The sequence below is a fragment of the Carcharhinus amblyrhynchos genome, unplaced genomic scaffold (assembly GCF_965287045.1).
Source record: "Carcharhinus amblyrhynchos unplaced genomic scaffold, sCarAmb.v2.hapA chromosome_314, whole genome shotgun sequence".
In the NCBI taxonomy this organism is placed as follows: Eukaryota; Metazoa; Chordata; class Chondrichthyes; order Carcharhiniformes; family Carcharhinidae; genus Carcharhinus; species Carcharhinus amblyrhynchos.
Window position 1 is genome coordinate 40,157 of NW_027650054.1, and position 71,523 is coordinate 111,679.

General features: G+C 50.9%; 1 protein-coding gene across 1 annotated transcript; it reads right to left on the bottom strand.

Annotated features, from left to right (window-relative positions):
• Nucleotides 1–813: 813 nt before the first annotated feature.
• LOC145339071 (uncharacterized) lies at nucleotides 814–58,838 on the bottom strand. Its single transcript, XM_080183493.1, has 9 exons — nucleotides 58,752–58,838; nucleotides 51,530–51,676; nucleotides 44,893–45,055; nucleotides 34,571–35,819; nucleotides 32,266–32,435; nucleotides 23,660–23,769; nucleotides 9,820–9,939; nucleotides 8,799–8,847; nucleotides 814–970 (listed from the first exon to the last, which is right to left on the bottom strand). The coding sequence occupies exons 1-9, from the start codon at nucleotides 58,836–58,838 to the stop codon at nucleotides 873–875; spliced, it is 2,193 nt and encodes a 730-aa protein (XP_080039619.1). The 3' UTR covers nucleotides 814–872.
• Nucleotides 58,839–71,523: the final 12,685 nt, after the last annotated feature.

Here is a 71,523-nt window from a genome sequence, read left to right on the forward strand (position 1 = left end):
CAGTGTACATCAGTTCTTGTCATGTGTTTTTCTTTCCTTCATTTTAATAAATACTCTTTATTAATTGTTCACATGATGACTGGAGTCGTTCCTCACTCGTAAAACGTTCCTCAAACAAATCTGCACACTAAGAGCCAGTGTTTCCAGTCAGCTTTGGGGTTTTGAGACACTCTCGCACGTAACATCAGCGAGGTTCTTAATAACAGACAAGTGCGCGCGCACACACACACACACGCACACACACAGACCACAGAGACACAGACAGACACAGAATCATGTTCACATAGAAACGTGCACACATAGACACACACACAGGGCTATGCACGTACAGGCACGCATGCACAACAGACACATGCACTTACAGACACACACTTGTGCACATAGAAAAATACACACAGTGCACATACAGGCGTGCATGCGTGCACACACAGACTACAGGCACACACCATCAGACACACTTATGCACATAGAAACATACACACATAGACACAGGCACAACGGTGCACATACAGGCACGGGCATACACACACACATGCACACAAACAGACCACAACACATGCACAGAGACACATAGATACACATAGCTGTTCACATACAGCTACACACACAAACACATAAATAGACCACAGCCACGCACACAAATACATGCACACTGACATGTACGCGGACACACAATACACCCACACATGCCCATAGACGTGTGCACACGCACATGGACAGACACACACACTGCAGTAACAGAAAACACCTTTGTACAGAGAAAGGTCTCACAAAATTCCGTGAGGCACTTTATCAAAAGAAAAGTGGCTTGTGTAGAAAATTGTCCATACAGTACTCTAACTGGTGCTGGGGGAAGGGCAGGGCCCATCTCTTCAGGTGTCTCTCTGCTCAAATTTCACCAGCATGCTATCGGGAACGAGGGTGCCTCGGGGCTGCAGGTCTGTGCCATCCTCTTCCTCCGAGTCTGAATCTGGAGGGCAGAAGCAGAGAAAGTGGGAGAAATGACAAGAAAGGGCTGCGTTTATATCGATGTGGTCAGTGTGATGTTAGTATACCTTTAAGAAACTTTTTTTTTTAAATCATGATCTCTGCGGCTCTCACAGCTACAGTGTTTCCTTTGCTCACTCTCAGCCTCAGCTGATGTCATTTGTTACCAGCTTGACTGGAGACGTCCTTGTATTGCTACTTCAATAGCTTAAATGTGGGTTGTCAACGTTTACTCCAGGTTTATGACCCTGCATTGTTAGGAGGAATGTCATGGGTTTTGGTCAGGTTTTATTTTTCCTTCCTCAGAAATTCAAGGTTTCATTTTCTGTTTGGCTGCAAGTTACAGTTTAAGTTTTAGAAGGGACAACAAGCTGAAAATAAGTCTTGCTCTCTCTCTCCCTGGTTTTGGAAATTCTGCTGATTAGCTGAAAGCAAGGTCTTGCCTTTCCGAAGGGGACAAACGGTCGTTGGTGATTGCTTAGAGTCTCTTGCATTTTGGGAAGCTCTTCTGACTTCAAAATATTTTGAGTATATCCAGAGAACTGCAGACTTCATCCAAAGGACCCAAGTCCAGTATCACATGAGCATTAATCTTTGCTGTGTTGAACCTGTGAAAAGGATTTTGTCTCTGGCAAGGGTTTTGTTTCTTTGTTTTGTTGGAGCACAGAGGTTAGCACTGCTGCTTCACAACACCAGAACCCCAAGTTCAATTCCTGGCTTGGGTGACTGTGTGGAGTTTGCACATTCTCCCTGTGTCTGCGTGAGTTTCTTCCGGGTGCTCCGCTTTCCACTCACACTCCAAAGGTGTGCAGGTTTGGCCATTGCTAAATTGCCCCTTAGTGTAAGGAGAACTAACTTGAGTAAATTAATGGGATTTTAGGTAGAGGGCCTGAGTGGGATTGTGGTCTGTGCAGACTCGATGGGCCTAATGGCTTATTTCTGCACTGTAGGATTCTATGATTGGAACACATTGATATCTTTGTTAAGGCTAATACATTATAGTGGTTATTCTGTTTCTTGTTTGCAATTGATAAAAATTCTTGCTAATTGTCTTATCATATATGTTAACTCTATTCTTAAATAAACTTTGTTGAATAAATGTTTCCTAATAGGTCATTTGAATCACACCTGAGGTGAACCGTGTCATGTTTATCCTAGACAAATTCAAGGGGCAAAACTTATAATCCAAGCAGGCTTCATAAAACACTTTGGAGATTTTGACCTGAGCCATAACATCAGTCAGGCAGTAAGTTTAAACAGGCTGCAACTTAACCAGGTGGTGGGGTGGGGAGGGTTTGATGTTGTTCGTGGGGTACATGGGGGTAGGGGGTAATGGGAACCTCTGTCCTTCTTTCAGATCCAGTTTTACCAAAGTGAAGATCTTACCACACTCAGGCCCCTCTCAAATCCCACCTCCTCTCTGTCTGGGCACCAGCTCAGACTCCACCCAGGTTCCACTACCGCAGGGGGGAAAAGGTCAGTGTCTGGCCACTGCCTAATGGCGTCAATTGTCCAATCCCGTTTAAAGTATCAATGGCTGAAACTGCAAACCCTTGAAATCTCTTTATTTTGCTTAAATTAAAACTGTGCAATTGATAGAATCAATCACAGAGCAAGAACAGTCAGCCAAGCAAGGTTTTCTTGGGGTACAGCTGTTCCAACAGACTAGTGGATTCCTGGGCCACTCAAGTTCATGTGTTTTTGGATGGGAGCCCTGTCATCCATTAGACTGTTGAAACACCCCAACAACTATTGCCCCATTTTTGGCACGGTACTTAGCACTGCTGCCTCACAGTGCCCGGAACCTGGGTTCAATTCCCAGCTTGAGTCATTGTGCGGAGTCTGCATGTTCTCCCCGTGTCTGTGTGAGTTTCCTCCAGGTACTCAGGTTTCTTCCCACAGTCCAAAAGATGTGATGGTTAGGTGCGCTGACCATACTAAATCCCCCCTCAGTGTACTCAACCAGGCACCGGAATGTAGCGACTAGGAAATTTTTACAGTAATTTCATTGCTGTGTTAATGTAAGCCGACTTGTGACACTAATAAATAAACTTAAAAAATATGGAATAACAGATACCGGCGAGTGAGTTGCAGACTGGAATCCAAACAACGGGTTCGGGTGGTTTACATATAGAATAACAGATACCCAGGGATGAGTTACAGCCTGGAATCTAATTGAGGGGTTCGGGGTTGTTTACATAGAGAATAACAGATACCTGGGAGTGAGTTACAGGCTGGAATCTAATCAAGGGGTTCGGGGTGGTTTATATATAGAATAACAGATACCTGGGAGTGAGTTACAGGCTGGAATCTAATCAAGGGGTTCGGGGTGGTTTATATATAGAATAACAGATACCCGGGAGTGAGTTACAGACTGGAATCTAATCGAGGTGTTCAGGTGGTTGAGGGGGTTGAGCTATGAGGAGAGGCTGAATAAACTAGGCTTGTACTCGTTAGAGTTTAGAAGAATGAGGGGAGATCTCATTGAGGCATATAAGATGATGAATGGGATGGATAGGATAGAGGTGGAGAGACTCTTCCTGCTCAGAAAGGACAGTAGGACTAGGGGGCACAGCCTCAAGATAAAGGGGGGGCAGTTTAGAACGGAGTTGAGGAGGAACTTCTTCACTCAAAGGGTGGTGAATCTCTGGAATTCTCTGCCCGTTGAAGTGGTGGAGGCTGCCTCGCTAAATATTTTTAACACGCGGGTTGATGGGTTTTTGATAAGCGAGGGGATTAAGGGTTATGGGGAGAGGGCAGGAATGTGGAACTGAGCCACGACAGATCAGCCATGATCTTATTGAATAGCGGGGCAGGCTCGAAGGGCTAGATGGCCTACTCCTGCTCCTATTTCTTATGTTCTTATGTTCTTATACAGAATAACAGATATCTGGGAGTGAGTTACAGACTGGAATCTAATCGAGGGGTTCGGGGTGGTTTATATATACAATAACAGATACCCGGGAGTGAGTTACAGACTGGAATCTAATCGAGGGGTTCGGGATGGTTTATATATAGAATAACAGATACCCGGGAGTGAGTTACAGACTGGAATCTAATCGAGGGGTTCAGGGTGGTTTATATATAGAATAACAGATACCCAGGAGTGAGTTACAGACTGGAATCTAATCGAGGAGTTCAGGATGGTTTATATATAGAATAAGAGATACCCGGGAGTGAGTTACAGACTGGAATCTAATCGAGGAGTTCAGGATGGTTTATATATAGAATAAGAGATACCCGGGAGTGAGTTACAGACTGGAATCTAATCGAGGGGTTCGGGTGGTTTATATATAGAATAACAGATACCCGGGAGTGAGTTACAGACTGGAATCTAATCGAGGGGTTCGGGGTGGTTCATATATAGAATAACAGATACCCGGGAGTGAGTTACAGACTGGAATCTAATCGAGGAGTTCAGGATGGTTTATATATAGAATAAGAGATACCCGGGAATGAGTTACAGACTGGAATCTAATCGAGGGGTTTGGGTGGTTTATATATCGAATAACAGATACCCGGGAGTGAGTTACAGACTGGAATCTAATCGAGGGGTTTGGGGTGGTTCGTATATAGAATAATAAATACCCAGGAGTGAGTCACAGACTGGAATCTAATCGAGGGGTTCGGGGTGGTTTATATATAGAGTAACAGATACCCGTGAGTGAGTTACAGACTGGAATCTAATCGAGGGGTTCGGGGTGATTTATATATAAAATAACATAACCTGGGTGTGAGTTACAGACTAGAATCTAATCGAGGGGTTCGGGGTGGTTTATATATAGAATAACAGATACCCGGGAGTGAGTCACAGACTGGAATCTAATCGAGGGGTTCGGGATGGTTTATATATAGAATAACAGATACCCGGGAGCGAGTTACAGACTGGAATCTAATCGAGGGGTTCAGGGTGGTTTATATATAGAATAACAGATACCCGGGAGTGAGTTACAGACTGGAATCTAATTGAGGGGTTCGGGGTGGTTTATATATAGAATAACAGATACCCGGGAGTGAGTTACAGACTGGAATCTAATCGAGGGGTTCAGGGTGGTTTACATATAGAATAACAGATACCCAGGAGTGAGTTACAGACTGGAATCTAATCGAGGGGTTCGGGTGGTTTATATATAGAATAACAGATACCCGGGAGTGAGTTACAGACTGGAATCTAATCGAGGGGTTCGGGGTGGTTTATATATAGAATGACAGATATCCGGGAGTGAGTTTCAGACTGGAATCTAATCGAGGGGTTCGGGGTGGTTTATATATAAAATAACAGATACCCGGGAGTGAGTTACAGACTGGAATCTAATCGAGGGGTTCGGGGTGGTTTATATATAGAATAACAGATACCCGGGAGTGAGTTACAGACTGGAATCTAATCGAGGGGTTCGGGGTGGTTCATATATAGAATAACAGATACCCGGGAGTGAGTTACAGACTGGAATCTAATCGAGGAGTTCAGGATGGTTTATATATAGAATAAGAGATACCCGGGAATGAGTTACAGACTGGAATCTAATCGAGGGGTTTGGGTGGTTTATATATCGAATAACAGATACCCGGGAGTGAGTTACAGACTGGAATCTAATCGAGGGGTTTGGGGTGGTTCGTATATAGAATAATAAATACCCAGGAGTGAGTCACAGACTGGAATCTAATCGAGGGGTTCGGGGTGGTTTATATATAGAGTAACAGATACCCGTGAGTGAGTTACAGACTGGAATCTAATCGAGGGGTTCGGGGTGATTTATATATAAAATAACATAACCTGGGTGTGAGTTACAGACTAGAATCTAATCGAGGGGTTCGGGGTGGTTTATATATAGAATAACAGATACCCGGGAGTGAGTCACAGACTGGAATCTAATCGAGGGGTTCGGGATGGTTTATATATAGAATAACAGATACCCGGGAGCGAGTTACAGACTGGAATCTAATCGAGGGGTTCAGGGTGGTTTATATATAGAATAACAGATACCCGGGAGTGAGTTACAGACTGGAATCTAATTGAGGGGTTCGGGGTGGTTTATATATAGAATAACAGATACCCGGGAGTGAGTTACAGACTGGAATCTAATCGAGGGGTTCAGGGTGGTTTACATATAGAATAACAGATACCCAGGAGTGAGTTACAGACTGGAATCTAATCGAGGGGTTCGGGTGGTTTATATATAGAATAACAGATACCCGGGAGTGAGTTACAGACTGGAATCTAATCGAGGGGTTCGGGGTGGTTTATATATAGAATGACAGATATCCGGGAGTGAGTTTCAGACTGGAATCTAATCGAGGGGTTCGGGGTGGTTTATATATAAAATAACAGATACCCGGGAGTGAGTTACAGACTGGAATCTAATCGAGGGGTTCGGGGTGGTTTATATATAGAATAACAGATACCCGGGAGTGAGTTACAGACTGGAATCTAATCGAGGGGTTCGGGGTGGTTTATATATAGAATGACAGATATCCGGGAGTGAGTTTCAGACTGGAATCTAATCGAGGGGTTCGGGGTGGTTTATATATAGAATAACAGATACCGGGAGTGAGTTACAGACTGGAATCTAATCGAGGGGTTCGGGGTGGTTTATATATAGAATGACAGATATCCGGGAGTGAGTTTCAGACTGGAATCTAATCGAGGGGTTCGGGGTGGTTTATATATAAAATAACATAACCTGGGTGTGACTTATGGGGGCCATTTGTCATGTTTTCTCAATTAGTGATTATCCTTCGCCCCACTCACTCAGTTGATACGCTCACTGAGCTACCAGAGTGTAAATGTAAAACAGTTTGCAAAATCCTCCATGCCTGCACCCTCTGTAACCTCCTCCAGCCTCACCACCCCCTCATCCAAGTTTTCCACCCTCCTCTTACCGATTCCGTCCCCCCTCCCATTCCATTTGAACCACTCCAGCGTTGGCGGCCACGTCTGTGGCTGCCGCAGCCCCCCACCCAAGTTTCAGAATCCACTCCCTAAATCTTTCCATCTCTGTACCTCTCTCTCTGCTCTTTTAAGACACTTTGTAGCTGTGACTTCTCTCCCTCTGCGAACAAGTTTTTGCCCTTCTCTTCTAAAGATGTACCTATCTGGCTTGTCGTCCCAATTTTAGAAGATCATAAGAGGGCGGCATGGCGGTATAAGGGTTAGCGCAGCTGTCTCACGCCACCAGGGAGCTGGATTTAATTTCGGGTCACTGTCTGTGTGGAGTTTTCAGATTCTCTCCTCTGGTTTCCTTCCAGATGATCAGTTAGGTGGATTGGCCATGATAAATTATCCCTTAGTGTCCAAAGATGTGCAGGTTGGGCAGTATGTGGCACAGTGGTTAGCACTACCAACTCACAGTGCCAGGGACCCAAGTTCAATTTCATGCTTGGATCACTGTCTGTGTGGAGTTTGCACGTTCTCCCCATGTCTACGTGGGTTTCCTCCGGGTGCTCCTCCCATACTCCAAAGATATGTCAGTTAGGTGCATTGGCTGTGTTAAATTCTTCCTTAGTATACCCAAACGGGCGCCGGAGTGTCGCAACTAGGATTTTCACAGTAAACTAGGTTAGGTGGATTGGCCATGCTAAATTGTCCCTTAGTGTCCAAAGATGGGTAGGTTAGGCGCACTGGTCATGCTGAATTGACCCTACTGTCAGGGGGATTAGCAGGGTATGTGGGGTACGGGGGTGGAGACTGGGTGGGATTGTGCAGGCTTAATGGGCTGAATGGCCTCCTCCTGCACCATAGGATTCTATGATTCTGTGGCTGCAGAGTTGCTGTTGGCCAATTCTTCCCTGTGTCTGTTCCTCCATGTAGTAGGATCGTGGCTGACCTGATTGCAGGTCTAATTCCTGCCGGTCCTTCTCCTCACCAGTAACCCCCACCTCCCTACCCCAGTCAATGAGGAATCTCTCTAACTCAGGTCTTGAATATATTCAGTGTCCTGTAGCCTCCACTGCTCCTCTGGGGGAGAGAATCCTACAGACTGACTCCCCCCCCCACCCCGAGAGAAGAAATTCCCTCCTCATCTCCATCTTCAATGGGAGGGGGAGAGAGAGAGGGAGAGACCCACTTATTTTCAAACTATGATACCCCCCCCACCCCTGCCCATCTCTCTCTCACAGAGCCACAGAGGTATACAGCATAGGAACAAGCCTTTCGGTCCAACTTGTCCGTGCCGCCCAATTTTATACGTCTAAGCTAGTCCCAAATACCTGCATTTGGCCCATATCCCTCTGTACCCATCTTATCCATTGTAACTGTCTAAACACTTTTTAAAAGACAAAATTGTACCCGCTTCTACTACTACCTCTGGCAGCTTGTTCCAGACACTCACCGCCCTCTGTGTGAAAATATTGCCCCTCTGGACACTTTTGTATCTCTCCCCTCTCACCTCAAAACTATGCCCTCTAATTTTACACTCCCCTACCTTTGGGAGGAGATACTGACTATCTAGCTGATCTATGCCCCTCATTATTTTATAGACCTCTATAGAATCACCCCTCAGCCTTCTACGCTCCAGGGAATAAAAGTCTTAGTCTATCCAGCCTCTCCTTATAACTCAAACCATCAAGTCCTCTTTATCCTAGATTTCCCTCCTCCCCCACAAGGGGGAATCATCCTCTCAGTCTCCATCCCTCAAATCACCCCTCACCCTCTTAGAATCGTATCTTTTCTATAAAATCACCTCTCATTTATTCTAAACTCCAATGGGTACAGGTCCCCCCCAAACCTGTTCAATCCTCCCCTTAATGAGGGAACAAAAAGGACACACAATGTTGCTGGAAGTTGTGCCTGGCCTGAGAAGAGTGAGACCTACTTTGAACATCACTGCCATTAGCTCCAGGTTGTGAGTCTGCCGTGCTGAACTAGGACAAAAGAACTGGTTGTTAAATACAGATATTGTCATGCTGTTTGCACGCTTACAGTCATCACAATCGCCACAGTTCATCATACATTGTATTTGCTCTCTCCTGCATCTGACAGGCAGCACGGTGTCACAGCGGTTAGCACTGCTGCCTCACGGCGCCAGGGACCCAGGTTCAATTCCTGCCCTCAAGTCACTGTCTGTGTGGAGTTTGCACATTCTCCCCGTGTCTACATGGGTTTCCTCTGGATGCACTGGTTTCCACCCACACTCCGAACGAGTGCAAATTAAACTCAAACCAGAAACTAGAAGCAGGAATAGACTATTTGGCCCTTTGAGCTTGCTCCGCCATTTATTATGATCATGACTGATCATCAAATTGAATATCCTGATCCTCCTTCCCCACTCATATCCCTCGATCCCATTAGCCCCAAGAGCTATTTCTTCTAGAAATCATGCAACTTTTTGGCCTCAACTACTTTCTGTGGGAGTGAATTCCACACATTCACCGCCCTCTGGGTGAAGAACTTTCTCCTCATCTCAGTCCTGTAAGGTTCTGGACTCCCCTCACCATCGGGAACTTTCTTTCTGAATCTACCCTTTCTAACCCTGTTAGAATTTTATAAGTTTCGATGAGATCCCCTCTCAATCTTCTGAACTCCAGGTTAAGGGGGATTGGCCATGCAAAATTGCCCCTCAGTGTACCCGTACAGGCGCCACACAGGAGTGTGGTGATGAGGGAAGTTTGACAGCAACTTCATTGCAGTGTTAATGTAAGCCGACTTGTGACACTAAGAAATAAACTTTGACTTAAGCAATTGCCCCTTTGTCTTGTGTGTATAATTGCCCGTGTTCATGTGATTACTCCCTTTACCTGCTGTTTTGTAATAATTGCCCCTTTATCCTGTGTGTGTATTTGATGATTACCCCCTCACCCCCTTCTGTTGGCGCTGGTTGCCCCCTCGCCCTTCACCTGGTAGGTCATCGCGCTGCTGCTCAGCAGTCGCATGAGCTCCGTGAACCGCTGCTCGTAGAGGTGCAGGAGGACTGCCATGTAGAGACTGGAGCTGCTCATCTGTTCCTCAGCCTGGATCTAGGGAGAGAGGAGGAGACAGAAATCAGCCCAGGATGAGCCAGTGTCCGCGGCAGTGTCCCCTCTACTGACTGTCTCTAGTGCCTGGGTGGGAGGCGGAGATTGCTGGGACTCTGCTGCTACTGGCTTTGAGTTCTGTCCTGCCGAGACAGAATGGGGAGGACAGGGAGGGTGACAGCTCAATAACTTAGCGGAGCACCGAGGGAGGGGAAGGCTAGTGTGGTTCTCTCTGGCATTGACACTGTCAATCCACCTCCCCCATCCTGAGCTCCGTCATACCTGGAAGTCCCTCCATTTTCCCCCTTGGTCCGTACTGCCCCCTCCCCCCCCGCCCCCGTCGGTCCGTACTCCTCCCCCTGCCCCTCCCTCTGTTGGTCCGTACTCTCCCCCCTCCACTGTCCTGCGCTATGAGGCCACACTCTCTCTCTACCCGTGAGGCCACACTCTCTCTCTACCCGTGAGGCCGCACTCTCCCTGTACCCGTGAGGCCGCACTCTCCCTGTACCCGTGAGGCCGCACTCTCCCTGTACCCGTGAGGCCGCACTCTCTCTACCCGTGAGGCCACACTCTCTCTCTACCCGTGAGGCCGCACTCTCCCTGTACCCGTGAGGCCGCACTCTCCCTGTACCCGTGAGGCCGCACTCTCCCTGTACCCGTGAGGCCGCACTCTCCCTGTACCCGTGAGGCCGCACTCTCTCTACCCGTGAGGCCGCACTCTCCCCGTACCCGTGAGGCCGCACTCTCCCTGTACCCGTGAGGCCGCACTCTCCCTGTACCTGTGAGGCCGCACTCTCCCTCTACCCGTGAGGCCGCACTCTCCCTGTACCCGTGAGGCCGCACTCTCCCTCTACCCGTGAGGCCGCACTCTCCCTGTACCCGTGAGGCCGCACTCTCCCTCTACCCGTGAGGCCGCACTCTCCCTGTACCCGTGAGGCCGCACTCTCCCTGTACCCGTGAGGCCGCACTCTCCCTCTACCCGTGAGGCCGCACTCTCTCTCTACCCGTGAGGCCGCACTCTCCCTGTACCCGTGAGGCCGCACTCTCCCTGTACCCGTGAGGCCGCACTCTCCCTGTACCCGTGAGGCCACACTCTCTCTCTACCCGTGAGGCCGCACTCTCCCTGTACCCGTGAGGCCGCACTCTCTCTACCCGTGAGGCCACACTCTCTCTCTACCCGTGAGGCCGCACTCTCCCTGTACCCGTGAGGCCGCACTCTCTCTACCCGTGAGGCCACACTCTCCCCGTACCCGTGAGGCCGCACTCTCCCTGTACCCGTGAGGCCGCACTCTCTCTCTACCCGTGAGGCCACACTCTCCCCGAACCTGTGAGGCCGCACTCTCCCTGTACCCGTGAGGCCGCACTCTCCCCGTACCCGTGAGGCCGCACTCTCTCTCTACCCGTGAGGCCGCACTCTCCCCGTACCCGTGAGGCCGCACTCTCTCTACCCGTGAGGCCACACTCTCTCTCTACCCGTGAGGCCGCACTCTCCCCGTACCCGTGAGGCCGCACTCTCCCTGTACCCGTGAGGCCGCACTCTCCCTGTACCCGTGAGGCCGCACTCTCCCTGTACCCGTGAGGCCGCACTCTCCCTGTACCCGTGAGGCCGCACTCTCCCTGTACCCGTGAGGCCGCACTCTCCCTGTACCCGTGAGGCCGCACTCTCCCTGTACCCGTGAGGCCGCACTCTCTCTACCCGTGAGGCCACACTCTCCCCGTACCCGTGAGGCCGCACTCTCCCTGTACCCGTGAGGCCGCACTCTCCCTGTACCCGTGAGGCCGCACTCTCTCTCTACCCGTGAGGCCGCACTCTCCCTGTACCCGTGAGGCCGCACTCTCCCTGTACCCGTGAGGCCGCACTCTCTCTACCCGTGAGGCCGCACTCTCTCTACCCGTGAGGCCGCACTCTCCCTGTACCCGTGAGGCCACACTCTCCCTGTACCCGTGAGGCCACACTCTCCCTGTACCCGTGAGGCCACACTCTCCCTGTACCCGTGAGGCCACACTCCCCCTGTACCCGTGAGGCCGCACTCTCCCTACCCGTGAGGCCGCACTCTCCCTGTACCCGTGAGGCCGCACTCCCCCTGTACCCGTGAGGCCGCACTCTCCCTGTACCCGTGAGGCCGCACTCCCCCTGTACCCGTGAGGCCGCACTCTCCCTGTACCCGTGAGGCCGCACTCTCCCTGTACCCGTGAGGCCGCACTCTCCCTGTACCCGTGAGGCCGCACTCTCCCTGTACCCGTGAGGCCGCACTCTCCCTGTACCCGTGAGGCCGCACTCTCCCTGTACCCGTGAGGCCGCACTCTCCCTACCCGTGAGGCCGCACTCTCCCTGTACCCGTGAGGCCGCACTCCCCCTGTACCCGTGAGGCCGCACTCTCCCTGTACCCGTGAGGCCACACTCTCCCTGTACCCGTGAGGCCGCACTCCCCCTGTACCCGTGAGGCCGCACTCTCCCTGTACCCGTGAGGCCGCACTCTCTCTACCCGTGAGGCCGCACTCTCCCTGTACCCGCGAGGCCGCACTCTCCCTGTACCCGTGAGGCCGCACTCTCCCTACCCGTGAGGCCGCACTCTCCCCGTACCCGTGAGGCCGCACTCCCCCTGTACCCGTGAGGCCACACTCTCTCTCTACCCGTGAGGCCGCACTCTCCCTGTACCCGCGAGGCCGCACTCTCCCTACCCGTGAGGCCGCACTCTCCCTGTACCCGTGAGGCCGCACTCTCCCTGTACCCGTGAGGCCGCACTCTCCCTGTACCCGTGAGGCCGCACTCTCCCTACCCGTGAGGCCGCACTCTCCCTACCCGTGAGGCCGCACTCTCCCCGTACCCGTGAGGCCGCACTCCCCCTGTACCCGTGAGGCCACACTCTCTCTCTACCCGTGAGGCCACACTCTCCCTGTACCCGTGAGGCCGCACTCTCCCTACCCGTGAGGCCGCACTCTCCCTGTACCCGTGAGGCCGCACTCTCCCTGTACCCGTGAGGCCGCACTCTCCCTGTACCCGTGAGGCCGCACTCCCCCTGTACCCGTGAGGCCGCACTCTCTCTACCCGTGAGGCCGCACTCTCTCTACCCGTGAGGCCGCACTCTCCCTGTACCCGTGAGGCCGCACTCTCTCTCTACCCGTGAGGCCACACTCTCCCTGTACCCGTGAGGCCGCACTCTCTCTACCCGTGAGGCCGCACTCTCCCTGTACCCGTGAGGCCGCACTCTCTCTCTACCCGTGAGGCCGCACTCTCCCTGTACCCGTGAGGCCGCACTCTCTCTCTACCCGTGAGGCCGCACTCTCCCTGTACCCGTGAGGCCGCACTCTCCCTGTACCCGTGAGGCCGCACTCTCTCTCTACCCGTGAGGCCGCACTCTCCCTGTACCCGTGAGGCCACACTCTCCCTGTACCCGTGAGGCCGCACTCCCCCTGTACCCGTGAGGCCGCACTCTCTCTCTACCCGTGAGGCCGCACTCTCCCTGTACCCGTGAGGCCGCACTCTCCCTGTACCCGCGAGGCCGCACTCTCCCTGTACCCGTGAGGCCGCACTCTCCCTGTACCCGTGAGGCCGCACTCTCCCTGTACCCGTGAGGCCGCACTCTCTCTCTACCCGTGAGGCCGCACTCTCCCTGTACCCGTGAGGCCGCACTCTCCCCGTACCCGCGAGGCCGCACTCTCCCTGTACCCGTGAGGCCACACTCTCCCTGTACCCGTGAGGCCACACTCTCTCTCTACCCGTGAGGCCGCACTCTCCCTGTACCCGTGAGGCCACACTCTCCCTGTACCCGTGAGGCCACACTCTCCCTGTACCCGTGAGGCCACACTCTCCCTGTACCCGTGAGGCCACACTCTCCCTGTACCCGTGAGGCCACACTCTCTCTCTAACCGTGAGGCCGCACTCTCCCTGTACCCGTGAGGCCACACTCTCCCTGTACCCGTGAGAACGCACTCTCCCTGTACCCGTGAGGCCGCACTCTCTCTACCCGTGAGGCCGCACTCTCTCTACCCGTGAGGCCGCACTCTCCCTGTACCCGCGAGGCCACACTCTCCCTGTACCCGTGAGGCCACACTCTCCCTGTACCCGTGAGGCCACACTCTCCCTGTACCCGTGAGGCCACACTCTCCCTGTACCCGTGAGGCCACACTCCCCCTGTACCCGTGAGGCCGCACTCTCCCTACCCGTGAGGCCGCACTCTCCCTGTACCCGTGAGGCCGCACTCCCCCTGTACCCGTGAGGCCGCACTCTCCCTGTACCCGTGAGGCCGCACTCCCCCTGTACCCGTGAGGCCGCACTCTCCCTGTACCCGTGAGGCCGCACTCTCCCTGTACCCGTGAGGCCGCACTCTCCCTGTACCCGTGAGGCCGCACTCTCCCTGTACCCGTGAGGCCGCACTCTCCCTGTACCCGTGAGGCCGCACTCTCCCTGTACCCGTGAGGCCGCACTCTCCCTACCCGTGAGGCCGCACTCTCCCTGTACCCGTGAGGCCGCACTCCCCCTGTACCCGTGAGGCCGCACTCTCCCTGTACCCGTGAGGCCACACTCTCCCTGTACCCGTGAGGCCGCACTCCCCCTGTACCCGTGAGGCCGCACTCTCCCTGTACCCGTGAGGCCGCACTCTCTCTACCCGTGAGGCCGCACTCTCCCTGTACCCGCGAGGCCGCACTCTCCCTGTACCCGTGAGGCCGCACTCTCCCTACCCGTGAGGCCGCACTCTCCCCGTACCCGTGAGGCCGCACTCCCCCTGTACCCGTGAGGCCACACTCTCTCTCTACCCGTGAGGCCGCACTCTCCCTGTACCCGCGAGGCCGCACTCTCCCTGTACCCGTGAGGCCGCACTCTCCCTACCCGTGAGGCCGCACTCTCCCTGTACCCGTGAGGCCGCACTCTCCCTGTACCCGTGAGGCCGCACTCTCCCTGTACCCGTGAGGCCGCACTCCCCCTGTACCCGTGAGGCCGCACTCTCTCTACCCGTGAGGCCGCACTCTCTCTACCCGTGAGGCCGCACTCTCCCTGTACCCGTGAGGCCGCACTCTCTCTCTACCCGTGAGGCCACACTCTCCCTGTACCCGTGAGGCCGCACTCTCTCTACCCGTGAGGCCGCACTCTCCCTGTACCCGTGAGGCCGCACTCTCTCTCTACCCGTGAGGCCGCACTCTCCCTGTACCCGTGAGGCCGCACTCTCTCTCTACCCGTGAGGCCGCACTCTCCCTGTACCCGTGAGGCCGCACTCTCTCTCTACCCGTGAGGCCGCACTCTCCCTGTACCCGTGAGGCCGCACTCTCTCTCTACCCGTGAGGCCGCACTCTCCCTGTACCCGTGAGGCCGCACTCTCTCTCTACCCGTGAGGCCGCACTCTCCCTGTACCCGTGAGGCCGCACTCTCCCTGTACCCGCGAGGCCGCACTCTCCCTGTACCCGTGAGGCCGCACTCTCCCTGTACCCGTGAGGCCGCACTCTCCCTGTACCCGTGAGGCCGCACTCTCTCTCTACCCGTGAGGCCGCACTCTCCCTGTACCCGTGAGGCCGCACTCTCCCCGTACCCGCGAGGCCGCACTCTCCCTGTACCCGTGAGGCCACACTCTCCCTGTACCCGTGAGGCCACACTCTCTCTCTACCCGTGAGGCCGCACTCTCCCTGTACCCGTGAGGCCACACTCTCCCTGTACCCGTGAGGCCACACTCTCCCTGTACCCGTGAGGCCACACTCTCCCTGTACCCGTGAGGCCACACTCTCCCTGTACCCGTGAGGCCACACTCTCTCTCTAACCGTGAGGCCGCACTCTCCCTGTACCCGTGAGGCCACACTCTCCCTGTACCCGTGAGGCCACACTCTCCCTGTACCCGTGAGGCCACACTCTCTCTCTACCCGTGAGGCCACACTCCCCCTGTACCCGTGAGGCCGCACTCTCTCTCTACCCGTGAGGCCGCACTCTCCCTGTACCCGTGAGGCCACACTCTCCCTGTACCCGTGAGGCCGCACTCTCCCTGTACCCGTGAGGCCACACTCTCTCTACCCGTGAGGCCGCACTCTCCCTGTACCCGTGACGCCACACTCTCTCTCTACCCGTGAGGCCACACTCTCCCTGTACCCGTGAGGCCGCACTCTCCCCGTACCCGTGAGGCCGCACTCTCCCTGTACCCGTGAGGCCGCACTCTCTCTCTACCCGTGAGGCCGCACTCTCCCTGTACCCGTGAGGCCGCACTCTCCCTGTACCCGTGAGGCCGCACTCTCCCTGTACCCGTGAGGCCGCACTCTCCCTGTACCCGTGAGGCCACACTCTCCCTGTACCCGTGAGGCCGCACTCTCCCTGTACCCGTGAGGCCACACTCTCTCTCTACCCGTGAGGCCGCACTCTCCCTGTACCCGTGAGGCCGCACTCTCTCTCTACCCGTGAGGCCGCACTCTCCCCGTACCCGTGAGGCCGCACTCTCCCCGTACCCGTGAGGCCGCACTCTCTCTCTACCCGTGAGACCGCACTCTCTCTCTACCCGTGAGGCCACACTCTCTCTCTACCCGTGAGACCGCACTCTCTCTCTACCCGTGAGGCCACACTCTCTCTCTACCCGTGAGGCCACACTCTCCCTGTACCCGCGAGGCCGCACTCTCCCTGTACCCATGATGCCGCACTCTCTCTCTACCCGTGAGGCCACACTCTCTCCCTACCCGTGAGACCGCACTCTCTCTCTACCCGTGAGGCCGCACTCTCTCTCTACCCGTGAGGCCGCACTCTCCCTGTACCCGTGAGGCCACACTCTCCCCGTACCCGTGAGGCCGCACTCTCCCTGTACCCGTGAGGCCGCACTCTCCCCGTACCCGAGAGGCCGCACTCTCCCTGTACCCGTGAGGCCACACTCTCCCCGTACCCGTGAGGCCGCACTCTCCCTGTACCCGTGAGGCCGCACTCTCCCTGTACCCGTGAGGCCGCACTCTCCCCGTACCCGTGAGGCCACACTCCCCCTGTACCCGTGAGGCCACACTCTCCCTGTACCCGTGAGGCCACACTCTCTCTCTACCCGTGAGGCCGCACTCTCTCCGTACCCGTGAGGCCGCACTCTCCCTGTACCCGTGAGGCCACACTCTCCCTGTACCCGCGAGGCCACACTCTCCCTGTACCCGTGAGGCCACACTCTCCCTGTACCCGTGAGGCCACACTCTCCCTGTACCCGTGAGGCCGCACTCTCCCTGTACCTGTGAGGCCGCACTCTCCCTGTACCCGTGAGGCCGCACTCTCCCTGTACCCGTGAGGCCGCACTCTCTCTCTACCCGTGAGGCCGCACTCTCCCTGTACCCGTGAGGCCGCACTCTCCCCGTACCCGTGAGGCCGCACTCTCCCCGTACCCGTGAGGCCACACTCTCCCTGTACCCGTGAGGCCACACTCTCCCTGTACCCGTGAGGCCGCACTCTCTCTCTACCCGTGAGGCCACACTCTCTCTCTACCCGTGAGGCCACACTCTCCCTGTACCCGTGAGGCCACACTCTCCCTGTACCCGTGAGGCCGCACTCTCCCTGTACCCGTGAGGCCGCACTCTCCCTGTACCCGTGAGGCCGCACTCTCCCTGTACCCGTGAGGCCACACTCTCCCTGTACCCGTGAGGCCGCACTCTCTCTCTACCCGTGAGGCCGCACTCTCCCTGTACCCGTGAGGCCACACTCTCCCTGTACCCGTGAGGCCGCACTCTCTCTCTACCCGTGAGGCCACACTCTCTCTCTACCCGTGAGGCCACACTCTCCCTGTACCCGTGAGGCCGCACTCTCTCTCTACCCGTGAGGCCACACTCTCTCTCTACCCGTGAGGCCACACTCTCCCCGTACCCGTGAGGCCGCACTCTCTCTCTACCCGTGAGGCCGCACTCTCTCTCTACCCGTGAGGCCACACTCTTCCTGTACCCGTGAGGCCGCACTCTCTCTCTACCCGTGAGGCCGCACTCTCCCTGTACCCGTGAGGCCGCACTCTCCCTGTACCCGTGAGGCCACACTCTCTCTCTACCCGTGAGGCCGCACTCCCCCTGTACCCGTGAGGCCGCACTCTCCCTGTACCCGTGAGGCCGCACTCTCTCTCTACCCGTGAGGCCGCACTCTCTCTCTACCCGTGAGGCCGCACTCTCTCTCTACCCGTGAGGCCGCACTCTCTCTCTACCCGTGAGGCCACACTCTCCCTGTACCCGTGAGGCCGCACTCTCCCTGTACCCGTGAGGCCACACTCTCTCTCTACCCGTGAGGCCGCACTCTCCCTGTACCCGTGAGGCCACACTCTCTCTCTACCCGTGAGGCCACACTCTCCCTGTACCCGTGAGGCCGCACTCTCCCTGTACCCGTGAGGCCACACTCTCTCTCTACCCGTGAGGCCGCACTCTCCCCGTACCCGTGAGGCCACACTCTCCCTGTACCCGTGAGGCCGCACTCTCTCTCTATCCGTGAGGCCACACTCTCCCTGTACCCGTGAGGCCGCACTCTCTCTCTATCCGTGAGGCCACACTCTCCCTGTACCCGTGAGGCCGCACTCTCTCTCTATCCGTGAGGCCACACTCTCCCTGTACCCGTGAGGCCGCACTCTCTCTCTACCCGTGAGGCCGCACTCTCCCCGTACCCGTGAGGCCGCACTCTCCCTGTACCCGTGAGGCCGCACTCTCCCTGTACCCGTGAGGCCACACTCTCTCTCTACCCGTGAGGCCGCACTCTCCCCGTACCCGTGAGGCCACACTCTCCCTGTACCCGTGAGGCCGCACTCTCCCCGTACCCGTGAGGCCACACTCTCCCTGTACCTGTGAGGCCGCACTCTCCCTGTACCCGTGAGGCCGGACTCTCCCTGTACCCGCGAGGCCACACTCTCCCTGTACCTGTGAGGCCACACTCCCCCTGTACCCGTGAGGCCACACTCTCCCTGTACCCGTGAGGCCGCACTCTCCCTGTACCCGTGAGGCCACACTCCCCCTGTACCCGTGAGGCCGCACTCCCCCTGTACCCGTGAGGCCGCACTCTCCCTGTACCCGTGAGGCCGCACTCTCCCTGTACCCGTGAGGCCGCACTCTCCCTGTACCCGTGAGGCCGCACTCTCCCTGTACCCGTGAGGCCACACTCTCCCTGTACCCGTGAGGCCGCACTCTCTCTCTACCCGTGAGGCCACACTCTTCCTGTACCCGTGAGGCCGCACTCTCTCTCTACCCGTGAGGCCGCACTCTCCCTGTACCCGTGAGGCCGCACTCTCCCTGTACCCGTGAGGCCGCACTCTCCCTGTACCCGTGAGGCCGCACTCTCTCTCTACCCGTGAGGCCGCACTCTCCCTGTACCCGTGAGGCCGCACTCTCCCTGTACCCGTGAGGCCACACTCTCTCTCTACCCGTGAGGCCGCACTCTCCCTGTACCCGTGAGGCCGCACTCTCCCTGTACCCGTGAGGCCACACTCTCTCTCTACCCGTGAGGCCGCACTCTCCCTGTACCCGTGAGGCCGCACTCTCCCTGTACCCGTGAGGCCACACTCTCTCTCTACCCGTGAGGCCGCACTCTCTCTCTACCCGTGAGGCCACACTCTCCCTGTACCCGTGAGGCCGCACTCTCCCTGTACCCGTGAGGCCGCACTCTCCCAAAACCCGTGAGGCCACACTCTCCCTGTACCCGTGAGGCCGCACTCTCCCAAAACCCGTGAGGCCACACTCTCCCTGTACCCGTGAGGCCGCACTCTCCCTGTACCTGTGAGGCCACACTCTCCCTGTACCCGTGAGGCCGCACTCTCCCTGTACCCGTGAGGCCGCACTCTCCCTGTACCCGTGAGGCCACACTCTCCCTGTACCCGTGAGGCCGCACTCTCCCCGTACCCGTGAGGCCGCACTCTCCCTGTACCCGTGAGGCCACACTCTCCCTGTACCCGTGAGGCCGCACTCTCCCCGTACCCGTGAGGCCACACTCCCCCTGTACCCGTGAGGCCGCACTCTCTCTCTACCCGTGAGGCCACACTCTCTCTCTACCCGTGAGGCCACACTCTCTCTCTACCCGTGAGGCCACACTCTCTCTCTACCCGTGAGGCCACACTCTCTCTCTACCCGTGAGGCCGCACTCTCTCTCTACCCGTGAGGCCACACTCTCCCTGTACCCGTGAGGCCGCACTCTCCCTGTACCCGTGAGGCCACACTCTCTCTCTACCCGTGAGGCCGCACTCTCTCTCTACCCGTGAGGCCACACTCCCCCTGTACCCGTGAGGTCACACTCTCTCTCTACCCGTGAGGCCGCACTCTCCCTGTACCCGTGAGGCCGCACTCTCCCTGTACCCGTGAGGCCACACTCTCTCTCTACCCGTGAGGCCACACTCTCTCTCTACCCGTGAGGCCACACTCTCCCTGTACCCGTGAGGCCACACTCTCTCTCTACCCGTGAGGCCACACTCTCTCTCTACCCGTGAGGCCACACTCTCTCTCTACCCGTGAGGCCACACTCTCCCTGTACCCGTGAGGCCACACTCTCTCTCTACCCGTGAGGCCACACTCCCCCTGTACCCGTGAGGCCACACTCTCTCTCTACCCGTGAGGCCGCACTCTCCCTGTACCCGTGAGGCCACACTCCCCCTGTACCCGTGAGGCCGCACTCTCTCTCTACCCGTGAGGCCGCACTCTCTCTCTACCCGTGAGGCCACACTCCCCCTGTACCCGTGAGGCCGCACTCTCTCTCTACCCGTGAGGCCGCACTCTCCCTGTACCCGTGAGGCCACACTCCCCCTGTACCCGTGAGGCCGCACTCTCTCTCTACCCGTGAGGCCACACTCCCCCTGTACCCGTGAGGCCGCACTCTCTCTCTACCCGTGAGGCCACACTCTCTCTCTACCCGTGAGGCCACACTCCCCCTGTACCCGTGAGGCCGCACTCTCTCTCTACCCGTGAGGCCGCACTCTCTCTCTACCCGTGAGGCCACACTCTCTCTCTACCCGTGAGGCCGCACTCTCTCTCTACCCGTGAGGCCACACTCTCTCTCTACCCGTGAGGCCGCACTCTCTCTCTACCCGTGAGGCCACACTCTCTCTCTACCCGTGAGGCCACACTCTCCCTGTACCCGTGAGGCCACACTCTCTCTCTACCCGTGAGGCCGCACTCTCTCTCTACCCGTGAGGCCGCACTCTCTCTCTACCCGTGAAGCCGCACTCTCTCTCTACCCGTGAGGCCACACTCTCTCTCTACCCGTGAAGCCACACTCTCTCTCTACCCGTGAGGCCGCACTCTCTCTCTACCCGTGAAGCCACACTCTCTCTCTACCCGTGAGGCCGCACTCTCTCTCTACCCGTGAAGCCACACTCTCTCTCTACCCGTGAGGCCGCACTCTCTCTCTACCCGTGAGGCCACACTCTCTCTCTACCCGTGAGGCCACACTCTCTCTCTACCCGTGAGGCCACACTCTCTCTCTACCCGTGAAGCCGCACTCTCTCTCTACCCGTGAGGCCGCACTCTCCCTGTACCCGTGAGGCCACACTCTCCCTGTACCCGTGAGGCCACACTCTCCCTGTACCCGTGAGGCCACACTCTCCCTGTACCCGTGAGGCCGCACTCTCTCTCTACCCGTGAGGCCGCACTCTCCCCGTACCCATGAGGCCGCACTCTCTCTCTACCCGTGAGGCCGCACTCTCCCTGTACCCGTGAGGCCGCACTCTCCCCGTACCCGTGAGGCCACACTCTCCCTGTACCCGTGAGGCCACACTCTCTCTCTATCCGTGAGGCCGCACTCTCCCCGTACCCGTGAGGCCACACTCTCCCTGTACCCGTGAGGCCGCACTCTCCCCGTACCCGTGAGGCCACACTCTCCCTGTACCTGTGAGGCCGCACTCTCCCTGTACCCGTGAGGCCGCACTCTCCCCGTACCCGTGAGGCCACACTCCCCCTGTACCCGTGAGGCCGCACTCCCCCTGTACCTGTGAGGCCGCACTCTCCCTGTACCCGTGAGGCCACACTCTCTCTCTATCCGTGAGGCCGCACTCTCCCCGTACCCGTGAGGCCACACTCTCCCTGTACCCGTGAGGCCGCACTCTCCCCGTACCCGTGAGGCCACACTCCCCCTGTACCCGTGAGGCCGCACTCTCCCCGTACCCGTGAGGCCACACTCTCCCTGTACCCGTGAGGCCACACTCCCCCTGTACCCGTGAGGCCGCACTCCCCCTGTACCCGTGAGGCCGCACTCTCCCTGTACCCGTGAGGCCGCACTCTCCCTGTACCCGTGAGGCCGCACTCTCCCTGTACCCGTGAGGCCGCACTCTCCCTGTACCCGTGAGGCCACACTCTCCCTGTACCCGTGAGGCCACACTCCCCCTGTACCCGTGAGGCCGCACGCTCCCTGTACCCCTGAGGCCGCACTCTCCCTGTACCCGTGAGGCCACACTCTCCCTGTACCCGTGAGGCCGCACGCTCCCTGTACCCCTGAGGCCGCACTCTTCCTGTACCCGTGAGGCCGCACTCTCTCTCTACCCGTGAGGCCGCACTCTCCCTGTACCCGTGAGGCCGCACTCTCCCTGTACCCGTGAGGCCGCACTCTCCCTGTACCCGTGAGGCCGCACTCTCCCTGTACCCGTGAGGCCACACTCCCCCTGTACCCGTGAGGCCGCACTCCCCCTGTACCCGTGAGGCCGCACTCTCCCTGTACCCGTGAGGCCGCACTCTCCCTGTACCCGTGAGGCCGCACTCTCCCTGTACCCGTGAGGCCGCACTCTCCCAAAACCCGTGAGGCCACACTCTCCCTGTACCCGTGAGGCCGCACTCTCCCTGTACCCGTGAGGCCGCACTCTCCCTGTACCCGTGAGGCCACACTCTCCCTGTACCCGTGAGGCCGCACTCTCCCCGTACCCGTGAGGCCGCACTCTCCCTGTACCCGTGAGGCCGTACTCTCCCCGTACCCGTGAGGCCACACTCTCCCCGTACCCGTGAGGCCGCACGCTCCCTGTACCCATGAGGCCGCACTCTCCCTGTACCCGTGAGGCCGCACTCTCCCTGTACCCGTGAGGCCGCACTCTCCCTGTACCCGTGAGGCCGCACTCTCCCTATACCCGTGAGACTGCACTCTCCCTGTACCCGTGAGACCGCACTCTCCCTGTACCCGTGAGGCCACACTCCCCCTGTACCTGTGAGGCCGCACTCCCCCTGAACCCGTGAGGCCGCACTCTCCCTGTACCCGTGAGGCCACACTCCCCCTGTACCTGTGAGGCCGCACTCTCCCTGAACCCGTGAGGCCGCACTCTCCCTGTACCCGTGAGGCCGCACTCTCCCTGTGCCCGTGAGGCCGCACTCCCCCTGTACCTGTGAGGCCGCACTCTCCCTGTACCCGTGAGGCCGCACTCCCCCCGTACCTGTGAGGCCGCACTCTCCCCGTACCCGTGAGGCCGCACTCTCCCTGTACCTGTGAGGCCGCACTCTCCCCGTACCCGTGAGGCCACACTCTCCCTGTACCCGTGAGGCCACACTCTCCCTGTACCTGTGAGGCCACACTCTCCCTGTACCCGTGAGGCCGCACTCTCCCTGTACCCATGAGGCCGCACTCTCCCTGTACCCGTGAGGCCGCACTCTCCCTGTACCCGTGAGGCCGCACTCTCCCTGTACCTGTGAGGCCGCACTCCCCCTGTACCCGTGAGGCCGCACTCTCCCTGTACCCGTGAGGCCGCACTCTCCCTGTACCCATGAGACCGCACTCCCCCTGTACCTGTGAGGCCGCACTCTCCCTGTACCCGTGAGGCCGCACTCTCCCTGTACCCGTGAGGCCGCACTCCCCCTGTACCTGTGAGGCCGCACGCTTGCGGTGGAACTCGTGAACATCAAAGTTGTCGAAGTCCAGCTTGAGGCTCTTTTTGCAGAGTTCGCAGGTGGTGACAGCGGTCAGATCGGCACCTGTGCAAGAAATGGGAAGAGTCATGATCCAAACCACCACCACTCCCTCACTCCCTCCCTCACTCTCACCCACTCACCATAAAACACCCACAAAGAATAAAAAGTCACCCCATCCCACCAACTCTGGGAGCCCCCTCACACCAGCCCCCCCAAGGCACGCACGGGAGACAAAAGCACCATGAAAGGGGAGGATAGCCAACAACCTCCCACCAACATCACAACCCCCAGGATCTTGTATCCCACCACCTTACCTCTTGTCCCCGCCACCCCCCGCTCACCTACTACCTCCTCAGTAGTCCACCCACTAACGAAATCTACCAACACACTGAAAAAGAAACTGACTCAGCAACAGATACAAAACCTCCCCAGCTGGGAAACCCCCCAAAAAACAACTCTTCAAGACACACACACCAATTTGACATCCATCCCAGTCCCCGGAGACACGTAAACCCCCAACTTAGCAGCCCCCTCCTTCTAACACACACCCAACTCTCCCCAACTACCTGAGATATGACAGAAGCAGACCATCGGCCTATTTACCTTTGTTCTTTCTTCTACTCCCCCCCTTCCTCCCACCTACTCCTTCGCTTCTGCCACACTGCGGTACCCCCCAACTCACTGTCCCACTCAAGAAAAAACTAACACAAATAATATATAACATATAAGGAGAAAAAACCCCGGCAGCCAAGAAGACAACAAGTGACAAGATAAAGGCAAGGCATCACAGGGAGCAACAAGGGTTAGACACGAACCCAAAGAAAAGTGACAGGGAACGGAGGAAAAGGGGTCATGTCCTCTCTCTGTCCAACTCCAAAAATCTCTCTATATTTCTCTATATGTATACACGCCCAACCCATCCCCAACGATGCACAGCCAACGAAAAGGGAAAAAAAGGCCAAAATATGAAGAACACAGAGAAAGGATAGCAATGAAAGACGAATGCGCACATCCCACTCCCCAACTAAACGTACCCGACTCAACAAGGGCAGTGTGGTAGCACAGTGGTTGGCACTGCTGCTTTACAGCTCCAGGGACTTGGGTTCGATTCCCGGCTCGGGTCACTGTCTGTGTGGAGTTTGCACATTCTCCTCGTGTCTGCGTGGGTTTCCTCCGGGTGCTCCGGTTTCCTCCCACAGTCCAAAGATGTGTGGGTTAGGCTGATTGGCCGTGCTAAGACATTACCCCTTAGTGTCCTGAGATGTGTAGGTTAGAGGGACTAGTGGATATAATATGTAGGGATATGGGGGTGGGGCCTGGGTGGGATTGTGGTCGGTGCAGACTCGATGGGCCGAAGGGCCTATTTCTGCACTGTAGGGTTCCTGTGATTCTATGAATATCCCGGTGTCCTTCTGATCACCCTCTAACAAAGAGACCACCAAAACAAAAATACCCCCTTTATTTTTTTTCTTTCCCTTCCCCCCCTTGCTCGAACACGAAGACAATACTTATCACTCACCCTGAGCAAGACCCCACAAAAAGGTAATGAAAAGAAAAAAAAGAGAAAGGAAAGAATCCAAAACATTAGAGACAATACCCCACCACCTGGGGGGACAAACCTCTCCATAACCCCTACAAACAAGAAGGACCCCCCCAAATGCCCCCAGGCCCCCCCAACCCCTAATCTCCATAACCCTTACAAACAAGAAGGACCCCCCCAAACGCCCCCAGGCCCCCCCCAACCCCTAATCTCCATAACCTTTACAAACAAGAAGGACCCCCCCAAACGCCCCCAGGCCCCCCCCCCAACCCCTAATCTTCATAACCGCTGGGGCCAGTCCATCCCCCAGAACCCAACACAATCAATCCAGACAGTGTTGAATAAACCCACCCCCCACCATAACACCACAGACACCAAAATTACCAAAAAGAACTCCCACCCCAGGAATAAAACCCCTCTACCAAAGATCCACACCATCACCAAGGACTCCCCCTCACTCCAACCCACCCTCGACCCTCCCATGAAAACCCCCCTCCCCGAATCTGTAAGAAAAACCAGGCAGCCGCTTTCCTTTCTCCCACACCCTTTCCACAATATACCCGAGAACATAAGGCACCCAGATCTGGAGACTTATCCACCACAAACACCCCCTAAAGAAACCAAAAGCCCACCAGAGCGCAAAATACCACAGGGTAAAAACAATTATCTCTCATCCAAAGAGAAACAGGGATGGAAGGCAAGGAATTGACCCAAGACACCATATTGCCTCCTGGCCACTCAGGGATGGGAATCCCAAACCCACAGGGAGCCAATGAGCTGCAGTAGCTTCCTGCCATTCGAAGGTAGGAAGGGACAGGATTCAAGCCCATATACAGGACAGATACAGGGAGGGAACTTCCTTTACCCACAGAGATAGCAAAGAACAGGAGTGGAACAGACAACACTCACCCACCTGAAACTACTGGAGGAGACAGGATCCAAAAAGCGTCAAGAAAAGGATGTAAAAAGCACAGAACAGCGAAATCAACTCTCCCTTCCCTTGATAAAGTGCAAGGGAGCAGCTAGGAGCAGTTGTAAATGCGCCTAGTTTGGGGGCGTTTAAGAGATTGGTGGATAGGTTTATGGACGAAAAGGGATTGGTTTAGATTAGAGGGTCAATGTTTTTTTTTAAAAAATAAGACTGGTCGGCGCAACATTGTGGGCCGAAGGGCCTGTTCCGCGCTGTAATGTTCTATGTTCTATGTTCTATGTTCTATGAAACTGGTCGGGATGCAAGCCAAGAGGGCAAGACTAAGCCTCAGTTATGGTTCTACTGGACAGGGATAGCAAGAACAGCCAGCCCTGGTCGTGGAACGAACGGAGGCTAAATGAACCCCAGCCAGACCCGGACTCAACCTTCCAGAGCTTCAGAGTGAGTGAGATTTTTCAAGTCCAAAAACGTGCAGGTTAGGTTGATTGGCCATGCTAAAAATTGCCCTTAGTGTCCTGAAATGCGTAGGTTAGAGGGATTAGTGGGTAAATATGTAGGGATATGGGGGTAGGGCCTGGGTGGGATTGTGGTTGGTGCAGACTCAATGGGCCAAAGGGCCTCTTTCTGCACTGTAGGATTTCTAAACTACTTCTAAACTTCTAAAATAAAACACACACAAAAGACCCTCAGGCACTGGGGATTGCTATAGTTTCACCTTAATTAAAAGGGATAATTGGACACGTGTGGGGACCTATTAGAACATGCAAACTAATCCACACGGAGAAATATAAATCCCTAAAAACAAAAATGTAAATGTGTAACTCTGCATGGATGGTACTCTGACCACATGGTGACTGGGGAGAATCCACAGGCAGCTCTGGGGAAAATGCAAATATTTAAGTATTTGACCATCAGGAACAATGGGAGAAACCTGGTTACAGGTTATGGCCATGCTTAATTCTTCCTCAATGTACCCTTCCACAATAACTTTGTTACATTGCTAATGTAAACCTACTGGGAACACTAATTAATTAATAAATAAACAAATAAATTGTCGATGAAGTAATTTTTGCACTCTCAACAAAAGATCAATTCTCACACCAAACCCATAAACCATCCAAATAAATGGACTTGCTCCACCAGCTAATGCCCCCACACCAATACAATTCCTGCTACCTGAATCTACACCACAATATAAAACACACATGAAGAATAAAAAGTCACCCCATCACACCAGCTCTGGGAGCTACATTGTCTCTCTCTCACACACACACACACACATGCACATCACACACTCTCTCTCTCTCACACACACTCTCTCTCACACACACCCACACTCTCTCTCTCACACACACACACCCACACACTCTCTCTCTCTCTCTCCCTCTCACACACACACACACACACACACGCACATCACACACTCTCTCTCTCACACACACTCACCCACACTCTCTCACACACACCCACACTCACACTCTCTCTCACACACACACACACACACACACCCACACTCACACTCTCTCTCTCACACACACACACACACACACACACACACACACACACACACACACACACACACACACACACACACACACACACACACACACACACACACTCCCTGACTATCATAGGGGCCTGGGATGGAGGGTGACACATGCAGTGGTGCCATACAACCTTAGGTTGCACCAGTTCACAGGCTCCCAAGAGACCTGCCCTCTTTGCAATCTTGCCAAGTCCAGGGACCATGTCAATGTTGAGTGTTATTGGCTGGACTGCCTTTTCAGTCACTTTAAAAACCTTTCATTGGCATTCAGTCCTACACTCCTGATCTATGGACACCCAGTGCTGAGGGAGGTGGGGAAGGAGGAGGACCTCTTCGTGAACCTGCTCCTGGCCAAACTTGCCATCAACAGATCCAGGCAATGGGCGACCAAGAGGGTTGTCCGACCTGACCATCTGCCCCTCGACCACACCTACATTCGTGGCTGTGTATTCCTGAAGAGGAGCTTGCGGAGTCCGATGGCACTGCTGAGGCCTTCGGTGCACCACAGGGACTGAGATGTATTATTGACCCCTTTAACTACGTTTTAATTTGACATTTTAAGTTTGTCTTTTGTTTCAGGCGGTTCCGTTCTTTTTAGGGACTGCACTTTTAATTTGCCCCTCAGTGAATTTGATTTAGTTTAATTGGGTAGGCCAAAGGATTGAGACTCACTGAAAAGCACCCAATCACAGGAGAGGCAATGTGACAGAACTGGGGGGAGGGGAGGGGGAATGGGGGGAGGGGAGGGGAGGGGAAGGGGGGAAGGAGGAGGGGAAGGGGGGAAGGAGGAGGGGGAGGGGTTCCAGGGAAGAGTGGCTACTTCTTCCTCCTCTCTCCCTCACTCTTCCCTTACCTTTCCCCTCCCACAGTGTGACACAATGTCATAAGGTGCTTTGGTTGAGCAATACATATCAGCCCAAGACGTTAAGGGGACTCCACCCTATTCCCATGCCTCTCCCCATACTTTCATGCCGCCTCTCCTCTCCCCTCCATCACTGAGAAAGGCCATGGGGGTCTTCAGTGTCCACCTGAGAGGGCAGGCAAGGCCTCAGTCTTTTTTCATTCACAAGATGTGGGCATTGATGGCCAGGGCCGGTGTTTATCACCCGTCCCTAATTGCCCTTTGAGAAGGTGATAGGTGAACCGCCCTTCTAGAATCTGCTGCAGTCCCCGTGTGTGCTATCGGTAACACTCACCGTGCCGTGAGGGAGGGAGTTCCGGGATTTGGACCCCAGCCACAGCAAAAGAACAGCCGATATATTTCCCAGTCGGGATGGTGAGGGGGGTTCGGAGGGGGAACTTGCAGGTGGTGGTGTTCCCTATGTATCTGCTGCCCCTTGTTGTTCCAGATGGTAGAGGTGGCGGATTGGAATGTGATGTCGAAGGAGCCTCGGCGAGTCACTGCAGTACATCTTGTACACGGTACACACACACTGCTGTCACTGTGCGTGGGTGGCGGAGGGAGCGAGTGTTTGTGGATGGAGTACTGGTTAAATGGAGATTCCTAGCCTTGGGCCTGCTCCGGTAGCCACAGTATTTATATGGCTGGTCCAGCTCAATTTCTGGTTCAATGGGGGATTCAGCAATGGCAATGCCAAGGGAAGATGGCTGGATTTTCTCTGGTTAGTGGTGGTCATTGCCTGGCTTTGGTGTGGCACAAATGTTATTTACTATGTATCGGCCCAAGGATGAACTGTTGTCTCCATCTTGCTGCTTATGGATTGGGCTGCTTCAGCATCTCAAGCATTGTGAGTGGTGCTGAAAAACTGCTCTATATTTGATTATGCCCGTCTGGTGATTGATCAATGCTCTTTGTGCTTGATTGGTTAAGCCTGGGCACTGAGTCCGAGCAAAGTAAACAGCCACCACAGAAAGTCCTGGAAGCCTGAAAGGTAAACGTGGGTGCAGACTCTTTGTGATCGTGGAGATATTCCAAAAGTTGGTGAATGAAGTTAGAACACAAATGATAAATATCAAAGCAACTACTGTGTAAAATAGATATCAGAAGCTACAGACTTGGAGCTTTCTGGAGCTGTTCATAGGAAGAAAGAGATCTTGGAATGAACCAAAAGTTTCTGGGGCGCTTTAAGAGATTGTGTTGATGGGTGATGGAGGGGAGGGTGTGGTGTGGAGGCAGAGTTAGGATAAGAGGAGATAGTGAGGTTCAGAATAGCCATGGACAGAGATGTGGGCGCCATTTGGGCCTTGTGTATTAGGAAGGATCTGCTGGCCCTGGAGATGATTAGAGAAGGTTCATGAGAATGATCCTGGGAATGAAAAACTTGAGGGCTAATTCTCCCATTCCATTGCTCTAATTTTTTAGTGCATCAGGCTGGGTGAATCTCACAACGGCCAGTGCATGGGATTCTTGCGCGTGTTCATCGATAGCATCTCCCCGTGCCGGATTTCCGGCGGCGTCGCATCTGTGCCAGAAATCGGCAGGGGAGCCGCACGTACCATATAAATGTTAATTTCAATGCCAATTTTCAATTTCAATTTCTGATGCGGTGATCAAGCCGGCCAGCAATCAAGGAAGGCGGCAGTGCAGGGCTGCTGCGCATGCACCGATCTCAGTGCTGACAGATCGGTGCACGCGTAGTGGCCCTGCTTAGCGCGTTGATTTCAGCCTCTCACTGATTAATGACGATACACACGCTAGTGACCTCTGCAATGCATGGAGTGTGGAAGATCCTTCTCTGAGCTCCCACTGAAAAAAACAGCACAAATCACTCCAATTATCATGTAAATTCGACACTTAAATTTTTTGGGGGGAGATTTCCACCCTTGATGTGCGAGTAGGGTTTGAGGACTCTGGGTCTGTACTTGATGGAGTTTAAAAGGATGGGGGGTGGTGGGATTTCATTGAATCTTTCAGAATACTTGAAAAGCCTGGATAGCGTGGACGTGGGGAAGATGTATCCATTAGTTGGATCCGAGGGCACAGCCTTGGAATAAAGGGACGACCCTTTAGAACCAAGATGAGGAGGTATTTCTTCAGCCATTTCTTGAGCATTTGGAAAATGGTGACAGGATCAGTCCAAGTCAGCACAGATTTACTAAGGGAAATCGTGTTTGACAAATCTTCTGGAATGTTTTTGAGGATGTGACCAGCAGAGTGAACAAGGTTGAACCAGTGGATGTTGCGTATCTGGGCTTTCAAAAGGCTTTTAGACGAGGTCCCATACAAGAGATTAGTGAGCAAAATTAAAGCTTATGGGGTATTGGGAGTAATGTATTGATGTGCATAGAGAACTGGCTGGGAGACAGGAAACAGAGAGTGGGAATAAACATGTCCTTTTCAGAGTGGCAGACTAGTGGGGTACCACAGGGTTCAGTGTTGGGACCCCAGCTCTTCACATTAATGATTTGGATGCAGGAATTGAATGCAATATCTCCAAATTTACAGACGACACAAAGCTGGGTGGCAGCGTGTGCTGTGAGGAGGATGCCAAGAGGCTGTAGGGTGACTTGGACAGGCTGACTGAGTGGGCAAATACTTGGCAAATGCAATATAACGTGGATGAATGTAAGAGTTTAATTTAGACAAATGCGAGGTAACGCATTTTGGTAGATCGAACCAGGGCAGGTCTTACTTAGATAATGGTAGGGCAGTGGGGAGAGTTACAGAACAAAGAGATCTAGGGGTACATGTTCACAGCTCCTTAAAAATGGAGTCACAGGTGGACAGAGTAGTGAAGAAGGCATTCAGCATGCTTGGTTTCATTGGTCAGAACATTGAAAACAGGACTTGTAATGCCTTGTTGAAGTTCTACAAGACATTGGTAAAGGCCACACTTGGAATACTGCGTACAGTTCTGGTCATCCTACTGTAGAAAGGATGTTATTAAAATAGAAAGAGTTCAGAAAAGATTTATCAGGATGCTACCAGGACTTGATGGATTGAGTTATAAAGAGAGGCAGGCTGAACTGAGATATTTTCTCTGGATCGTAGGAAGCTTAGGGGTGATATTATAGATGTCTGTAAGGGGCATAAAGCAGCTAGTAGTCAACGTCTTTTCCCAAAAGTAGGGGAGTCTAAAACTAGAGGACATAAGATTAAGTTGAGAGGGGAGAGGCACAAAACTGTCCAGAGGGGCAATTTTTTCACACAGAGGGTGGTGAGTGTCTGGAATAAGCTGCCAGAGGTAGTAGTAGAGGCAGGTACAATTTTATCTTTTAAAAAGCGATTAGACAGTTATATGGGTATAGAGGGATATGGGCCAAACACAGGCAATTGGGACTAGCCTAGGGGTTAAAAAAAAGGGGCGGCATGGACACGTTGGGCCAAAGGGCCTGTTATGCTATAAACCTCTATGACTTTATGACTCTACTTCTGCTCCTATATCTTAAGGTCTTTTGGGAGATCCGTTTGTGACGAAAGAATGTGTCTCCAGATGAAAGGTGAGCATCGGTTGGACTGGGTGGGGTGCAGAAATTTGATACTAAGGGTACAAGGTGGCCCCATGGACCGGGATTTACAAGCCCATTCCTCATCCCCTCCAACCCCAACCCCTCCAACCCCAGGCAGTAACAATGTCCTACCAGAAATGATCTTCGCCTGCAGCCATTTCTTCAGGCAGTCATGATGCACAAACTGTAGACTCCCGACACATTTGCAGGGTTCCAGGAGTGGGTTCAGTGGAGTGCCACCGGGGATCAGGCAGATCCTGCACAGGTCCCCTTCCTCTTCCTCTGAGTCCTCGTGTAGCAGGCTGAATGCAAAGCACACCAGATCGCATCATCAGCAAAGGCTGGGAAATGTCATTTCTTAATTAATGATGTGATTGAGAATTTAGGAGACATGGTTAGTAAGTTTGCAGACAATAAGAACACCTTTTAAAGAGGGAGTCTCTCCGTCAGGGACCCCTTTTAAAGAGGGAGACTCTCCGTCAGGGACTCCCTTTTAAAGAGGGAGTCTCTCCGTCAGAGACCCCTTTTAAAGAGGGAGTCTCTCCGTCAGGGACCCCTTTTAAAGAGGGAGTCTCTCCGTCAGGGACCCCTTTTAAAGAGGGAGACTCTCCGTCAGAGACCCCTTTTAAAGAGGGAGTCTCTCCGTCAGAGACCCCTTTTAAAGAGGGAGTCTCTCCGTCAGAGACCCCTTTTAAAGAGGGAGTCTCTCCGTCAGGGACCCCTTTTAAAGAGGGAGTCTCTCCGTCAGAGACCCCTTTTAAAGAGGGAGTCTCTCCGTCAGGGACCCCTTTTAAAGAGGGAATCTCTCCGTCAGGGACCCCTTTTAAAGAGGGAGTCTCTCCGTCAGGGACCTCTTTTAAAGAGTGAGACTCTCCGTCAGGGACCCCTTTTAAAGAGGGAGTCTCTCCGTCAGGGACCCCTTTTAAAGAGGGAGACTCTCCGTCAGGGACCCCTTTTAAAGAGGGAGTCTCTCCGTCAGGGACCCCTTTTAAAGAGGGAGTCTCTCCGTCAGGGACCCCTTTTAAAGAGGGAGTCTCTCCGTCAGGGACCCCTTTTAAAGAGGGAGACTCTCCGTCAGGGACCCCTTTTAAAGAGGGAGTCTCTCCGTCAGGGACCCCTTTTAAAGAGGGAGTCTCTCCGTCAGGGACCCCTTTTAAAGAGGGAGTCTCTCCGTCAGGGACCCCTTTTAAAGAGAGAGTCTCTCCGTCAGGGACCCCTTTTAAACAGGGAGTCTCTCCGTCAGGGACCCCTTTTAAAGAGGGAGACTCTCCGTCAGGGACCCCTTTTAAAGAGGGAGTCTCTCTGTCAGGGACCCCTTTTAAAGAGGGAGACTCTCAGTCAGGGACCCCTTTTAAAGAGAGAGTCTCTCCGTCAGGGACCCCTTTTAAAGAGGGAATCTCTCCGTCAGGGACCCCTTTTAAAGAGGGAGACTCTCCGTCAGGGACCCCTTTTAAAGAGGGAGTCTCTCCGTCAGGGACCCCTTTTAAAGAGGGAGTCTCTCCGTCAGGGACCCCTTTTAAAGAGGGAGACTCTCCGTCAGAGACCCCTTTTAAAGAGGGAATCTCTCCATCAGAGACCCCTTTTAAAGAGGGAGTCTCTCCATCAGAGACCCCTTTTAAAGAGGGAGTCTCTCCATCAGAGACCCCTTTTAAAGAGAGAGATTCTCCGTCAGAGACCCCTTTTAAAGAGAGAGTCTCTCCGTCAGGGACCCCCTTTTAAAGAGAGAGTCTCTCCGTCAGGGACCCCCTTTTAAAGAGAGAGTCTCTCCGTCAAAGACCCCTTTTAAAGAGGGAGTCTCTCCGTCAGGGACCCCTTTTAAAGAGGGAGTCTCTCCATCAGGGACCCCTTTTAAAGAGGGAGTCTCTCCGTCAGGGACCCCTTTTAAAGAGGGAGTCTCTCCATCAGAGACCCCTTTTAAAGAGAGAGTCTCTCCGTCAGGGACCCCCTTTTAAAGAGGGAGTCTCTCCGTCAGGGACCCCCTTTTAAAGAGAGAGTCTCTCCGTCAGGGACCCCTTTTAAAGAGGGAGTCTCTCCGTCAGGGACCCCTTTTAAAGAGTGAGACTCTCCGTCAGGGACCCCTTTTAAAGAGTGAGACTCTCCGTCAGGGACCCCTTTTAAAGAGTGAGACTCTCCGTCAGGGACCCCTTTTAAAGAGAGAGTCTCTCCATCAGGGACCCCTTTTAAAGAGAGAGTCTCTCCATCAGGGACCCCTTTTAAAGAGAGAGTCTCTCCATCAGGGACCCCTTTTAAAGAGAGAGCCTCTCCGTCAGGGACCCCTTTTAAAGAAGGAGTATCTCCATCAGGGACTCCCTTTTAAAGAAGGAGTAACTTCTTTGGGGAACCTATATAGCAAATTCTTCATCAGCCTCAATATATCCTTCTGCAGCCATACCTTTCTCTCTCCCTTACCCCACCACCCCCCTGAACATCTCCTCACCTCTCCTGCAGCTTCTTGAGTGTCTCTGGATCAGGACGTGGCTTCTCGTTGACCCGCTCCTCCTTCCTGGCCTCGCCGGCTGCTGCAGCCGCCCGGTTCAGCTGCCGGCTTTCCGGGGCCCTCAGCTCAGACAGGGCCAGGATGGCCATGGAGAGTGGCAGGGGTTCACGCCCCTGGCCCCAGGAGGAGGGGCCACCGCCGGCCGCGGCAGCTCCGAGATGGGCGGCCGAGATGGGCTGGAGGCGGGTCAGGCCGGTAGCAGTGGCCTGCTGCGAGGGGGTGGCCACTGCCATCATGCCAGGACTGGCCACGGCAGCGGCTGTGGTGGTGGTGACCAAGAAGCTGACTAGCCGGCCGGACTCCAGCCGGGGCAGGAGCAACGGGGCTGCCGCCACCGGGGGCTGGGGGGGTGGGCACTGAGGGGTCTGGGGGGGGCAGCGGCCTCGTAGGGTTTGAGTGCCACAACTGGCGATGGCGGCGGGCTCGGCCTGGGAGGGCCGGAGGGCTCGCGGGGCATTCGCCTGCCTTCCCTCCTCCTCCTCTGCCCCCTTTTCTCCCTCTTCCTTGCTCGGTGCCTCCGCTGCAGTCCTGGAGAACGAGGTGCCACTGCCTTTCTCCTGGGCTGCCGCCGACCGGCGAACCCTCAGGTGGAAGGGCAGGCGGTCGGTGGCCATTTTGGCGGCAGCCATGTTGGTAGCGGGCAGCCCATCCACAGCGCCCGACAGCAGGAGGGGCGGCACAGGGGGTTGCTCACTGCCCTCCTCCTCCTCCTCCTCCTCCTCCTGCTCCTTCTCCTCAGCTCTCTGGGCCCCCAGCTTGGGCAGCCTTTCCTGCCTCAGCCTGCGCAGGATGAGGCTGGCCTGCTGCCTGCTAGGCTGCCCGGGCACCTGTTCGCGTGGTCTCGCCCCCTCTTCCTTCTGCGCCTCGCCCTTGCCACCAGCGGTGAGGGCGGAGGGGGGCTGGTGAGGGGGGACAGGCGTCGAGGCCAAGATGGCAGCTGAGGCAGGCAGCTCCGGTTCGTCGTCACTCTCAGCCTTGGCGCCAGCCCCCTTCCTTGCCTCCTCCTCTTCGGCACTGACCCCGCAGCAGAGGGTCCTGGACTGTGCCCTTCTGACTGGCGGCCCGGGTGCTGTGCCAGCCACCGAGCCTGGCCCTGACCCCTTGAGCTGCTGCTGCTGAGAGACAGCGGGGCCCCTCTTGCTCTTCAGTTGCAGTCTCTGTGCCTGGAAGGCGGTTCCGTGGTCAGGCCCTAGAACACAAAAACACAACAGGTAAGGCGGAGGAGGAATCATTCATTCAGACCCAAAACAATCACAAGAGAAGTCATAGAATCACACAATACTACAGTGCAGAAGGAGGCTCTTTTGGCCCATCGAGTCTACACTGATGTCTAAAAGGCCCTGACCTGCCCACCTAATCCCACTTGCCAGCACTTGGCCCATAGCGTTGAACGATATGGCGTGGGCCAAGTACTCACCCAGGTACTTTTTAAAGAACACGAGGCATCCCGTCTCCACCACCCTTCCAGGCATCACATTCCAGACCATCAACACCCTCTAGGTAAAAGCGTTTTTCCTTAAGTCCCCCCAAACCTCCCACACTTCACTTTTAACTTGTGTCCCTCCTCTTGACTGACCCTTCAACAATGGGGAACGGTTGGTCCCTATCCATCCTCTCCATGTCTCTCATAATCTTCCGCATCTCAATCAGGTCGCCTCTCAGTCTTCTCTGCTCCAACGAAAACAACCCAACCCTATCCAACCTCTCTTCATAATTTAAATGTTCCATCCCAGGCAGCCTCCTGGTGAATCTCCTCTGCACCCCCTCCAGTGTGTTCACATCCTTCCTATAACGTGGCAACCAGAACTGCACACAGTACTCCAGCTGTGGCTTCACCAAAGTTCGATACAATTCCTCTCTGCTTTTTCTAAGTCAAAACACAATTGGCAATTACTGAGAAACCCGAAAGGGTAGCAGTCAGTCGTGGCAGTGTCACTGGACTAGCAATCTAGAAGGCTCAGTATAGTGGAGTATAATGTTAGCAAGTGTGAGGTTATCCACTTTGGCAGAAATAATAGTAGGAGGGATTACTATTTAAAAGGCAAAAAGCTGCAGCATGCTACGGTGCAGAGGGACCTGGGGGTCCTTGTGCATGAGTCACAAAAACCCAGCCTGCAGGTGCAGCAGGTGATCAAGAAGGCGAATGGTATGCTGGCCTTTATACCAAGGGGGATTGAATATAAAAGCAGGGAGGTCTTGCTGTGACTGTATAGGGCACTGGTGAGGCCGCAGCTGGAGTACTGTGTGCCGTTTTGGTCACCGCACTTGCGCAAGGATATTTTGGCCTTGGAGGGAATGCAGAGGAGGTTCACTAGGCTGATAGCAGAGATGAGGGGGTTGGACTATGAAGAGAGACTAAATAGACTGGGTCTGTACTCGTTGGAGTTTAGGAGGATGAGGGGGGATCTTATAGAGACGTATAACATAATGAAAGGGTTGGATAGGGTAGAGGTAGAGAGATTCTTCCCGCTTAGAAAGGATAGCAGGACTAGAGGGCACAGCCTCAAGATAAGAGGGGGTGCAGTTTAGATCAGAGTTGAGAAGGAACTTCTTCACTCAAAGGCTGGTGAGTCTCTGGAATTCTCTGCCTGTTGAAGTGGTGGAGGCTGCCTCGCTAAATATATTTAAGTCACGGGTAGATAGGTTTTTGACAGACAAGGGAATTAAGGGTTATGGGGAGAAAGGGGGAAAGTGGAACTGATCCACTTCAGATCAGCCATGATCTTATTGAATGGCGGCGGGGCAGGCTCGAAGGGCTAGATGGCCTACTCCTGCTCCTATTTCTTATGTTCTTATGTTCTCAGGGTAATGCTCTTGGGGGATGGGATGTGCATTCAAATCCCATCAACGAGCGGAATTTAAATTTGACGAATGAAAATCTGGAATGTGCGGCACTAATCCTAGTAATGATGATCATAACAACTATTGCCAATTGTCATTTAAAAACCCATCTAGTGCACAAATGTTCCCTTTAAATAAAATCTGGAATATATGGCACTAATCCCAGTAATGATGACCATGACAACTATCAGTGATTGTTGTTAAAAGACATTTGGACAGATACATGATCATAGTTTGAGGATAAGGGGTAAACCTTTTACAGCTGAAGTGAGGAGAGATTTCTTCACCCAGAGTGTGGTGAATGTGTGGAATTCACTACTACAGAAAGTCGAAGAGGCCAAACCATGTCTGATTTCAAGAGGAAATGAGATATAGCTCTTGGGGCTAAAGGGATCAAGGGATATAGCAGGGAAGGAGGGATCAGAATATCAAATTTGATGATCAGCCACAATCATAATGAAGGGCAGAGCAGGCTCGAAGGGCCAAATGGCCCACTCCTACTTCTATTTTCTATGTTTCTATGAGAACTTCAAGTTTTTAATATCCAGATTACCAACAACCTCTCCTGATCCCCCCCCATGCCAATGCAATAGCTAAGAAAGCCCACCAACGCCTCCACTTTCTCCAGAGATTCAGGAAATTTGGCACGCATGCTACGACTCTCACCAACTTTTACAAATGCACCATAGAAAGCCTCCTTTCTGGATATATCACAGCTTAGTATGCTCCTGCTCTGACCAAGACCGCAAGAAACTACAGAGGGCTGTGAATGTAGTCCAATCCATCGTGCAAACCAGCCACCCTTCCATTGGCTCTGTCTATACTTCCTATTGCCTCGGAAAAGCAGCCAGCATAATCAAGGACCCCACCCACCCTGCACATGTTCTCTTCCACCTTCTTCCATCAGGAAAAAGATACAAAAGTCTGAGGTCAAGTACCAACCAACTCAAGAACAGCCGTTTCCCTGTTCCCATCAGACTTTTGAATGGGCCTACCTTGTATTAAGCAGATCTTTCTTTACAACCTAGCTATTAATGTAACACTACATTTTGCACCCTTTCCTTTCCTTCTCCCCTATGTACTCTATGAACAGTATGCTTTTCACTGGACAATACTTTTCACCGTATCCCAATACATCTGACAATAATAAGTCAAATCAAATCAAATCAAAACATGGATGGGAAAGGTTTAGAGAGGTATGAATCAAACACAGGCAAATGGGACTAGTTCAGTTTAGGAAACCTGGTTGGGATGGATGAGATGGGCTGAAGGGCCTGTTTCCCGTGCTGGGTTGTTCTTTGTTCTTTTTCTTTTGTTCCTTGCTGTATATCTCTATCACTCTAAAAGAAACCCACCTGGTTCACTAATGTCCCCTTCAGGGAAAGGTGAGGTCCCAGAGGACTGGAGGATAGCAAACGTGGTACCGTTGTTTAAAAAGGGTAGGAGGGATAGCCCAGGTAACTATAGGCCAGTGAGCTTAACGTCAGTGGGAGGTAAGTTGATGGAGAGGATTCTTAGGGATAGGATGCATGCGCACTTGGAGCGTTGCGATCTGATTAAGGATACGCAGCATGGCTTTGTCAAGGGGAAGCCTTGCCTTACGAATCTGGTAGAATTCTTTGAGGAGGTGACAAAAACGGTTGACGAAGGATGAGCCGTTGATGTCGTCTATATGGATTTCAGTAAGGCGTTTGACAAAGTCTCTCATGGTAGGTTGGTACAGAAGATTAAAGCTCATGGGATATGTGGTCAGGTATCTAGATGGGTAGAGAACTGGCTTGCAAAGAGGAGTCAGAGAGTAGTTGTGGAGGGGTCTTTTTCTAGCTGGAGGTCTGTCACTAGTGGTGTGCCGCAGGGCTCGGTACTGGGACCTCTTCTCTTTGTAGTGTATATAAATGATTTGGAAGAGGGAGTAGGCGGTGTGATCAGCAAATTTGCTGATGACACCAAGATGGCTGGATTGGCGGGCAGTGAGGAGCAGTGTCTGGCAATACAGCAGAATATTGATAGGCTGGTTGATTGGGCAGGTACGTGGCAAATGGAGTTTAATCCGGATAAATGTGAGGTGATGTATTTTGGCCGGAATAATGTAGGGGGAAGTTATATGATAAAGGGTAAGCCCGTAAGGAGTATAGAGTCGCAGCGAGACCTGGGGGTGCAAGTGCACAAGTCTTTGAAGGTGGCAGTGCAAGTGGAGAGTGTGGTGAAGAAAGCCTATGGTATGTTAGCCTTTATAGGAAGGGGTATAGAATATAAGAGCTGGAGTCTAATGTTGCAGTTGTACAGAACATTGGTTCGGCCACATTTGGAGTACTGTGTACAGTTCTGGTCGCCTTACTACTGGAAGGACATGGAGACTCTGGAGACAGTGCAGAGGAGGTTTACCAGGATGTTGCCTGGTATGGAAGGACTGGGGTATGAGGAAAGATTGAAGAAATTGGGGCTCTTTTCCCTTGAAAGACGCCGACTGAGGGGGGATCTAATAGAGGTATATAAGGTTATGAAGGGTATAGATAAACAGAGGTAAGCTATTTCCTATGATAGAGACACGTAGGACAAGGGGCCATGGACTTAAGGTGGGGGGGGGAGCGGTACAACACAGCTATTAGAGGGAGGTTTTTCACACAGAGGGTAGTGGGGGTATGGAATGCTCTGCCAAGTAAGGTGGTGGAGGCAAACACGCTAGAGTCGTTTAAGACTAACTTAGACAGGCATATGACTGAGTTGGAGATGGGTGGATATAGGAGAACCTTTTAAATAAGGGTCATTAGCATTGGGGCATCCCTGGTAATGTAAATGGGTATAGTATGATAATAATGTTTTTTTTCTCTTTCATTCACAGGTTTTAAGTCGGTCCACCTCGTGTCCAACGAGGGGCATACAGGCGATGGGTCGTACTGGGGTTGCTCTTGGTTGTTCAAGATTGGCCTAGTGCTTCATGTCGTTAGTGTGTGCCTAAACTGGACAAGATACTGGGCAAGACGACAGCTCAGTGACTATCGCTGTTTGCTGTGCAGACACATGGATTTGGGCCGGTGTCTGTGGGGAGTTTGCGCAATCTTCCCGTGCTTGCGTGGGTTTTCTCCGGGTGCTCCGGTTTCCTCCCACACCCCAAAGATGTGCTATTAGGCTGATTGGCAGGAATAAATTGTCCCTAAATCAGTTTCCCTCAATCTGGATGGCCATAAAACATTAGACAAGGGTCGTGAGTAGAGAGGTGGACTGGTGGTGTTGAGATGGCGGCGCGGGCTCGTTGGGCCGAAGGTCCTGTTTCCCGGGCTGATTTTGTTCTTTGCTCTTTGAAATCCACCACCTTTACCTAGTGTAGCCTCCATGTCAGTTAGGCTTATATTTATTGGAGTTTAGAAGAATTGTGAGGAGGAAATCTCAGGCACTTATAAAAATCTTACAGGGTTAGACAGGGTAGATTCAGAAAGAATGTTCCTGATGGTGGGGGAGTCCAGAACTAGGCTGTCATAGTTTGAGGCAGCACAGTGGCTAGCTGTGCTGCTTCACAGTAAGAAGTCTCGCAACACTAGGTTAAAGTCCAACAGGTGTTTATATATGCCCCGTTTGTGAACACAACTCACTCACCTGAAGAAGGAGCAACACTCTGAAAGCTTGTGCTACCAAATAACCTTGTTAGACTTTAACCTGGTGTTGTGAGACTTCTTATTGTCCTGTCAGGCAGACATCAAGAAACCCACTGGGTATTGGGACCCTCTCCTGGGACCTCACTGGCTGGAAACCAGAGAGGTTTCTGAAAAGGCAGGGAGATAAAGGTACACATCTCAGACACGCCAGCAGTGAAGACCCGATGAGGGAGGCGATCTTGATCATCTGGAAGACTGACCAGAGAAAGAAGGAAGAAACAGCTATCGAGGCTCACTTTTGTGACAACGGACCAGAGGGATTCAGAGAATTGAGCCTGCAGTTTAACCAAACCATCTTTGTGGGTAGTATACTTGAATCTGGGGTATCCTTTTGTTTTATTTGGGTAGTTTAAGGGTTAATAGTGTTATTATTAATAAACTTACTGAATCTTTACTTGTGTTTGTCCTTTGTCCATCTTGCAAATAAGAGCACTGGGTAAAGCCTTGGAGTAATTAAACTGGTCAAAAGTATCTGAGGTTTTACAGGTACAACACCCTCCTGTTGGAAGCTGTCCCTTTTAATTTGTTCCTGAGTTAATTTGATTTACTCTATTCGGTTAGCCAAAAAGATTGACTTCAGTTTTGACCTCTCAACTCGAGGATATAGGTCCTTCCTTTCCTCTTCCTCGATTGGGCCACTTATCATGGTGTACCGTCACAGGTTAACATTCCACAGGCTGCCATTGGTGGGATTTAAACCCATGTTTCCCCCTGTCCACAGCACCAGCCCAGGCCTCTGGGTTACTAATTCACTGACTCTCCCGTGACACACCATCTCTCCTGAAGGATTAGAGGGGTGGACGTGGGGTTGGGGGGGATAAGCGTTGGGCATTGAGGAGATATCCCTATACATTTTCTAAGAGCTGAGGAATTCTCTTTATTGATTTGATTTATTAATGTCACATGTATTAGTATACAATGAAAAATATTGTTTTTTTGCGAGTGTGGACTGTAAAAGCGCGGCTGTAACAACAATTGTTGCCAGTAGTTACTTTAAAATGGCTATTCTGACTGGGAGCTAAGCATGCTGGGATTGTTGGTCAATTTATAGATTCAAACAGATGTAGGTCGTAAAGAGGCTCTGGTCTGAGAGTTGTGATCTGAAACTTCTTGTGTTGACCAGATAAAGGAGCCACATTGATCCAGATATTGTGTGTCTGATTTATGTTTGGTGTATGTAGTTTGAACTAAGGGTAATGGCATCATTCGCAAGTAATTTATTTGGGTGTTCAAGCTATGTGATCTATTTCTGGTTACACAATTGGCTGGATGACACAGAATCTTCCAGAAGCGAGTGGAGAATTGTGGATGAAGAGACATGTGAGTCTTTGTTTGGCAGCGATAACTCGAAGAGACCAACCATTACAAGATGAAGACCTGTACACTAAGGGATGCTTCAGAGAGGAGAAGGTAGATTCTACATCAAGGATATTTCTTGGTCAAGGTTTTTCTGAACTCAGTAGTATCTATTTTCAGTTAAATAGTTAAAGTTGACGTTTCGTTAAAATTAAAGTGCAGTTTAAGAGTTAAAGTTCAGTAGGAAGTTAATGTTCAGTTAAAGTTCAGTCAGGAGTTAATGAGTTGCAACTGTTGATGTTTTAGTTGGTACTAGAAGTGTTAAATAGAGAAATAATTGAATGACTGTTCTTATTTATCTCATTAAACTGGAATGCTTGGAAAGTGTTCAAATTAAAGCTGTATAACACGGGCTATACAGACAAAGTATACAGTTCATAGCGAACATAGGGGAGGAGGATTTGATTTGATTTATTATTGTCACATGAATTGGGATACAGTGAAAAGTATTGTTTCTTGCACACTATACAGACAAGGCATACCATTCATAGAGAAGGAAAGGAGAGGGTGCAGAATGTAGTGTTACAGTCATAGCTAGGGTGTAGCGAAAGATCAATATAGTGCAAGGTAGATCCATTCAAAAGTCTGACAGCAGTAGGGAAGAAGCTGTTCTTGACTCAGCTGGTACGTGACCTCAGACTTCTGTAAACTTTTCCTGATGGAAGAAGGTGGAAGAGAGCGTGTGCAGGTTGCGTGGGGTCCTTGATGGCTGGTTTTCCAAGGCAGCGAGAAGTGGATGGGAGGCTGGCTTGCGTGATGAATTGGGCTACATTTATGACTCTTGGTAGTTTCTTGCAGTCTTGGGCAGAGCAGGAGCCATACCAAGCTGTGATATAGCATAGAAAGTATTCTTTCTGGTTGTGTCTGTAAACGTTGGTGAGAGTTGTAATGAACATACCAAACTGATCAGGACGGAGGGGAGGAGGGGTGGGTTACAATATTTATCCTTTGACCAACAGCATTGGCAGATCAAGCATTATACCACCATTTGTGAAGTAACCCATCACCACATTGGGACAACCCAAGGGACCATGGAAGGTGCCATATCAATGCAAGTTCAGAATCACAGAATACCACAGTGCAAAAGAGACCCTTTGGCCCATCCAGCCTGCATGGACACATGGAAGGCCCTGGCCTGCCCACCTAATCCCACTTGCCAGCACTTGGCCCAAAGCCTTGAACGTGATGACATGCCAAGTGCTCATCCTGCCTCAGCACATTCCAGATATCACCATCCTCTGCATGAAAAGCTTTTTCTCTCAAATCCCCTCTAAACCTGCTGCCCCTCACTTTTAATTTGTGTCCCCTCGTATCTGCCGCTTCAATTAAGGGGAAATAGCTGCTCCCTGTCCGTGCTGTTCTTTCATTTTGGTTTTCATTTCCCCACCATTCTTCATAATGTATAGATATGGCAAGGTTTGTTTTAACGAATGGTGCAGGACTTCTTCTCAGAAGCTGTAGATTGGGGGAGGGGGAGGGGGAGGCCGAGAGAGGGGAGGATCAGTCAGCAACCACCCCCCACCCAACCCCACTATATTTCTCTGATCCTCCCACACATATGGCTTACCACCAACTTGTAGGGCAAAAGGTTATTGCACACGCCAGCAAATCCCAGTCAACTAGAACACGCAAACCACACAGTTAGCACTGAGATGAATTGCTGGTTAATAAGTGGTGATGGTCCCCCATCAAACACTCCCAGGATAGGTACTGCACAGGGTTAGATACAGAGTAAAGCTCCCTCTACACTGTCCCCCCATCAAACACTCCCAGGATAGGTACTGCACAGGGTTAGATACAGAGTAAAGCTCCCTCTACACTGTCCCCCATCAAACACTCCCAGGACAGGTACAGCACAGGGTTAGATACAGAGTAAAGCTCCCTCTACACTGTCCCCCCATCAAACACTCCCAGGACAGGTACAGCACGGGGTTAGATACAGAGTAAAGCTTCCTCTACACTGTCCCCCATCAAACACTCCCAGGACAGGTACAGCACGGGGTTAGATACAGAGTAAAGCTCCCTCTACACTGTCCCCCCTATCAAACACTCCCAGGACAGGTACAGCACGGGGTTAGATACAGAGTAAAGCTCCCTCTACACTGTCCCAAATCTGACACTCCCAGGACAGATACAGCATGGGGTTAGATACAGAGTAAAGCTCCCTCTACACTGTCCCCCATCAAACACTCCCAGGACAGGTACAGCACGGGGTTAGATACAGAGTAAAGCTCCCTCTACACTGTCCCAAATCTGACACTCCCAGGACAGGTACAGCACGGGGTTAGATACAGAGGAAAGCTCCCTCTACACTGTCCCAAATCAGACTCTCCCAAGAAAAGAAAGCAGTGCATTCCACGTGCTCTTGATCATGGTTCCCTTTTTTGCTACCTCCCTTTGGAAGAAGTTCACCTGAAGACACACCACCCTTGTTATCAGCAACATCGGCCAGCTGAGGGTATTTCTGCTTCTTGCCCATGATGTTGTACAAAGAAGGGAACTTGGAGCTTCTTCCAGTGAACAGAGTTCTCGGGTATGAGGGTGAATCTCTGGCTTCTGTGTCCACGATGTCCATCTGTGAGGAGCCAAAGAGTTAAATTAGACACCGTGTGCAGGGAAAGAAAGACAAAGACAGAGATTCCTGGAGGCTGACTGCAAATACGGTGGATATATTTCCAATAGCAGTTACGGGGACTGTTACTCACTATAATATTACACAGGGGCCGCTTTCTCTATAACATACACAGGCATTGCTATTCTCTGTAATATACATCGGATCTGTTATTCTCTGTAATATGCACAGGGGTTGCACTTCTCTACACTATACACTGGGGCTTTTATTTCCTTTAATATACACATTGACTGCTATTCTCTAGAATATACACAGGGGCTACCATTATCTATAATATACACAGGGGCTACCATTATCTATACTATACACAGGGGCTATGATTATCTATAATATACACAGAGGCTGCTATTCTCAATAATATGGGATGAAGGGATATGTTGTGTTGAGGGTCAGAAGGATCTTGGGGTCCGGGTTCATAGGACTCTTAAATCGGCCTCGCAGGCAGAGGATGTGGTTAAGAAGGCGTATGGTGTACTGGCCTTCATCAATTGAGGAATTGAGTTTAGGAGTCAGGAGGTAATGCTGTGGCTTTATAAGACCCTATTCAGACCCCACTTGGAGTACTGTGCTCAGTTCTGGTCGCCTCATTACAGGAAGGACGTGGAAGCTATTGAAAGGGTGCAGGGGAGATTTACAAGGATGTTACCTGGATTAGGTGGCATGCCTTACGAGGATAGGTTGAGAGAACTCGGTCTTTTCTCCCTGGAGAGACAAAGGATGAGAGGTGACCTGATAGAGGTTTATAAGGTGTTGAGAGGTATTGATCGGATGGATTCTCAGAGGCTTTTTCCCAGGGCTGAAACGGCTGCCACAAGAGGACACAGGTTTAAGGTGCTGGGGAGTAGGTACAGAGGAGATGTCAGGGGTAAGATTTTCAACTCAGAGGGTGGTGGGTGAGTGGAATCGACTGCCATCAGTGGTGGTGGAGGCAAACTCGATAGGGTCTTTTAAGAGACTTCTGGATGAGTATATGGGACTTAATAGGACTGAGGGTTATAGGTAAGCCTAATAGGTAGAGATATGATCGGCGCAACTTGTGTGCTGTAGTTTTTCTATGATTCTATAATTCTAATATACACAATGGCTGCTTCTCTCTACAATATACATAGGGACTGCTATTTTCAATGATATACACAGTAGCTGCATTTCTCTACAATATATACAGGGTCTCTTATTCTGTGTTCTGTATTATATACACAGGGACTGCTAGTCTCCACAGAAGACACAGGGCCTGCTATTCTCCATAATATACACAGGGTCTCTTCTCTGTAATATACAAAGGGCCTGCTATTCTCTATAATATACACAGGGGCTGCTATTCCCTATATTATATACAGGGCCTGCTATTCTCCATAATATACACAGGGTCTCTTATTCTCTATAATATACACAGGGTCTGCTATTCTCCATAATATACACAGGGTATCTTATTCTCTATAATATACACAGGGCCTGCTATTCTCCATAATATACACAGGGTCTCTTATTCCCTATAATATACACAGGGCCTGCTATTCTCCATAATATACACAGGGTCTCTTCTCTGTAATATACAAAGGGCCTGCTATTCTCTATAATATACACAGGGGCTGCTATTCCCTATAATATACACAGGGCCTGCTATTCTCCATAATATACACAGGGTCTCTTATTCCCTATAATATACACAGGGCCTGCTATTCTCCATAATATACACAGGGTCTCTTATTCTCTATAATATACACAGGGCCGGCGTTGGACTGGGGTAAACACAGTAAAAAGTCTGACAACACCAGGTTTTAGTCCAACTTATTTATTTGATAGTAAGCTCACAAGCTTTCGAGGGGACTGCCTCTTCGTCATCTGTGTTATAGGTTGACCTGAGTGGGTTCGTGATCTGTAGTCCAGTCCCCTCGAAAGCTTGTGAGTTTACTATCAAATAAATCGGTTGGACTAAAACCTGGTGTTGTCAGACTTTTTACTGTGTTTACCCTATAGTATACACAGGGGCTGCTATTCTCTATAATATACAAAGAGACTGCCAGTCTCTGTAATATACACAGGGACTTTTAGTCACTATGGTACATATGGGGGGTGCTATTCTCCGTAATATACACAGGGACTGCAATTCTCTATAATATAAACAGGGCTTGCTATTCCGAATAATATACACAGTGACTGCTATTCTCTGTAATATACACAGGGGTTGCTATTCCCTATAATATACACAGGGACTGCTATTCTCTACAATATACACTGGGGCTGCTATTCTCTATAATATACACAGGGGCTGCTATTCCCTACAATATACACAGGGGCTGCTATTCTCTACAATATACACAGGGGCTGCTATTCTCTAATATACACAGGGGCCGCTATTCTCTTTAATATACACAGGGGTTGCTATTCTCTATAATATACACAGGGGCTGCTATTCTCTATAATATACACAGGGGCTGTTATTCTCTATAATATACACAGGGGCTGCCATTCTCTACAATATACACAGGGGCTGCTATTCTCTATAATATACACAGGGGCTGCTATTCTCTATAATATACACAGGGGCCGCAATTCTCTATAATATACACAGGGGCTGCTATTCTCTACAATATACACTGGGGCTGCTATTCTCTATAATATACACAGGGGCTGCTATTCCCTACAATATACACAGGGGCTGCTATTCTCTACAATATACACAGGGGCTGTTATTCTCTATAATATACACAGGGGCTGTTATTCTCTATAATATACACAGGGGCTGCTATTCTCTATAATATACATAGGGGCTGCTATTCTCTAAAATATACAGAGGGGCTGCTATTCTCTTTAATATACACAGGGGCTGCTATTCTCTATAATATACACAGGGGCTGCAATTCTCTATAATATACACAGGGGCTGCCATTCTCTACAATATACACAGGGGCTGCTATTCTCTATACTATACACAGGGACTGCTATTCTTTATAATATACACAGGGACTGCTATTCTCTATAATATACACAGGGGCTGTTATTCTCTATAATATACACAGGGGCTGCTATTCGCTACAATATACACAGGGCCTACTATTCTCTACAATATACAGATGGCCTGCTATTCTCTATAATATACACAGAGACTGCTATTCTCTATAATAAACACAGGGGCTGCTATTCTCTATACTATACACAGGGGCTGCTATTCCCTATAATATACACAGGGACTGCTATTCTCTATAATATACACAAGGGCTGCTATTCTCTATAATATACACAGGGGCCGCTATTCTCTGTAATATACACAGGGATTGCTATTCTCTATAATATACACAGGGACTGCTATTCTGTATAATATACAGAGGGGCTACTATTCTCTACAATATACACAGGGGCTGCTATTCTCTATAATATACACAGGGGCTGCTATTCTCTATAACATACACAGGGGCTGCTATTCTCTATAATATAAACAGGGGCTGCAATTCTCTATAATATACGTAGGGCTTGCTATTCCGAATAATAGACACAGTGATTGCTATTCTCTACAGTATACACAGGGCCTACTATTCTCTACAATATACAGATGGCCTGCTATTCTCTATAATATACACAGAGACTGCTATTCTCTATAATAAACACAGGGGCTGCTATTCTCTATACTATACACAGGGGCTGCTATTCCCTATAATATACACAGGGACTGCTATTCTCTATAATATACACAAGGGCTGCTATTCTCTATAATATTCACAGGGGCTGCTATTCTCTATAATATACACAGGGGCTGCTATTCTCTATAATATAAACAGGGGCTGCAATTCTCTATAATATACGTAGGGCTTGCTATTCCGAATAATAGACACAGTGATTGCTATTCTCTACAGTATACACAGGGACTGCTATTCTCTATAATATACACAGGGGCTGCTATTCTCTATAATATACACAGGGACTGCTATTCTCTATAATATACACAGGGGCTGCTATTCTCTATACTATACACAGGGACTGCTATTCTCTATAATATACACAGGGACTGCTATTCTCTATAATATACACAGGGGCTGCTATTCTCTATAATATACACAGGGGCTGTTATTCTCTATAATATACACAGGGGCTGCTATTCTCTACAATATACACAGGGGCTGCTATTCTCTATAATATACACAGGGGCTGTTATTCTCTATAATATACACAGGGGCTGCTATTCTCTACAATATATACAGGGGCTGCTATTCTCTATAATATAGACAGGGGCTGCTATTCTCTATAATATACACAGGGGCTGCTATTCTCTATAACATACACAGGGGCTGCTATTCTCTTTAATATACACAGGGGCTGCTATTCTCTATAATATACACAGGGGCCGCTATTCTCTTTAATATACACAGGGGCCGCTATTCTCTTTAATATACACAGGGGCTGCTATTCTGTATAATATACACAGGGGCTGCAATTCTCTACAATATACACAGGGGCTGCTATTCTCTATAATATACACAGGGGCCGCTATTCTCTTTAATATACACAGGGGCTGCTATTCTCTATAATATACACAGGGGCTGCTACTCTCTATAATATACATAGGGACTGCTATTCTCTATAATATACACAGGGACTTCTATTCTCTACAATATACATAGGGGCTGCTATTCTCTATAATATACACAGGGGCTGCTACTCTCTATAATATACATAGGGACTGCTATTCTCTATAATAGACACAGGGACTGCTATTCTCTATAATATACACAGGGGCTGCTATTCTGTACAATATACACAGGGGCTGCTATTCTCTGTAGTATACACAGGGGCTGCCATTCTGTATAATATACACAGGGGCCGCTATTCTCTTTAATATACACAGGGGCTGCTATTCTCTACAATATACACAGGGCCTACTATTCTCTGCAAAATACAGATGGCCTGCTATTCTCTATAATGTACACAGGGACTGCTATTCTCTATAATAAACACAGGGGCTGCTATTCTCTATACTATACACAGGGGCTGCTATTCCCTATAATATACACAGGGACTGCTATTCTCTATAATAAACACAGGGGCTGCTATTCTCTATAATATACACAGGGGCTGCTATTCTCTATAATATTCACAGGGGCTGCTACTCTCTATAGTATACACAGGGGCTGCTTTTCTCTATAATATACACAGGGGCCGCTATTCTCTGTAATATACACAGGGATTGCTATTCTCTATAATATACACAGGGACTGCTATTTTCTATAATATACAGAGGGGCTACTATTCTCTACAATATACAGATGGCCTGCTATTCTCTATAATATACGTAGGGGCTGCTATTCTCTACAATATACACAGGGGCTGCTATTCTCTATAATATACACAGGGGCTGCTATTCTCTATAATATACACAGGGGCTGCAATTCTCTATAATATACGTAGGGCTTGCTATTCCGAATAATAGACACAGTGATTGCTATTCTCTACAGTATACACAGGGACTGCTATTCTCTATAATATACACAGGGGCTGCTATTCTCTACAATATACACAGGGGCTGCTATTCTCTATACTATACACAGGGACTGCTATTCTCTATAATATAGACAGGGACTGCTATTCTCTATACTGTACACAGGGACTGCTATTCTCTATAATACACACAGGGGCTGCTATTCTCTATAATATACACAGGGACTGCTATTCTCTACAATATACACGGGGCTGCTATTCTCTATAATGTACACAGGGACTGCTATTCTCTATAATATACACAGGGACTGCTATTCTCTATACTATACACAGGGACTGCTATTCTTTATAATATACACAGGGACTGCTATTCTCTATAATATACACAGGGGCTGCTATTCTCTATAGTATACACAGGGGCTGCCATTCTCTACAATATACAGATGGCCTGCTATTCTCTATACTATAGAACAAAGAAAATTACAACTCAGAAACATGCCTTTTGCCCTTCCAGGCCTGCACCAACCATGCTGCCCATCTGAACTAAAACCCCCTACCCTTTCTGTGAGCACATCCCTCTATTCCCATCCTATTCATGTATTTTTAAAGATGTCTCTTAAAAGTCACTATTTATCTGCTTCCATACCCCCACCCCCAGGCAGCGAGTTCCAGGCACCCATCACCTTCTGTGCAAAAAAAAAGTGCCTCCTAGTAACTGACTATTCCACCTTGGAAAAAAGCTTCTGTCTGTCCACTCTGTCCATCTTTCTCATAATTTTGTAAACTTCTATCAGGTCTCCCCTCAACCTCTGTTGTTCCAGTGAGAACAAACCAAGTTTCTCCAACCTCTCCTCATAACTAATGCCTTCCATACCAGGCAACATCCTGGTAAGTCTTTTCTGTACCCTCTCCAAAGCCTCCACAAATAAATGCAGAGACGCTGTTCTTGATAATAATCACAGAGGCTTCTCTTTCTGACCTCAGTACCTTTCTGCAGTTGGTCATCCCTTTGATCCAGGGCCTCTCATAGTTCCGGTCAGCTTTGATGGTGGGTCGTGCCAGGGGCTGTGCAGCTCGCTGCTCCCGCTTCTGTTCGGCCTGCATGCGTTCGCGCTCCTTCAGTCGCAGTCGACTCTGCACCAAGGCAGGGCACATGTTACCTCTCATGACCAGAACTCCCCCCACTCCAACCTGAGTCCCGTCCCAAACAGGTTCTACCCCACCTCCTCCCCCCCATCTCGGACCCCCTTCCCCATCCCAACCTGGGAAGCATGCCCCATTCCAGGATACACTCCGAACCTGATGTCCTTCACCCAACCTGTGACCTTACTGTGATGATACTGTGCCTGTTATCATGTTTCTTGTCAAGGGGTATGTCTAGAAGTCAGCTCAGTTTACCTGGTGCCCATTTGTCTGCACCAGGCAGCTCACATGCTGAGAATGCAGGAGAATAATTGATCCTTGGTAACGGGGCCTTGCTTTAATCTGAGCTAATGCATTTTTGTTTATGTTTGGTTTTCCCCCTGAGGTTGCAGGGTAAGGTTTAATTAGGTTCACTGAAAAAGGAGAGGAGCTAAGTTGACGTAGGAAAACATGTTGTTTCTCCTTGGGTCTGCAAAGAGCAAGAGGTGTATTTTTCTCTCTCTGCTGTTTGAGTGTCAGAGGACAACTGTCCCTCTGAATCTCTTCCCAGAAGTGTTCAAGGGCTTGAGGACTGGCAGTACGTAGGCCTGCATTGTTTGCTAACTGATTGTAAAGAGGAATTTAAAGCTAAGAGGAATATTGCTTAAGTTGGAACTAATGGAGATAGAATAGCAGTTAAGTACTGTATCTTGTCATATTTAGTATTTCCTTTGGTAAAAGTTAAGCTTTTGTTACATTTAAACCGTATTGTTAAGCTAAACAGGTGCCACAGGGTTTAATAACAAAGAACAACAAAGAACAACCCAGTACGGGAAACAGGCCCTTCGGCCCAACGAGCCCACGCCACCTCATCACCCTACACCTATTCTACCCTGCATGTCTACGAATGGAACCCCTAACTTAGCCAGATTCAGGGGAGAATAGTGTCAATTTGGTAAAACCAATCAGCCTAAGAGCACATCTTTGGGGTGTGGGAGGAAACCGGAGCGCCCGGAGGAAACCCACGCAACCACAGGGAGAATGCGCAAACTCCCACAGACACAGGCCCAAATCCATGTATCTGCACAGCTAGCAGTGCTAGTCACCGAGCTGTTGCGGCGCCCGTCTACCGGTCCAGGATCAAGCACACACACCGACACGAAGTACTAGGCCACTCCCGGAACTTCCAAGAGCAGCCCACGCACGACCCACCGTGTGCATGCCCCTCGTTTGACACGAGGTGGACCTCCACCTGCGGAATAAAAAGACAAAAACATTAATCTTACAAGCCTCCTTTTCCGGTGTCTCCTGAGGTTCTAACCTTATTTAATAGCCCCTACCATAACCCTCCATCCTCGTTTCACTCATGTGTCTATCTAACTGAACCTTAAACGAGTCCAACGTTCCTGCCTCCACCACCCTACTCGGTAGCGTGTTCCATACCCCCACAACTCTCTGCGTAAAGAACCTTCCTCTCACTTCCAAATTATACCGCTCCCCCCTCACCCTTGGACCCAGCTATTTATAACCTATACTGACAACTTGGATACAGGGATAGAAGGTTCTACAGCCATCTTTGCAGATGACACAAAAATAAACTGGATAGTAAGTTGCAATGAGGAAATAAGAACCCGACAAATGGATATAGATACGGGAGGAAAGTGGACCAAAACGTGACAGATGGAGTGTGAGGTCATGCAGTTTGGTCAGAAAAAATAGGAAGACGATGTATTATCTAAATGAGGAGAGACTTTGAGGTGCTCTGGTGAAGAGGGATCTGGATGTCCTCTTTCATGAGTCACAGAAATCCAGCAATGCAGGTACAGCAGATAATATAGAAAGTGAATGGAATGTTGGCATTTATAGCTAAAGGAATAGATTTTAAAGGTAAGGAAGTATTGTTGCAACTATAGAAGGCATTGGTGAGGCCGCACCTGGATTATTGTGCACAGTTTTGGTCCCCTTATTTGAGGAAAGATGTAGTGGCATTGGAAGCAGTTCAGAGGTGATTCACTAGATTGATTCCAGAGATGAGGGGTTTGTCGTAGGAATAGGGATTGAAGGCTTCTACTCTCTGGAATTTAGAAGAATGAGGGGAGTTCAAGATGATAGAAGGGATGGATAATCGGACGTGGAGAAGATGGTTCCTCTTGTGGGGCATCCTAGGACAAGCGGTCATAGTCCTAGATAAGGGACAGCAAATTTAAAACAGAGCTGAGGAGAAACCACTTCTCCCAAAGGGTTGTGAATCTGTGGCATTCGCAACCCCAAAGTGCGGTGATAGCTGAGACAGTGATTAAATTTACAAAGGAGTTAGACATTTTTAATTGATAATGGGTTGAAGGGCTACGGGAAGAAGGTAGGAAAATGAAGGTAGGAGCATATCAGCCACGATTGAATGGCAGGACAGACTTGATGGGCCAAATGGTCTAATTCTGCTTCTATATGTTATGAACTTATAAAAGCTCCTTGGTGTGTCAGTACAATCACACGGGAATGAAACACCTTATCCTCACACTAACGCCAAAATAAAAGAGTAGTTGACAATAGGACTAGGGGGCACAGCCTCAAGATAAAAGGGGGGCGGTTTAGAACGGAGTTGAGGAGGAACTTCTTCACTCAAAGGGTGGTGAATCTCTGGAATTCTCTGCCCGTTGAAGTGGTGGAGGCTGCCTCGCTAAATATTTTTAAGACGTGGGTTGATGGGTTTTTGATAGGAGAGGGGATTAAGGGTTATGGGGAGAGGGCGGGAAAGTGGAACTGAGCAGCGACAGATCAGCCATGATCTTATTGAATGGCGGGGCAGGCTCGAAGGGCTGGATGGCCTACTCCTGCTCCTATTTCTTATGTTCTTATGTCCAGTCTAATTTCACAATATATCTTAGGGTTTCTAATCAGTGGATCAATTTGTCCAAGCTGGGGTGATATGGCAGTCATAAATTGATAGAGATATAGAGCATGGAACCAGGCCCTTCGGCCCAACTCGTCCATGATGGTTTCGTAAACTGAACTAGTCCCATTTGCCTGCATTTGGCCCACATCCCTCTAAACCTTTCCCATTCATGTACCTGTCCAAATGCCTTTTGAATGCTATAATTGTACCCGCTGCCTCTACCACCTCCTAGAATCACAGAATCATAGGGGCAGAGAATTACAAAGATTCACCACCCTCTGAGTGAAGAGATTCCTCCTCCTCCCTGTCCAAGATGGGCTGCCCCTTACTCTAAAACCATAACTCCTGCTTCAGGACCACCCTGCAATCAGGGGAAACATCCCTTCTGTATCCACTCTGTTGAACCCTGTAAGGATTTAGTACACTTCAAAGAGTCGCCTCTCATTCTTCTAAAATCCAGAGAATACAGGCCCAATCTCCTCATAGAACAATCCCACCATTCCAGAGGTTGTCTTTGTTTCATTCTCTTTATGACCACTAGATCCTTCCTTAAGGATGTTATTAAACCGGAGAGAGTGCAGAAGAGATTTCCAAGGGTGTTGCCAGGACTCAAGGGACTGAGTCCTAGGGAAAGATTGGGTAGGCTCAGACTTTTTTCTTTGGAGTGTAGGAGACTGAGGGATGAACTTATAGAGGTGTACAAGATCATGAGAGGCATGGAAAGGGTTGAATTCGCTTGATCTCCTTCCCAGCATTGGGGAATCAAGAACTAGAGGGCTTAGGAAGGCTTTTTTGACATTGCCACCACACCTATATCCAGGGTGGCACAGCACAAATGATGAATGGGGGAGACTGCAGCAAATGGAGGAGATGGAGAGGCAAAGGCTGAAACTGTATGGAGGTAAAGGGTTGTCAACTGTCCAGATTTGCAACGGAGGCTTATATAATTTAACAATAATCTCTGAGGCACTGCTGTGAATTGCCCCAGAGAAAAGCCATAGTGGAGATTGATATAATTGTTCCAGTCTGTACAGATATCTCCGAGAGAGAGAGTCAGGAACTGAGAGATACCAGTCAGTGTACAGATATCTCCCTGAGAGAGAAGGGACTGAGGGACACCAGTCAGTGTACAGATATCTCCCTGAGAGAGAAGGGACTGAGGGACACCAGTCAGTGTACAGATATGTCCCTGAGAGAGAGAGAGAGACACCAGTCAGTGTACAGATATCTCCCTGGGAGAGACAGGGGACTGAGAGACACCAGTCAGTGTACAGATATCTCCCAGAGAGAGAGAGGGGACTGAGAGAACCCAGTCAGTGTACAGATATCTCCCTGAGAGAGAGGGAACTGAGAGACACCAGTCAGTGTACAGATATCTCCCAGAGAGAGAGAGGGGACTGAGAGACACCAGTCAGTGTACAGATATCTCCCAGAGAGAGAGAGGGGACTGAGAGACACCAGTCAGTGTACAGATATCTCCCTGAGAGAGAGAGGGGACTGAGAGACACCAGTCAGTGTACAGATATCTCCCTGAGAGAGACAGGGGACTGAGAGACACCAGTCAGTGTACAGATATCTCCCTGAGAGAGAGAGGGGACTGAGAGACACCAGTCAGTGTACAGATATCTCCCTGAGAGAGAGAGGGGACTGAGAGACACCAGCCAGTGTACAGATATCTCCCTGAGAGAGACAGGGGACTGAGAGACACCAGTCAGTGTACAGATATCTCCCAGAGAGAGAGAGGGGACTGAGAGAACCCAGTCAGTGTACAGATATCTCCCTGAGAGAGAGGGAACTGAGAGACACCAGTCAGTGTACAGATATCTCCCAGAGAGAGAGTGGGGACTGAGAGACACCAGTCAGTGTACAGATATCTCCCAGAGAGAGAGAGGGGACTGAGAGACACCAGTCAGTGTACAGATATCTCCCTGAGAGAGAGAGGGGGCTGAGAGACACCTGTCAGTGTACAGGTATCTCCCTGATAGAGAGAGAGGACTGAGAGACACCAGTCAGTGTACAGATATCTCCCTGAGAGAGAGAGGGGACTGAGAGACACCAGTCAGTGTACAGACATCTCCCTGATAGAGACGCGACTGGGAGACACCAGCCAGTGTACAGATAATTCCCTGAGAGAGGGGTGAACTGAGGGATACGGCTATGTTACTCAGTACATTGAAAAAGTTCTGAAGAGACTTACAACCAACATGTTGCTGTCTTGCTCTGCCTCGCATCTCCGTTGGATGGAAGGTGCTGATGAAAGGATCCGTTTCAATTATCTGATGGGTCATCCTGTTCCCAACAATAGGGTGGGCATTGTGAGGTCAACAGCCCCAAGACATGGGTGGCTTGCAGGGGGCTAGCGGGGGGGACACAGACAGCCCTGTACCTCCCTGTCCAGGGAGGGGGCTGACTGACACACAAGATGTGCAGCCTTCTGGGGATTCATCCCAAAAGCCTGTCCACCTTCTACATCCACAAACATTGACTCCCTCCACCACCCATGCTGCAGTGTGCGTGTACCATCTACATGATGCACTGCAATGACTCATCAAGGTTCCTGTGACAGCACCTTCCAAATCCGCCACCTCTACCATCTAGAATGACAAGGGGCAGCAGACACATGTTCCTGCACATGCAAGTTCCCCTCCAAGCCCCAGTCACCATCCCGACTGGGAAATATATCGGCTGCTCCTTCACTGTGGCTGGGGTCCAAATCCTGGAGCTCCCTCCCTAATAGCACTATGTGTGTTACCCACACCACACAAACTCCAGCAGGTGTGTGTGTGTGTGTGGCTGTGTATGTTTGCATGAACATTCTCGTACAACATGTCCTGGGGCATGTGTCTGTGTGTTAGAACACCAGACTGGGCACTATAGGACTTGTTTGATAAAAACTAGTCCAGGTAGAGTAGGGCTGAAGTGTTCAGAGACAGGTTAGATACCAGAGAGTTGGGGAAAGCAGCTTGGTGAGCATAGAATCTGCAGTCTTGCATTCCCACCTCTGTTGTGATTCATGTTGGTCTGGGTGGCCAGATTGGTTTGTAAGATATTATCGGCATAAAGGCCTGATAATGATATTTACATAGGAACATAGGAAATGGGAGTAGAATTGGGCAAATTCAGCCCCCCGAGCCTGCTCTGCCATTCAATCAGATCATGACTGATCTCTCTCTTTGGTCTCAAATCCATCTCCCCGCCTGTTCCTTGTGTCCCTTTAACCCATTTTTTATTAGAAACATATCTATCTCCTCCTTGAAACCATTTAATCATTCAATCTCCACCGCGCTATGGGACCGCGAGTTCCACAGATTCACCACCCTCTGTGCGAAGTAGTTTCTCCTCATCTCAGTTTTAAATCTACTGCCTCCCAACCTCTACCTGGGACCTCTTGCTCTCGATTGCCCCACAAGGGGAAACATTCGGCCCCACATTTACTTTATCAATCCCTTTTAAAATTTTATAAAGCTCAATCAGATCCCCTCTCATCCTTCTAAACTCCAGCAAGTACAAGCCCCAAACCGTTTAATCTCTACTCATAAGTCATCAAATCCTACAGTACAGAAGGAGCCATTTGGCCCATCTAGTCTGTACCAACCACAATCCCACCAAGAGTCTATTCCCATAATCCTCACAATCTCCCTGACAGTAAGAGGCAATTTAGCACGGCAAATCCACCTAACCCACCCTTCTTTGGACTGTGGGAGGAAACTGGAGCACCGGGAGGAAACCCACTCAGACACGGGGGGGAAAGTGCCAACTCCACAGGCAGTGACCCGAGATCGCAATCAAGCCGGGGTCCTGGCGCTGTGAGGCAGCAGTGCTAACCACTGTGCCACCGTGCCGCCGGCCCTTTCATCCCCGGAATCAATCTGGTGAATCTCCTCTGAACTGACTCCAATGCCACCACATCCTTCCTCAAATAAGGAGGCCAAAACTCCTTACTTAGGAGTAAGTAATACTCCAGATGTGGTCCCCTCCCTCTCCACACCCACCAAATCTGCCCCCCCCCCCCCCCCCACCACATCACCATCCCCACCTTGGTCACCACTTGCATTTATGGCACCTCATAAATGCAAGTCCTTCCTTTCCGCCATCTGTGGCTGCCTTGTCGAAGACAGCCTCCGGTCTGACCTGCTCAGGCGAGGGGAACTCCCCGTGCAAGGGTGGGATGGAAGCGGGGCATTCAGACCTTACCTTGTAGTCACTGTCTCTCCTGAGTTGGACCTCTCTCATGTAGGTACTGTCGGTGAAGGGCGTGTCCTTGCCATAGACGCTATCCATCCTGGAGAGGAAAAAAGGACGGAGGATGCAAGTGAGTAAGTAAATAGGCTGGATCTGAAGTAAGTATTGTGAAAGGTGGACAGAGTGGTGAAGAAGGCATTCAGCATGCTTGGTTTCATTGGCCAGAACCCTACACACAGGAGTTGGGACATCTTATTAAGTTGTGCATTGGTAAGCCTGCTCACCTCACAGTGCCAGGGACCTAGGATCAATTCTGACCCAGGATCACTGTCTGTGTAGAGTTTGTACGTTCTCCCTGTGTCTGCGTGGGTTTTCTCTGGGTGCTCCAGTTTCCTCCCACACTCCAAGGATGTGCGCATTAGGTTGATTGGCCATGCTAAATTGACCCTAGTGTCGGGGATTAGCGGGGTAAATATGTGGGGTTGTTGGAATAGGGCCTGGGTGGGAATGTGGTCAGTGGAGACTTGATGGGCTGAATGGCCTCCTTCTGCACTGTAGATATTCTATGATTCTACTATGTTATTGAACTAGAAAGAGTGCAGAAAAGATTTACTAGGGTGCTACTGGGACTTGATGGTTTGAGTTATAAGGAGATAGACTGGGACATTTTTCTCTGGAGCGTAGGAGGCTGAGGGGTGATTTATAGAGATCTATAAAATAATGAGGGGCACAGATTAGCTGATAGTCATTATTTTTTCCCAGAAGTAGGAGAGTCTAAAACTTAAGAGGGCATAAGTTTAAGGTGAGAGGGGAGAGATCAAAAGTGTCCAGAGGGGCAATTTTTTCACACAGAGGGTGGTGAGTGTCTGGAACAAGCTGCCAGAGGTAGTAGTAGAGGTGGGTACAATTTTGTCATTTAAAAAACATTTAGACAGTTACATGGATATGATAGGTATAAAGGGATATTATTAATTAGGCGTTAAATGAAAAGGGCGGCATGGACAAATTGGCCATGCCAAAGGGCCTGTTTCCATGCTGTAAACCTCTTTGGCTCTATCTATGACTCCAGGAAATAAGTGAGGAAAATTGGTTTTCCAATTGAATTTCAAAAGGGGATTCAGAGACAACAAGGAACATTTGCATCTTACAGAGACTCCATGAGGGGAAGTATGTTTAATTTTACCGACCAGAAAGTATGATTTTTATTGATATTTGGAGAATTTTAGTTTTAAAAGGTGTTTAAGGACAATGGAATCTGATATATTCAAGGGCAGAGATGTTTATTAAAGAATTATAGAATCCCTACAGTGCAGAAAGAGGCCATTCAGCCCATCATACCTGCATTGGCAACAATGCCATCCAGACCCTACCTCCGTAATTATCCTGCTAATCCACCTGACACTAAGGGGCAATTTAGCATGGACAATCCACCTAACATGCACATCTTTGGATTGTGGGAGGAAACCGGAGCACCCAGAGGAAACCCACACAGACACAGGGAGGAAACGTGCCAGCTCCACGTGCTCACCCTAGGTTGGTCCCTAACGCTGTGAAGCAGCAGTACTACCCACTGTGCCACCATGCCAGTTCAAAGTGGAGACATAAGAATACAGTTTACGCTGATATGTAAAAAGGTCCAAGGGGTTACCGAGGTAGAATAACATCACAGGGGCAAAACAGTATATCCATAACCGGGCTAACTGGTTACAGCAGGAGATGTGAAAAGGAGAATAACAACTCGCAAGCAAAACTCTCCCAAAAAACACTGAACTCTAGTCTCAACACTGCTGGGTTTGAATACCTCAGAGCAGTGATTCCTGACCTTTTATGAGCCATGGCACACCTTTATTCTGTTGAAAGATTTTGAGACACACTTATTTTCTTTGGACTGAATCTGAAGCAAAATACTTTTTTGAGGTGATTTGAGTTTCAAGTTTTTAGGTGTCCAGATCACTAACAACCTGTCCTGGTCTCCCCCATGCTGACACTATAGTTAAGAAAGCCCACCAACACCTCAGAAGACGAAGGAAACTTGGCATGTCTGCTACAACTCTCACCAACTTTTAGAGATGCACCATAGAAAATATTCTTTCTGGGTGTATCACAGCTTGGTATGGGCTGCTGCTCTGCCCAAGACTGCAAGAAATTACAAAGGGTTGTGAATGTAGCTTAATCCATCACGCAAACCAGCCTCCCATCCATTGACTCTGCTTACACTTCCTGCTGCCTCAGCAAAGCAGACAGCATAATCAAGTACCCATCACCCCAGTCACACGGGCGGTGTAAAGTAAGCCAACTTGTGACTAATAAATAAATAAACTTTTAAACAAACATACTTCCCTTCCATCTTCTTCCAATGGGAAAAAGTCTGAGGACACGTATCAACCAACACAAGAACAGCTTCTTCCCTACTGCCAACAGATTTTTGAATGGATCTGCTTTATATTAAGTTGATCTTTCTCTCCACCTTAGCTATGACTGTAACACTACATTCTGCACCCTCGCGTTTCCTTCTCCCTATGTATTCTACGTACAGTATGTTTTGTACAGCTCGCAAGAAACAATACTTTTCACTGTATCCCAATACATGTGACAATAATAAATCAAGTCAATTCAATTCAGCTGCTACCAGAGCTGATGAGTTTTCCCAGCAAGTCCTGCTTTGATTTCAGATTTCCAGCATCCACAGTATTTTGAGGTTGTAAGAAATAGGGGAGTTGTGGTGGCACAGTGGTAGCACTGCTGCTTCACGATACCAGGACCTGGGTTCCATTTCTGGCTTGGGTCACAGTCTGTGTGGAGTTTGCACATTCTCCCCGTGTCAGCATGGGTTTCCTCCGGGTGCTCCGGTTTCCTCCCACAGTCTGAAAGACGTGCTGGTTAGGTGGATTGGCCGTGCTAAATTCTCCCTCAGTGTAACCCGAACAGGCGCCAGAGTGTAGCGACTAGGGGAATTTCACAGTAACTTCATCACAGTGTTAATGTAAGCCTACTTGTGATACTTACAAATGATTTTTTAAAATGTAGAAAGTAGGAGCAGAAGTAAGCCATTCGGCCCATCGAGTCTGATCCGCCCATTCAATGACTGATCTGATGCGAGACCCTCAGTACGAAAGCGTGGGCTGGGGATGGCCAGGAGAGGAGAACAATTTGACATCGGTGCAGAGGTAGACAAATTCGGCCCAATGAGTCTGTTCTGCCCATTCAATGACTGATTTTGATGTGAGAATCCTCAACTCCCACTTTCCCACCTTATCCTCATAACCCCTGATTCCCTCCCCAATTAAAAATCTGTCTGTCTCAGCCTCAAACACACTTAATGACCCAGCCTCTACACAGCCCTCTGCTCTCAATTTAAATTGGTTTGGGACACACACACACACACACACACACACACACACACACACACACACACACACACACACACACAGACGGGTTCAGTTATATTTGCTGGATTAGGTTACATCATTGAACAGGATTTTATTCCAGGTTTCAGAACATTAAACATTGGAACCAAATTGGTGTGGCAGTATTGGTGGGGATGGTGGATGGTCCCGAGAATGAACCTGCTGGTACCCAGAGTGGCACAGCCATGTTCTCAGGGGCACCTTCCTTGGCTGCTTCGAAGCTCACCCTCTACTGCGCACATATAGAGATACGAACTTGGAGCACTGCAGGCAACTTGGATCGAGGCTGCCTCTGCCATTCGATAAGATGGCGGCTGATCTGATTATGAATCTCAAGCCCACATTCCCATCCAGTGTGTAAATGAGCTGTGTTCCGAGTTGTTTGCTTGCTGATGAAGACACTCAGGATTGTTCAGCGAGTGCTGCCCAATCACACAATCACATCAAGCACTAGATGTCTTCTATACTCTGCGGGTATAATGATGGCGGTTGGGGTGGCAGGACCCAGAGAGAGACATAGAGAGAGAGAATCAGAGACAGCGAGAGCATGAGGGGGCAGCAGGGGCAAGGGGACAGCGGGGGGGGCGCAGCGGGTGCAAGGAAGGCAGCGGGGGTGAGGGGGCCAGTGAGAGAGAGAGACAGACAGACAGAGACAGAGAGACACAGAGAGAAAGAGAGAGAGGCAGCAAGAAAGAAAGAGAGAGAGACACACAGAGAAAGAGACAGAGAGAGAGAGACAGACAGAGAATCATAAAATCCCAACAGCACAGAAGGAGGCCATTAGGCCCATCAAGTCTGCAGCAACCACAATCCCACCCATACCCTATCCCCGTAATCCCACATATCTTCTCTGCACGGCCAATCAACCTGACCAGCACATCTTGCAGGGTGGGAGGAAACCAGAGCACTTGGTGGAAACCCACGCAGACACAGGGGGACATACAAACTTCACAAAGACAGTGACCCAAGGCCAGAGTTGAAGCAAGTCCTGGCGCTGTGATATAGCAGTGCTAACCACTGTGCCAAAGCGCTGCCAGACAGCAGCAGACACATCGGGAACACCACCATCAGCAAATTCCCCTGAAACCATTGTCGATTGTCGAAAACACCATCTGGTTCACGAAACAAAGACGTGTGGGTTAGATGGATTAGCCATGCTAAATTGCCCCTTATTGTCAGGGGAACTGGCTAGGATAATTGCATGGGGTAAGGGGGATAGGTCCTGGGTGGGATTGAGACCAATGCAGACCTGATGGGCCAAATGGGCTCTTTCTGCACTGTAGGTTTCTATGACTTCTAAGACTCATTTCCTTCAGGGAAGGAAATCTGCCATCTTTACCTGGTCTGGCCTACACATGATTCCAGAGCCACACAGCAATGTGGTTGACTCTCAACTGCCCTCCAAAGGGCAACTAGGGATGGACAATAAATGCTGGCCAGCCAGCAATACCCATGAGAAAAAATACTCCGAAATATATCGGCCGTTCCTTCACTGTGACTCCCTCCCTAAGTGCACTGTGGATGTTACCCCCAGCACACAGGGACTGCAGCGCGTTCAAGGAGGGTGGCTCACCCACTTTCTCAAGGGACAATTAGAGACAGATGACAAATGTTGGGCCCGGCCAAAAGTGCAGTGAAAGAATAAATAAATGGGGATACGACGAGTGGCCAAGTGTTAAACTCTAAGCTGCAGAAAGAGAGAGACTGCTAATGAGTGAGGTAACTTGCATGTAGATAGAAACTTTACCTCATACAATGCCTGCCCTGTTATCACAGCGCTGCTGTCTTACAGCGCCAGGGATCTGGGTTTGATTGCAACTCGGGTCACTGTCTGCAGAGTCTGCACATTCTCTCCCCACCCCTGGGTAGGGGTCTGGGTAGGTTTCCTCCAGGTGCTCCTGTTTCTTCCCACGGTCCATAGATGTGCAGGGTAGGTGGATTGGCCAGGCTAAGTTGCCCATTAGTGTCTAAAGATGTGAAGGTTAGGTGGATTGGCCATCTAAATTGCCCCTTAGTATCAGGGGCATTAGCAGGGTAACTAAGTGGGGTTATGGCCTGGAATAGGGCCTGGGTGGGATTGTTGTTGGTGCAGGTTCCATGGGCCAAATGGCACACTTCTGTACTGCCAGGATTCTATGATTCTGTTCTATGGTAAGCCGTACAAGGCATCCATAGGTCAAGGGATGACCAGAGGGAATAGGTGTGAAGCTGCATCTTGAAGGGTTACATTCAGGTTGAGGGACAGGGTGAACGGGGGTCCCAGATCTCCACCCCCTCCCTTCACTGCCTCCCCCAGGCACTGAGGGCACAGGGGAGCAATGGCGGAGCGACTAAGATCATGAGGTCAGAATTGGAGGAGCGCAGAGATTTCAGAGGGTCACCCAGCAGGGCAGGAGGAGATTCCAGAGATGAGGGGGAGGGGGTGGGGTGTTGAGGCCTTGAAGGGATTAGAAAATGAAGTGTTTTTTTTAAAAATGCCACACCATCTCCCTGTCAATTAAATGGATTATGGGAATAAGACCTGGGTGTTCAAGAAGGGTGGTCCACCAACCAGGGGAATATTTTGTTTTATTCGTTGAAGGAATGTGGCCACTCATTGCCCATTCCAGTGAGGGATTGGGTGGTGGGGGTGAGGTGGGGTGATGGGGTGGTTGTGGGGTGGTTGTTCAAGTCTCAGTGCTGAGGATTGAGCCAGATTGAAAGGTGACCACACATTGTGGAGTTTGACATTAAGTTTGCAGAAAATGTGCAAACACTCAGATTGAACCCTTAACAAAGCTGACCTCAAAAGGAATGAAGTGTAGCTGGGCACCTTAAACCTGTCTATACATGGTACATACATACATACACCGTGTAACCTCAAACAGACCATTGTCCACAGCAAACTACCCAGCTTTCAGGAGAACAGTGACCACAACACCATACAACGCTGCCACAGCAACCTCTGCAAGATGTGCCACATCATCAACATGGATGCCATCATCTCACGGGAGAACACCATCCACCAGGTACGCGGCACATACTCTTGCAACTCGGCCAATGTTATCTACCCGATACGCTGCAGGAAAGGATGTCCCGAAGCATGGTACATTGGGGAGACCATGCAGATGCTACAGTAACAGATGAATGAACACCATTCAACAATCACCAGGCAAGACTGTTCCCTTCCTGTTGGCGAACACTTCAGCAGTCATGGGCATTTGGCCTCTGATCATCAGGTAAGCGTTCTCCAAGGCGGCCTTCACGACACACAACAGCGCAAAGTCGCTGAGCAGAGACCGATAGCCAAGTTCTGCACACATGAGGACGGCCTCAACTGGGATCTCGGGTTCATGTCACACTATCTGTAACCCCCACAACTTGCCTGGGTTTGCAATATCTCACTAACTGTCCTGTCTGGAGGCAATACACATCTCTTTAACCTGTGCTTAACCCTCTCTCCACTCACATTTTCTGTACTTTTCAGACTTGATTACCCGTAAAGACTCGCATTCCAACCATTATTTTGTAAATTGAGTTTGTATCTTTATCTGCCCTGTTTGTGAACAGAACTCTCCACTTACCTGGTGAAGGAGCAGCACTCTGAAAGCTAGTGGCTTTTGCTACCAAATAAACCTGATGGACTTTAATCTGGTGTTGTGAGATTTCTCAGAGAGAGAGAGGCAGTGGGAGTTTTTGAAAGAAAGGCATAGCATTTCGCAAGATCAGCAATTCATCCAAAAGAGGAATGGTTCCTGTTTAACGAGGCAGTCAACAAAAACTCGTTTTTCTACAACATCTTTAAGTCAATTGTGCCTTGGAATTCGAACATGGGATTTTTTGATTTGATTTACTATTGTCATATGTATTGGGATACAATAAAAAGTATTGTTTCTAGCGCGCTATACAGACAAAGCATATTGTTCACAGAGAAAGAAACGAGAGAGTGCAGAATGTAGTATTGCAGTCATAGCTAGGGTGCAGAGAAAGATCAACTTAATGCAGGGCAAGTCCATTCAAAAGTCTGATGGCAGCAGGGAAGAACTGTTCTTGAGTCGACTGGTATGTAACCTCAGACTTTTGTATCTTTTCTCCGATGGAAGAAGGTGGAAGAGAGAATGTCCAGGGTGCATGGGGTCCTTCATTATGCTGGCTGCTTTTCCAAGGCAGCAGGAAGTGTAGATGGAATCAATGCATTGGAGGCTGGTTTGCGTGATGGGTTGGGCTTTGTTCATGACCCCACGTAGTATCTTGTGGTCTTGGTCAGAGCAGGAGCCACACCAAGCTGTGATATATCCAGAAAGAACACTTTTTATTGTGCATCTGTACAAACTGATGAGAGCCCTAGCCGACATGCCAAAATTTCCTTAGCCCCCTGAGAAAGTAGGCCGACACTTTGACCTAACACATAGCTCAGGGTCATACTTTGTTTTGGAATACATTTTCGAATGGACTTTCCATTACCCGAAGCTGCTATATAAATAAGAATTGTTGTTGATGGCAAACTGAGGCCCTGCATAGAACCCTCCACCACCAGTTGCCACACCCCACCAGGGTACTAGGTGAACCAATTGAGCGCTGGGGGTGGGGTGCACCACACTCTCATACGCCTGCCAACGTGAATTTCATAACTTTTATTCTATCACAAGGTGTCCTCTCCAGGTTAGGCAGTTATCAGGGGGAAGGGAATAGGCCATTCAGGCCCTCCAGCCTGTTCTTCCACTCCCCAAGACCTGGTGAAGTGTATCCCAGGACATTGTGGGAGGCTAGGGAGGAAATTGTGAGTCCCTTGTCAGAGATATCTGAATCATCGATAGTCACGGGTGAGGTGCCTGAAGGTTGGAGAGAGGCAAATGTTGCGCCTTTGTTTAAAAAGGGCTACAGGGAAAAGGCTGGGAACTACAGGCCAGTGAGCCTCACGTCTGTGGTGAGCAGTTTGTTAAAAAGTATTTTGAGAGACAGGTTCTGCAGGCATTTAGAGACGCAAGGACAGATTAGGGACAGTCAGCATGGCTTTGTGAGTGGAAAATCATGTCCCTCAAATTTGATTGAGTTTTTTGAAGGAGTAACCAAGAAGGTAGATGAGGGCAGTGCAGTTGATGTTCGTCTACATGGTCTTTAGCAAGGCCTTTGACAAGGTACTACATGGTAGGTTGTTGCATAAGGTTAAATTTCACGGGATCAGAATGAGGTAGCTAAATGGATACAAAATTGGCTTCTTGACAGAAGCCAGAGGGTGGTTGTAGAGGGTTGTTTTTCAAGCTGGAGGCCTGTGACCAGCCATGTGCCCCAGGGATCAGTGCTGGCCCCACTGTTATTTGTCATTTATATTAATGATTTGGATGAGAATATAGAAGGCATTGTTAGTAAGTTTGCAGATGACACCAAGACTGGTGGCATAGTGGACAGTGAGGAAAGTTATCTCCGATTGCAACAGGATCTTTATCAATTGGGCCAGTGGGCTGACAAATGGCAGATGGAGTTTAATTTAGATAAATGCAAGGTGATGCATTTTGGTAGATTGAACCAGGGCAGGACTTACTCGGTTAATGGTAGGGCGTTGAGGAGAGTTACAGAACAAAGAGTTCTTGGGGTACATGTTCATAGTTCCTTAAAAGTGGAGTCACAGGTGGACAGAGTGGTGAAGAAGGCATTCAGCCTGCTTGGTTTCATCGGCCAGAACATTGAATACAGGAGTTGGGACGTCTTGTTGAAGTTGTACAAGACATTGGTAAGGCCACACTTGGAATACTGTGTACAGTTCTGGTCACCCTATTATAGAAAGGATGTTATTAAGCTAGAAAGAGTGCAGAAAAGATTTACTAGGATGCTACCGGGACTTGATGGTTTGAGTTATAAAGAGAGGCTGGATAGACTGGGACTTCTTTCTCTGGAGCATAGAGGGCTGAGGGAAGATCTTATAGAGGTCTATAAAATAACAAGGAGTACCGATCAGTTAGATGTCAATATCTCTTCCCAAAGACAGGGGAGTCTAAAACTAGAGGGCATAGTTTTAAGGTGAGAGGGGAGAGATACAAAAGTGTTCAGAGGGGCAATTTTTTCACACAGATGGTGAGTGTCTGGAACAAGCTGCCAGAGGTTATAATAGAGGCGGGTACAATTTTGTCCTTTTAAAAGCGTTTAGACAGTTACAATGGATAAGATGGGTATAGAGGGATATGGGCCAAATGCGGGCAATTGGGATTAGTTTAAGGATTTTTAAAAAAGGCGGTATGACAAGTTGGGCCGAAGGGCCTGTTTCCATGCTGTAAACCTCTATGATTGGGCCATGGTTGGCAAGCCCATCCTTGGTGCCAGGGCACCCTGTGGTGACAAGCCCTCGAATTGTGGTTTCTGTGGGGGCACACTTGGGCGCTAAGATCACCTTTAGCTGTTGCGAGACAAAGTCCACCTTTCTGTGCATTGACTCTCCTGGGGCAGAGAAGCTGACATTACATTGTTGTGAGGCACTACTGCATGCCAGATTCACTTTTCGCTTTCTGGGGTACCCTTGGGTGCCAGACTCCATGTGTGGCTGCAGTGGTGCACCCTTAGGGTGCTGAGCTTAGAGCTGGTTGCTGTGGGGCTCTTGTGGCAGCCCAACTCCATGCTTCGCTGGCGAGGTGCTTCCTTAGGGTGCCAAGCACACATCTAGTTGATGTGATGCACCCCTGAATGCCAAGCTCCATGGTTTTTTTTGACGCGGTGCATGTTTGGTGGTCACAGCAAGCCCTTGGGTTGCCAAGCACAAGGTAGTTTCTGTGGGGCATGCTCGAGGGCCAGGCTCTCTGTTTATTCAAGATGGGGCACCCTAGGGTGCCAACTCCATGTTTTTTTAATTCATTCTGAGGACATGGGCATCGCTGGCAGGGCCCAAGCATTTATTACCCATCCGCAGTTGCCCTTGAAGGGCAGTTGAGAGTCAACCACATTGCTGTATGGCTCTGGAGTCACATGTAGGCCACACCGGGTAAGGACTGCAGATGGATTTTTCCGACAATGATTTCACCATCATCCGTAGATTCTTAATTCCCGATATCTTTTATTGAATTCAAATTCCACCAACAGCCGTGGCAGGATTCAAACTTGGGTTCCCAGAACATTAGCTGAGTTTCTGGATTAATAATCTAGTGGTAGGTAATATCATTAGACCATCACCTGCCCTTACTGTGGAGCATCCTCGGGTGCTAACTCCATGCTTGGTTGCTATGGAGCACCCTTGGGTGCCTGGATCCCTGTTTGGCTGCTGTGGGGCATCCTTCAGTGCTGATGCTATGTTTAGTTTTTGTAGAACACCCTTGGGTGCCAAACCCAGATTTGGTTGCTTTAGATCATTCTTGAGGTGCCAGACTCCCTACTTATTCTGAGTGGGACACCCTTGGGTTCAAACTCCAAGTTTGGTTGACATGGAGCACCCTTGGGCATCGACTCTATCTTTGACTGTTGTGGAGCACCCTTGGGTGTCGGCTTTATCTGTGACCATTGTGGAGCATCCTTGGGTGTCGGTTCTATCTTTGATTGTGGTGGAGCACCTTTGGGTGTCGACTCTGTCTTTGACTGTTGTGGAGCACCCTTGGGTGCCGGCTCTATCTCTGACTGTTGTGGAGCACCCCTGATGTCGGCTCTATCTGTGACTGTTGTGGAGCACCCTTGGGTGCTGGCTCTATCCTCGACTATGGTGGAGCACCCTTGGGTATCGACTCTATCTTTGATTGTTGTGGAGCATCCTTGGGTGTCGGCTTGATCTTTGATTGTGGTGGAGCACCCTTGGGTGCTGACTCTAATGTTTGGGCAGCTGGGTCACCCTTGGGTGCCAATCCCCATCCACCCAACCCCTCTACTCGCTCCCAGTCTGGGTAGCAGACCCCTCCCCACTGAGTGAGCCTTACCTGTGACTAAGTGGCCCGGGTGCTGGGACCCACCACCTCCTCTCTGCCATTTCTAGTGGCCAGCCCCTTGACCCCTGTTTCCAAGGAGACGGCGTCTCACACCCGTTTCCCCGGGAGACCAACCAGTTTCGAGCCCCGCCCCCTTCGACGACTCTCTCCTGATTGGCGAGGCCCGACGTCAATCAAGCCCCTACCCCCCCCAACAATGCCGATTGGTCGGCCGGTCCGCGTCATGTCCGCCCTCCCCGCGCACGCAGCGTCGCCATGGAGATGCGGCACGCATATTGCCCCTCAGCCAATCGGTCGCGCCGCCCCGTCGTTGATTGACAGGGGCCGGACGACGTCGGCTCTGGGGGGGGGGAGGGGCGGACGGCCACACGCGCCGCGTCGCCATGGAGATGGACATCGCTCCTCCTACCAGCCGGCCCCAAACCAATCCGTCACCTCGCCCCGACGTTGATTGACAGGGGAGGGGCGGGGCAGCAGGCATCGCCCTTGAGCTGACGACCCCCGCCCCCCCAAAGTCACGTGAACGGCCGTTGCTGTTTGAACCGGCATCTGCCTGGAAACACCACCCCCAAACAATCGGCCCAGGAGAAGGGAGCGCTGCCCAACGGCTGCCCGCCATAGAAAGAAACGAGCGTTCGCTTCCCTCCCTCGCCAAACACTCGTCGGCCTTCTTCCACTACTGTTTCCAGCCACTTCACTCGAATAATAAGACACAAACAAAATACAAACCAAGCCCCCGCCTTGCCGGAATTGCGATTGGTTGCGCTGTCCTGTCAATTAAAAAGGCTTGTTCCGCCCTCCGCGACGGCAGGAGGGGGAGTGGGCGGTGCCATAAAGCCACGCCCCCTCGAGTGCCCACTCTATTGGACGATACCGATGTCAATCACTACTTCCCACGGTTGATTGGCTAATCCCTCTACCCCGCCCACCCACCCACGCCGTCAATCAAGTATTGGTTCCACCCTCCCTGCTGGCCGCCTTGGCCCCGCCCTCCCCCTCCCCCTTCCCCCCCACAGCGTCCGCTCTGCATTGGATAATCCCGGTGTCAATTACTACGGTCTCCGCCTTCGTCCAACGCTGATTGGTTGAAGGCCGGCAACGACGGGCTAATCACGTGTTGGAGATGGTTGACGTCAACCTCAACGACTGGGCGGGGGCCCCGTCAATCAAAAGTTCTCTCCCTCCCCCCGCCCCCCCGGGGCGGAGAGGGAACAACGGACGTGGCAGAGCAAAGCGGGCACGGGCTCTCTCCCCATTGGTGGAGCCCGCCGTCGATCAATGCCATCCCCGCCCCTCGTCAGCACCGATTGGTTGGAGGCCCCGTCAATCAAGACATTTCTCGCCGGCGTCATAAGAAGGGTGTGGGCGGGGCACACGGGGGTGTGATACGGGGGGGGCTGATATGAGGAGGGCATACGGGGGTTGATATGAGGGGAATATAGAGGGGTTGGTATAAGGGGAGCAGAGTGGGGTTGATATGAGGGGGTTGGTGTGAGTGGA

What these genes read in the sequence shown, in the direction of transcription:
- LOC145339071 (XM_080183493.1), bottom strand. Translation starts at nt 58,838, where the DNA reads ATGGATAGCGTCTATGGCAAGGACACGCCCTTCACCGACAGTACCTAC. An exon ending in CAAGGGTGGTGTGTCTTCAG is followed by an intron (nt 35,820 to 44,892) that starts GTGAACTTCTTC and finishes TTTGTGTTCTAG; the next exon opens with GGCCTGACCACGGAACCGCC. An exon ending in TAATGGCAGTGATGTTCAAA is followed by an intron (nt 971 to 8,798) that starts GTAGGTCTCACT and finishes TCTGCCCTCCAG; the next exon opens with ATTCAGACTCGGAGGAAGAG.